At 32.2% G+C, this 72,089-nt stretch overlaps 6 protein-coding genes across 6 annotated transcripts in view; 5 read left to right on the top strand and 1 right to left on the bottom strand.

Annotated features, from left to right (window-relative positions):
* Positions 1–9,880, top strand: part of AMY3 (alpha-amylase-like 3) — a 9,917-nt gene extending 37 nt beyond the window's left edge. Inside the window, exons 1-13 of the mRNA XM_028063034.2 lie at positions 1–450; positions 794–924; positions 1,081–1,135; positions 1,230–1,352; positions 1,503–1,623; positions 2,165–2,520; positions 2,993–3,684; positions 3,985–4,174; positions 5,319–5,425; positions 7,076–7,325; positions 7,973–8,095; positions 8,402–8,569; positions 9,329–9,880. The exon at positions 1–450 is cut by the window's left edge and continues 37 nt beyond it. Coding sequence (XP_027918835.1) covers positions 148–450; positions 794–924; positions 1,081–1,135; positions 1,230–1,352; positions 1,503–1,623; positions 2,165–2,520; positions 2,993–3,684; positions 3,985–4,174; positions 5,319–5,425; positions 7,076–7,325; positions 7,973–8,095; positions 8,402–8,569; positions 9,329–9,487 — 2,778 coding nt within the window. The 5' untranslated portion in view covers positions 1–147 and the 3' untranslated portion in view covers positions 9,488–9,880. The remainder of the gene's footprint in view (positions 451–793; positions 925–1,080; positions 1,136–1,229; positions 1,353–1,502; positions 1,624–2,164; positions 2,521–2,992; positions 3,685–3,984; positions 4,175–5,318; positions 5,426–7,075; positions 7,326–7,972; positions 8,096–8,401; positions 8,570–9,328) is intronic.
* A 10,819-nt stretch (positions 9,881–20,699) lies between these two features.
* LOC114177522 (pectate lyase-like) lies at positions 20,700–22,568 on the top strand. The gene is made up of 2 exons (XM_028062897.2): positions 20,700–21,102; positions 21,191–22,568. Exons 1-2 carry the CDS (start codon positions 20,879–20,881, stop codon positions 22,314–22,316), a joined length of 1,350 nt encoding a protein of 449 aa, XP_027918698.2. The 5' UTR covers positions 20,700–20,878; the 3' UTR covers positions 22,317–22,568.
* Positions 22,569–34,376: 11,808 nt separating this feature from the next.
* LOC114175587 (AP2-like ethylene-responsive transcription factor At1g16060) lies at positions 34,377–36,779 on the top strand. Its single transcript, XM_028060344.2, has 8 exons — positions 34,377–34,709; positions 34,977–35,059; positions 35,207–35,215; positions 35,309–35,397; positions 35,471–35,544; positions 35,634–35,684; positions 35,782–35,858; positions 36,055–36,779. Exons 1-8 carry the CDS (start codon positions 34,489–34,491, stop codon positions 36,633–36,635), a joined length of 1,185 nt encoding a protein of 394 aa, XP_027916145.1. The 5' UTR covers positions 34,377–34,488; the 3' UTR covers positions 36,636–36,779.
* A 2,945-nt stretch (positions 36,780–39,724) lies between these two features.
* Positions 39,725–44,064, bottom strand: LOC114176280 (zinc knuckle (CCHC-type) family protein). The gene is made up of 8 exons (XM_028061262.2): positions 43,797–44,064; positions 43,634–43,689; positions 43,063–43,225; positions 42,444–42,532; positions 41,334–41,466; positions 40,759–40,851; positions 40,367–40,469; positions 39,725–40,274 (listed from the first exon to the last, which is right to left on the bottom strand). The coding sequence occupies exons 1-8, from the start codon at positions 43,983–43,985 to the stop codon at positions 39,820–39,822; spliced, it is 1,281 nt and encodes a 426-aa protein (XP_027917063.1). The 5' UTR covers positions 43,986–44,064; the 3' UTR covers positions 39,725–39,819.
* Positions 44,065–52,846: 8,782 nt separating this feature from the next.
* Positions 52,847–55,934, top strand: LOC114176508 (single-stranded DNA-binding protein WHY1, chloroplastic-like). The gene is made up of 7 exons (XM_028061571.2): positions 52,847–53,178; positions 53,473–53,573; positions 53,665–53,757; positions 54,284–54,378; positions 54,716–54,789; positions 55,082–55,170; positions 55,588–55,934. Exons 1-7 carry the CDS (start codon positions 52,956–52,958, stop codon positions 55,705–55,707), a joined length of 795 nt encoding a protein of 264 aa, XP_027917372.1. The 5' UTR covers positions 52,847–52,955; the 3' UTR covers positions 55,708–55,934.
* Positions 55,935–61,587: 5,653 nt separating this feature from the next.
* Positions 61,588–65,815, top strand: LOC114179577 (WRKY transcription factor 72A-like). Its single transcript, XM_028065966.2, has 4 exons — positions 61,588–61,708; positions 63,858–64,265; positions 64,485–64,598; positions 64,668–65,815. The coding sequence occupies exons 1-4, from the start codon at positions 61,673–61,675 to the stop codon at positions 65,586–65,588; spliced, it is 1,479 nt and encodes a 492-aa protein (XP_027921767.1). The 5' UTR covers positions 61,588–61,672; the 3' UTR covers positions 65,589–65,815.
* Positions 65,816–72,089: the final 6,274 nt, after the last annotated feature.

Here is a 72,089-nt window from a genome sequence, read left to right as displayed (position 1 = left end):
TAATAATTCTTAAATTCGAAAAAACATTTCTGTCCACACCTCCAATTTGGTGCAATCCAACAAACACAGACACAGTTGCTTAATTCATCACCTTCTGCAATCTCTTCTTCTTCATTCCCATTTCCTTGCAAAAGGAACCACCCTACCATGAGCATCTCCACCACGCTTTCCTTTGACCCTCTCTTCAGCTTCAATCACTGTGTCAACAGAGAAAGAGAACCCTCCATTCACAGTTCTAAGCCAAAGCTATTCTCTCTTACTTCCTCCTCCACTCTCACCCTCTTCAACTCCAGCAACAACAACTGTAGCTATAACTTCGCCTCTTGGAAACCCCACAAGTTCCACACTCCAAAGTTTGAAGCTTTTGCTACAAACACTGATACCCTCGAGTCCCTTCAGTCTTCTGATGTCTTGTTCGATCAGACGTTCCCCATCAACAGAACTGAACTGGTCTCTCTTTTGTCCTCCCACTTTTGTTGAAGGGGTGTTGTATATGTAAAGAGAGTTTGTGGAATACCCAGACGAGTTTTATTTGGATCAGCTTGATTGTTGTTGATATGTTGATTTTTTGGGATTGTCAGGATTTTTGTTTTTTGTTTTTGCTTGTTCAATCAAACATAGTGGTAGTACTGTAAAACTATCAAATAGTTTCCTACTTGTATTTGCAAGGAAAAAAAAGAGAATCACCCGTACAGAAAAGGCCTTTTCCTTTTTCATTTGTCATTAATAGACGTAGTGTGGTGTTTGGCATTGATAGGATTTTTGTGTTGATTGATTGTAACGGAATCTGCAGGTGGAGGGAAAGATCTTTGTAAGATTGGATCATGGGAAGGATTTGGGAAATTGGGAGCTTACAGTGGGTTGCAATCTAACAGGGAAATGGATTCTTCATTGGGGAGTTTCTCGTGTGGATGATGTTGGAAGGTACGGCATGTCAAATAAGGTGTTTGAATTATATTTAATTTTTATTTTGAGATGTGGGGTGATTGTGCTTTGTATTTTGCATCATGGTAAGAGCTAAGTCTTAATGCTAATGACTCGATGAAGATATATGATCATGGTGTAACCTTAATTCTGCAGTGAGTGGGATCAACCTCCGCGGGATATGATACCACCTGGATCTGTTCCTATTAAGGTAGACCATGGCTTCATGTCCTCTCATGATCTCTCGTATGGTCCTTGTTTATTATGGCCATGCAGAAAGTTTGAGTGTGATTTAAAAATTTCAGGACTATGCAATAGAAACACCTATGCTGAAATCATTGTCGTCTGCTGAAGGAGATGCTTTACATGAAGTCAAGATCGATCTTAAACCCAACAATGATATTTCAGCGATTAATTTTGTTCTCAAGGTTTGTATTTTTGCTGCTAGCAGTTGGAGATGTTGGTTCTTAATGTTGAATATGTGGTTGACCTAAAGAACCTTTTTACAGAACTACCCTACCCACTTTCAGTACTAATTCTTTCTTTCCAATTTTGGTGCTCTTGTTAATGCATTGCAGGATGAGGAAACTGGTGCATGGTATCAACACAAAGGAAGAGATTTCAAGGTTCCTCTGGTTAATTACCTTAAGGAGGATGCTAATATAATTGGACCCAAAAAAGGTTTTAGTTTGTGGCCAGGTATTTTGAAATAGTATATATATTGTGATTGCTTTTAAAGTGTGTTATATAAATCGTAATTCTATGATACATTGTTGCCCATAGTTCCAACTGGTTCCTATTTGTGTAATGTTGCCTTCAACCTCTAGAAATGAGGAAATTTTTCTTAAGGTGGTTATATATATATAATGGACAATAGAGTGTACAGCCATTAAAAATGTTGCACCAAAGAAAATAGAAAATCTTTGCCATTTGGTACGTTTTTCAATTTTGTATTCCACAATAATGTAGGGGAAAATAAGAATATTTTGTTTTTTTGTCTGAAGAATGAAACTTGGTTAGATCCTAACATCACGTTGTATCTAATATTTGTACTGACAAAATTGGCAATAATGAGGCAGTTATCTAGTTAATTTTGAAATGATCATAATTTGAGCTTATAATGTGTTCGGGATGCTCTTTCTCTTTTCATTTTAATTTTTTAATCCTTTTAGCCGTGTCTTCACACAATTATTTTGGCAAGCTTGAACTGAGATACATTTCACGGTTTTTTCTCTCCTAGGGGCCTTGGGGCAGATATCTAACATTCTCCTCAAGTCAGATGCAACGCATGACAAGGTTCAAGATGGCGACACTGGATCCAGAAATACACAAGTGGAAAATAGTCAACTAGAAGGTTTCTATGTAGAGCTGCCTATTACCAAGGAAATTATTGTCGATAACTCTATCACTGTCTCCATTACGAAGTGCTCTGAAACGGCTAAGAATAATTTATATCTAGAAACAGATATACCTGGAGATATTCTCCTTCATTGGGGGGTTTGTAGGGATGATTTGAGGTGGTGGGAAATTCCACCTGCCCCTCATCCACCAGAGACAATAGCATTTAAGGACAGAGCATTAAGAACTAAGTTACAGGTACAGTTCTGACTATTTGTATTTTTTTTAATGTTTTAGTACTTGTTTAGGTTATGAAATATATTTCCAAACTATTGCTCCAATGGTCATGCTATTCTATTTTCTTTTTTACATATTCAAGGAAGATGTTTCTGCACTAAAGTAATTTGATAGGATTTTAAACCTGATTTTCCCATCATTTTAACAAATTAGTAAATAAATATCATAATGGTGATCTGATCTTAATGGACCAACAAAATTAAGACTGTATGCCGTGTCAATATCTCAAGGATTACTGAAGTTCTTCTTCTAAATACTGATGCAAGGTTATAAGTCCTTTTATTCTAAAGTTTTATTCTTGTTATTCCCTTTCCCCCCTTTTTTCTTCTTTCTCTTAGAAAACTGGAAATTCGGTTTATGTCTGTCAGAATGCGGTATTGTTGGTCCATGACATTCTGTGTTTTATGATGTATTTACTTCTCATCTTCTGCAGTCAATAGACAATGGAGTGGGAAGTTCATTGCAGCTCTCTTTGGGAGAAGAATTTTCTGGATTTCTTTTTGTTTTAAAGCTAAATGACGGTACTTGGATAAATGACATGGGAGATGACTTTTACATTTCTCTCCCAAGATCTAGTAGCTTAATTATTGGCAAGAAGGATGACCAATTTGAGGGTGTGCAGAGGGAAGTGACGGAAGTCACTGAAGAGGCAGGTCAAGAGGAATCTGCATCTACATTTACTGATGAAATAATCAATGAAATAAGGCATTTGGTGACAGATATTTCCTCTGAGAAGAATAGAAAGACAAAATCCAAAGAAGCACAAGAATCCATTCTTCAAGAAATTGAAAAGCTAGCTGCAGAGGCCTACAGTATCTTCAGAAGTTCCGTTCCAACTTTCTCAGAGGAAACTATTGTGGAATCTGAGGCTGCTGTTGAATCCAAGACAGTAATATTTCCTGAATTGCCTCCACAAATATCCTCCGGAACAGGCACAGGGTATGAAATACTATGCCAAGGGTTTAATTGGGAATCCCATAAATCTGGAAGATGGTACATGGAGCTTAAAGAGAAAGCTGCAGAACTGGCATCGTTTGGCATTACTGTGATATGGTTACCACCCCCGACAGAATCTGTTTCTCCTGAAGGATATATGCCAAAGGATTTATATAATTTAAATTCTAGGTACTTGATTAAAATCCTATTAAAAGGCTAATCGTTTCATAGTTTTAGATGGCTGTTATCTTTTAAGTATTTATGCAGAGAGCCCACTGTTATGTATGTTGTTTACCCCCAAATGCACTTGCCGTATGCTGCACCTTCAAATATTATACTTAGTGATTGACTCAAGTAGAAAGCAACATTCTATGTTCTGATTGATGCATTGCATGAAAAGAAAAAAGAATGTCTCAGGATGTAAAAAAGTGTGATATCCGTGAAAAGGAACTTTGACATGAACTGTTAATGTTTTTATTAATATTTCAGATATGGAACTATTGATCAACTGAAGGATGTGGTAAAAAGTTTTCATGAAGTTGGAATCAAAGTGCTTGGAGATGTTGTTTTAAATCACCGCTGTGCTCACTATAAGAATCCAAATGGTATTTGGAACTTATTTGGAGGTCGTCTCAACTGGGATGAGCGTGCAATTGTAGCTGATGATCCACATTTTCAGGTTTTTGAGGATTTTGGATATTTTTTTTTTCTTTACTCTTTACTCAGTATTGGCAATCATCCTAAAATAATTGGATAGATCTTATCTATTTTTGACATTTTTCTATATTCTTAGGACATAGCTAGTTTCTTTTGTGGGTTGTAGATAAACATGTTTCAGTCATACTTTTTCCCCAAACTATAGGGTAGTTAAATTTCTATCCCAAAATTGAGAACAATTAATAATTGTATCAAAACTCATAACATGCTTTCAAGAAGGAAAATGTATAAGGAAGATGTATTGTGTGCTTTGGTTACCATTTCCCATGAAGTCTGTCCATTTGAAAATTATTGATTTTCTTTTTCTTTTTCGAATTTAATAAGCATATCATTGTATTGTTCATTCCAAATTACTGTGATTGTTTGCATATTTCATTAATTGATAACAAAATAACTTTATATTCATGAGGCTAGATTAAAAGAATTATCAATCATTTGTAGAGTGGATAATCTTGCTAAAATAAATGGTTTATCTTATTTACATTTATGAAATTGCTACGACATTAACATCGGTTACTTTTGCAAGAGGAGGAGACACTTTGTGAATAGCTTATTTCATATTTGTGTTCTTACAAATACGAAACTCCAGTAATTTCTATATTTTTATTAGTTTTGATGTTTCTATCTGCAGCCACTGGAATAGTTTTTTTGTGTAAAGTCATAAAGCTGGTACTTCTGGTGAAGTGAAAGTTCTCACTTTTCAAGAACCATGGAATGGATTATTAGAATTTAGTAACCTAGATTTTAGATAATTGATTATGATTGTATTACTTTTTTTCCCTCTACCCTATGATTTGAATTGGAACATTCAGGATCCTTTTTGTACCTTGCATAAATAAAATCGTTTGATTTTTAAGAGTTAATAGATAAGTTTAAGGACTAAACTATATGAAGCAAAGGTTCATGTGCATCACGTGAATCTAATCTTCACGCATGCCGCATTTTTTATTTTGAAACCCACTTAATATTGCAAGTATTTCATGATAAACAACGTTGGATAACAATGATGTATTTAGAAATTTCTTCTGTTGTCAGTATGTAGTACAATGAAGCATTTATTCTTTCTGGGCGAATCTGATGTGTATTATAATCTTTCTGCCATGCAGGGGAGGGGCAACAAGAGTAGCGGGGACAATTTTCATGCTGCTCCAAACATTGATCACTCGCAGGAATTTGTGAGAAAGGATCTTAAAGAATGGTTATTGTGGTTGAGGTTTGCATTCTAGATCCTAATTTTCAATGTTTTTTGCATGTAATGTCCAAAAAGTGTTTAGTTAGATGAGAATATAGTCAACCAGTTTGTTACTTAATACATTCTTAGTTAAATTTCTGAAATAGCAATACTTGAGATCTAACCTTCTTCTCGACTTTTTATAATCTTTCCTCTTGGAAGCTGTTTTCGGACTCCAGAATGTCTTAACCAATTAGCTTGAATGTCCATGATGGCACTTGAGCAACATTGAGTGGTGCATGCCATGATGACTCACCACTTAGGTGTTACTTGAGCAGCAGTCCATTACTATAGCGATATTAGTCTAGAAACACAAATTTCACTAACATGGTTTTCAAAATTTCTGTTACAACATTTATACTTTGTGTAACAATTTTTCAAAATACCAACTAAACTTCAGTAAGGTTTATATCGTCTGCTTATTTTTATACTCATACTTCGAAATTCTTACAATTATACACATGCTTATAATATCACTTTTCAGCTTACATCTCATTTTAATCACCATAAAATCCACACATCTAAATAATATCATACTAAACAGATGTAATTTACTTGAAGATAATGTGCTTACTAAGGAAACTTTTCGTTGTGCCTCTTGAAACCCGGCTGTACTTCCATAAACATAAATCCCTACACGGACAACATCTCGCTTTTAATCGAACCACTATAACCTTTCCTTTCCAAACCCCGAGAAAAGAAAACAATGGATTGAACCAATGATAGGAAATAATAACTTGCCTAGATCAATATTATGATTGGTCTATCTTTATCCACCAGCTGCCACCTCCTCGGTGATATAATTTGTTTATAAAACAGATTATTTCAAACTTTAGAATTCTAGAGTTTAGATGGAGTTTTACAGAGGTAGAGTTTCTAATGAAATAAAGAATGAATATTTATAACTTATTTATAAACCTTTATTCTATATCTATTTTAAAATTTATCTCTAAAGAAAATTTAGATCTTACAGCTCAAGTTAATGGTGAATGTATATTACGCCTTTTTGATTACTAATAATAAATATTATGCAAAGATTTGCAATTTTGGATATTTTTTACACCCTTTATATGTGCATGCTATAGATTATAGATTATTTATCTAGTATCTATAATCTTCAATGTAATGGCCATCCTGCCAACCACTGAAGCGGTTTTCAGCTAGGCCTCTATGTACCACAACTTAGGTTGGGATTGATAACCAGGCTTTTATCTTGCGATCCAAAAATTCAGTTGATTCTTTCCTTTCTTCCTACATTCATAATTGTTTGCTTTTTGTAATATTGTTCTATTTAAGAGTATTTAAAGTATAATAGATGATCTCTTAGAGTGATTTGCGTATTTCATGATTTGATACCTAATTTAATTGGATATAGGAGTCTAGTATATGAATATAAATAAGGGTTAGTAATTTGTGTTTTTGGATCCTTCTAGTAAATGTTAGAGAATGTGATTCATTGTCCGTTTTATTTCCTCATTCTCTCTACCTTAATCCCTAATCTATATAATTTCAAGAAATACTATGTTTCTAAGATGCTTTGTTAATAACTTCTTTACCTCCACCCTCCCTCATCTTTCTTTGCTTTGAAGTATTACAATAATTGTATTTTTTCTAATACTGTTTACTTTTCAGGAGAGAAATCGGGTATGATGGGTGGAGGCTTGACTTTGTCAGAGGATTTTGGGGTGGTTATGTAAAGGACTACCTGGAAGCAAGTGAGCCATACTTTGCTGTAGGAGAGTATTGGGATTCTCTTAGTTATACATATGGTGAAATGGATCATAATCAAGATGCACACAGGCAAAGGATCGTTGACTGGATCAATGCTACTGGTGGTACTGCTGGTGCATTTGATGTTACAACCAAAGGAATTCTTCACTCTGTAAGCACTCAAGTTGATTGTTTCAACTTTCAGCTACATTTATTTTAATTATCTCATGCATAAGATTTTCTGAATCTACGGACATAGCTCTTGGAGGACTTGAAAATTTTACGAAGTCATTTATCTGTTTTGAAATATTACTAATTTCTTTGTCTTGTTGGAATTTGTTTGCAATCTTTTTCTCGTGAAGACAATAAACTACTATGTTTCTTTAGCTTCTTTTTTGTTTTAAATTATTGCTTCTAGTGAACGAATCTCATTGCTAACAAGCTGCTTGTTGTGATTGGCGAGATTTAATAGATGTTCATACGAGGGAGAATTATACCGTGACTTGATTATAATGTATTGTATGGTAAATATGAATAATTAGAATACTTTTCATAAGGCTCTATTGCACATAACTAAGCAGAACATAAGATATCTTCATATTTTGGAAATATATGTGACTGTTCTTCTGATCCCAACAACTTTGCCTTCTGGCCTCTGAATTTGTTTTTGAAGTTTGAACCAAGACTCACTATATCTCCTTTAAGGATGCTTCAAAAGATGAGCAGAAAAGTGAATGCTGTCAACTTTTTTACCAGTTTAGCAGGCCATTTATATTATTTAGTCTTGGTGATATTTTGTTTAAATTCTTTCCCATATAGGCTTTGGAAAGATGTGAATACTGGCGCTTGTCAGATCAAAAGGGAAAGCCCCCTGGTGTTCTTGGATGGTGGCCATCTCGTGCTGTTACTTTTATAGAAAATCATGATACTGGTTCTACCCAGGTTTGAACTTCCCCTTTCAAAAATATTCTGGTACTCTTAGAGATTCTTTCAAGGCTAACTTTTGGTAGAAATAATTCATTATCTTTGACTGCACCTATAATTATGAATGACTCCACTAGTAAGATTTGACGTTTTCAAATTAGGTATTTCCCTCAGAATCTTTTCGAATATATATATATATATATATATATATATATATATATATTATCATAAAGTTTCTTTCATATTTTGGTTGTATTTGTTTTTATTTGTTATACTAAAAATATAAACTATCGTAAATTTTCTTTCATATTTTCTTGTGTGAAGGGTCATTGGAGATTTCCCAGTGGAAAAGAAATGCAAGGATATGCTTACACTCTTACTCACCCAGGAACTCCATCAGTGTTCTATGACCACCTTTTTTCTCACTACAAAACTGAAGTATCAACACTTCTCTCTATCAGAAAGCGAAACAAGATCCACTGCAGGAGTACAGTGAGTATCAGAACATTCTATTATGTGCTGCATACAATTGTTTAAATGGATATTTTCCGGGGTGGATGATGAGGAACTTCTTCCTTGCAATGAAAAAGTTATAGAAACTGAAAATCTATCATTGCATTATGTACTGACTGCCACTACACTGAAATTAACACATCAGAAAATGTGGCAAAGTAATGCATAATTCTTTCAACCGGAAAAGGAAAATACAGAATGACAATAATCTCTATGGTGTTAGCTGTTGTTCCAAAACCTTAATTTCCAAATAACTCTCCAGCACTTACCCCTCTATCCCTTCTTTTAATTCGTTGCTTTGCTCCTAACTTTTCCCTCGTGCTGGCCACTATCTGAAGTTTCTATCCCTTGTCAAGCTTGCTTCTCCTACATCACTTCCTAATTTACACTTTATATACAGTGATGGAGTTCTATCACAAAACATGTTTTGGTTATCAACTTATGCTAACAGAGTGAACTAATTACTCAGTAATATGACAATTGCAATAATGTTGGACAAGTAAATGAAAATCTCTGCTTGCAACATTCCGTGAGAAAGCATCTAAGCTTTCGCTGCAACAATGTCTTTACTCCTGAGAGTGGCATTATTTTTCTTGGTGTTTGATACGGGAACCCACATGCATCCTTACATATTATATCTTAATAAAAAGTCTGAATATGTTCTTTAGATAACGTAGAAACATTGACATTATTATTGGGATACTAACCTTTGCGGCTTTGATAATTCTTTTGTTTAAGGTTAAAATTTGCAAGGCAGAAAGGGATGTTTATGCAGCTTTGATAGATGAAAAAGTTGCTATGAAGATTGGACCTGGTCAATTTGAACCACCCAGTGGATCCCAAAATTGGTCCTCAGCTTTGGAGGGAAGGGACTACAAGATTTGGGAGGCATCGTAATATATCACTGTTTTTATCTTTCAAGTGTATGTTCCTCTGGAAAATCATCATCACCACTTTGTATATGTTTCTTAGGAGGTGTGACAAGCCACAATTGCTGCATAGAAGCAATATTATAGAAAAGGTTGCAGAGGGTTCATTTCAGCCCAGTGCTGACTCTTCTGGAATCAGAAATCCTTAATATTATACATTACTATGTTTATACACAGTGTACAATATTTAGATATTTAGTATTGAAAATAATGTATGCAACTGCCATATATGGTACATAATTCTTTGAGCAGGTTCCTGGATCAAGATGGCAATGTATTAAGGGAAGTTTTGAATGGGGGATTTTGGACAAAAAGGATAGGGAATGTTTATATGAATGAATAAGTTGATCATTTCATGATAGCTTATCGTTTTATTTATTTAATTTCAAAATTCTTGAATTAGAATATATCTACTCAAAATGAAAATTTTTATCCTTAATTTCCCTTTTCTTTAAAATCTTTTATTCCAAACATGCCCTAAGATTACAACTATATTTATGAATTTAGTTTTCTTTTTATTTAAGTCAGATTTTCTTAAATACTACAAAATAACCAGAAGATGAAGCAACTTGTTAATTTAAAGTTAATTACTTTTTTGGATAGTTATATGATCGTTTTTCTATCAGGCTGTATGATCTTCAGTGAACAATGTTCTATATTTTTTAATGTGATTTCTATATTTAAAAAAAAAAAACTCAATTTGGTCTCTTCAAAGTTCACTAATAGATGTTAATACAATGATTTACTATTTCTTTCACATTTATTGTCCTGTTTCATGAGTAAAATAGAAAGAATGACTTTAATGCTAACGTTTTTTCATTAGCAAAAATGAATTTACAAATGTGAACATGTACTTGCGCTACAGCAACTCATATTTAGTGTACATATGGAGTTTAAGAAACCACACATTACAAAAGATAGAGATGATACTCCACCGAAAGTATCCCTACTAATGTCCAATTCAAAGTAACCTAAGAGAAAATTATAAAAATACTTATAATTCGAATAAACTGAGTCAGAAATTGGAACATTATCTTTGTCTTTTCTAGTCTTATCATCATATTTTCTTGTATATTATCCCAAATGATATAATTGTTTGTTTTTGTGTCTTTCTTTATGTTTGAGTGTGACCACGATCTTCTATATTGCACATCAAAATTAAAAGACCAATACTCTTTTGTCACACATTATATATATTAAAAGCAAACCAAACCAATTCATAATTTGTTCTTGACATTTACAATATTTCTTCATGTGTAGCCATGTAATTGATTTTATAATTTGAGAAGTGGACAATGATATAAAATTATATGAAGAATATCATAGAAAAATAATACCCAATCCTTCACTTTTGTATGCTTATAATGTTAGGAACAAGACAATAAATGAAAGAATAAAGGAGAAAAAAATAGATACAAAGAATTTAACGTGGTTCGACGTATAATGTGTATGTCTACGACCACGACTACACTATGAAGTATTTTTATTTTTGGTGTATCTCAAGCTTTACGTAAGGTCTCTTATATAATAAAGTAGAGAACCACATCTCACAATTCGAAGTGATGTGAGACTAAATCAAGCACCATAATACTAACAATTCTCCCACTGGGGTTTGATTTACATTACCACCTAGTGTAGTGCCTTCATCATCAATTTTCTCGAAGGCCAGTTGAGGCAATGCAAAGCCTCAACTTAGTTGTTGTGACAGTCTTGGTCAACATATCAGCTGGATTCTCTGCACCTAGAATCTTTAACAAAAACAAGTCTCTATCATTTATCAAGTTTATGATAAAATGGTACTTTAATTCAATGTGTTTGCATCGGGAATGAAGAATTGAATTTTTAGCAAGACAAATGGCACTTTGACTGTCACTGAACAACGGAGAGTCATCTTGCTGTTTTCCTAATTCTTTTAGAAGGTTCTTCAACCATATCATCTCCTTCACTGCTTCTGAGATAGCTACATACTCAGCTTCAGTGGTTGAAAGGGAGACTCTTCCTTGAAGTTTGGACTTCTAACTGATAGCTGTACCACCCAACGTAAAAATGTAACCTGTTGTGCTCTTTCTACCATCCAAATCACCTCCCAAATCTGCATCAGAAAACCCTTGTAAAGTCAGATTACTTTTTCTAAAAGACAAATACATCTTTGATGTGCCCTTCAAATATCTCAATATCCACTTCACGCTTTCCCAATGCTCCTTTCTGGGATTTGATAGAAACCTGCTCACAACTCCCACTGCATGTGCTATATCAGGTTTGATGCAAACCATAGCATACATCAAGCTTCCTACTGCAGATGCATATGGCACTTTAGACATGTGACTTTCTTTTTCCTCTGTCTGAGAAGATTGCCTTTTTGAGAACTTTAAGTGAGTTCCCAAAGGTGTATTCCTAATTTTAGCATTTCTAACATTAAACCTGCTAAGTAATTTTTCTATATATTTTTCCCAAGATAAGTTCAGAATACCTTCAGATCTATCCCTAGAGATTCTCATTTCTAACATTAAACCTGCTAAGTAATTTTTCTATATATTTCTGACAATTGTTTCTTCAACTTGTCAATTTCTGCCATATTAGCACCAACAATCAACATGTCGTCAACATACAAGGCAAGAATGATATAGCTGTTAACATATTTCTTCACGTAACAACAATGATCTTCTTCACATATGTGAAATCCTCAGTTTCTCATAAACTCATTAAACTTCTTGTACCATTGTCTCGGTGCTTGTTTCAATCCATACAAACTTTTATGAAGCTTTCATACAAAATTCTCTTTGCCTTGTACTTCAAAACCTTTTGGTTGTGCCATAAAGATTTCTTCCTCAAGATCTCCATGTAGGAATGCAATTTTCACATCTAACTGCTCCAGATGAAGATTTTCTGCAGCTACTATACTAAAGATAACTCTAATGGCAGTCATCTTGACAACATGAGAGAAAATTTATGTGAAGTCAATTCCTTGTCTTTGTTGGAACCCTTTCACTACGAGTCTAGCCTTATATCATTTGCTGCCATCTGGTTCTTCATTTAACCGATAGACCCACCTGTTTTGCAAAACGTTCTTTCCTTCTGGAAGCTTGGTTAAAGACCATGTCTTATTCTTTTGAAGAAACTTTATCTCATCTTCCATTGCTAGCTCCCACTTAATAGATTCATCTCCCTGCACAGTCTCAACAAAATGCTCTAGCTCACCAGCATCAGTCAACAACAAGTAATGTAATGAAGGAGAATACCTTTGTGGTGCTATAATTGTTCTGCTAGACCTTCTAGTTGGCAACTCAGGAGTTACTGACTCTACTATGTGTTCAGGTTCTGACCTATACTCTTACTCAGGCTTTGACTCAAGCTTTATTTCTGTATTCTACCTTCTGTTGACTACATCACTTTCTGAAATTTCTTTTAATGATACTTGCTCTGGCCTTCTATTTGCATTTGCAAATTCTGCAGTCATGTCTTTATAGAACATGTTTCATTAAAAGTAACATTTCTACTTCTGATAATTTTCTTGTTTTGGTCATCTCAAAACCTATAGCCATACATGTCAGATCCATAACCAATGAAATAACATTGTTTTGCCTTAGGGTCCAGTTTATCTCTACTATTAGAGTTCAAAAAAATATATGAAGCACAACCCAAAACTTTCAGATGTGAAAGGTTTACCTCATTTCCAGACCATACTTCTTCAGGTAACTGATAGCCTAAAGGAACTGATGGTCCTATAGGCTGCTATGCTTATTGCGTCTGCCCAAAAAACCTTGGGTAGTCCTGACTGGATTCTCATACATCTTGCTCTCTCATTCAAGGTTCTGTTCATTCTTTCTGCCATACCATTTTGCTCTGGTGTTCCTGGAACTGTCTTGATCATTCTGATCCCGTTCTCTGAATAAAACTCCTTGAATTGACTACTGTCATATTCTCCACCATTATCAGACTTCAAACATTTAATCTTTAAACATGTTTGAGTCTCAACCTCCTTTTTCCATCTTTTAAACACAGAAAACACATCAGATTTATTTTTAAGAAAATAAATCCATACCTTTCTCGTAGAGTCATCAATGAAGGTTACGTAATACTGTGAACCTCCAAGGGATTTCACTAGAGTTGGCCCCCAAACATCTGTATGCATTAGTTCTAGTCTTTCAACTTTAAACGACTTACTTGTTTTGGAGAAGCTAACCTTTTTCTGCTTTCCAAAGATACAATATTCGCAAGGTCCAACGTCAACATGCTTCAAGTTAGGTATTTTACCTTTTAAGACCATGAGCTTCATTCCTTTCTCACTCAAGTGCCCAAGCCTCTGATGCCACAAAGAGGATTTGTTGCCAACTTCGGCAACTGATATCATATCCTCATCTGCAATCATGTAAAGAGATCCGTGCTTCTTTCCATGAGCAACAACTGTAACTTAAAATAAATAATTAAATAAAACAAAAATAAATACCTCATTTGTTATTAATCCATTTTCCAAACACGTAGAAAATTTCAAAACTTTAAAGCCCATGATACGATAGTTCATAGTCAAAATATCCAGAATTCACATTTACAAATTTAAAACCAAAATAAAAAAAATAATTCAAATCACAAGAAAATTTAATAATAATCTTTGTAAAATCCCCCTGTATGCTGATCTCTCACTCCGCCACTAAGCATCTCTTGGCTCACCTGAAACATTATCTATCCCTGGATAACAAGTTACCCGATCATCGCCACACACACACGGATAGGGTGAGCTATGCACATAATCATAATTAAATATGAAATAATTCCCAGCCAATAAATAATTATTTATTTATTTCCAAAAACACCCACTTTTCCCCACTCAACCAATATGAGTTCATGCATGTATTCTAAAATCTTGGGATTTCATGTGCTTCCACGACCCTCCTCGCTCGTGGTCCAACCTACAAGCCTATCCCGCTTGTAGTCCTGCTTCACGGACTCCCTCGTCCGTCATCCGAACTCCTCGGTCGGACCTGGACCGCATACCCGCCTTTCCTACTATGAACTCCCTCGCTCATAGCATTCTCAAGTTGAGCATGAAATGAACTCCCTCGCTCATTCATCCCAAAAGGAGTACCTCCGGTGAACTAATTGTCCACATTCCGCATACTGTCCACCCATCACGAACTCCTCATTCGCGACTTATTCCAAGCATATCCCAAAATCCGATGTACTTAGTCCTTCAAGCCTAAACATCACCAACACAAGCATAAAATCCCTAAAATTTAGGAACAACAAACAAACCAGCTCAAAATAGCTCACACAAACATAGATAATGCATCATTCTTGCTTAACCCAGGGGTCTTCGCCCAGGCTAAACCATCAACCTCGCTTAAGCCAACCCACCTTGCCTGAGCGAGTGTGCAATAGTGGCTGTACCACTTCATCTCGCTTAGGCGAGCTCTTTTCGCCTGAGCGAGACCTTAAGTCGCTCAACACACAAAGCTCCTCGCCTGGACGAGGATTCAACAGAAAAAAACACCAAGTCTCATCGCGACCTCGCTTAGGCGAGCCATTCTTGCCTAAGCGAGTGTATCTGTCGCTCAACACTCCAAAACTTCTCGCCTGGGCGAGAAGTCGTGCTCAAAACGTCCAGGTTTCCTCGCGACCTCGTTTAGGCGAGCCAATCTCGCCTGAGCGAGAGAACGTGTCGCTCAACCCCTAACTTGGTCACCTGAGCGAAAAGCTCGAACCAAAACCCTGAACAAGCATCTGCAACTCTTGTCTAGGCGAGAGAGACTCGCTTGGGCAAAACTTGCAGAGTTTCGCCATTGTTCATGCACCAAAAACACCAAAACCAGACCAAAACGCAATTCACACATTACCAAGCATAAGATAATGGTCAGCAACCATCAGAACATGTTATTTCATCCATTCAAAATACCCCAATTCGAGATTGAATCATCTCTAATCATTCCATACCAAAACCCTCATTCTCAAACCAAATAAAGCATAAAAAGGTTTTGCAACCAACTAAAACCAAGCCAATTCTTAAACACAGGACACAAAATCCAGAATTCTTACAATACAAATTTCTATTGAGATTATAATGACACAGAACCATACACAAATCATGTAATTTACACATGCAAAGGACAACTCCCATAACCTGAAGTTCTTGATTAAAAATTAAGAAGAAAATAATGCTTCTCCTCAAGCCTTCTCCCAATTCACCTCTTGTGCACCCAAAACTTGCCACTCCCAATCCAACTTTCGTTCTCCTTTTAAGCCAAAACAGACCAAATGCAGAAAACCCTTCTTTCTCCCAGATTTTTCCTTTTATAGGTCTCCTAATGTTGGTCTAAAGAGATAAAAACGAAAATTGGGCTTTATTATGGGTTTAATGCCTATTCAATGGTAATTACAAGGTGGTTTTTCAGACCTTCCTGGCCGGGTTCTCTCTACCTTTTCACATTCATTCCAAGCTAAATTTGGCAAAAATAAAGGTTATTTCCTATCTATCAAGGTTTGAACCCGTGACCTTCCACTCATAAGACCAAAGCACAAACACTATGCCAATTCATATTTAGTGATAACAATTATAATCCTATAATTATGATATCACTCACTATTCACAAATATATTAACAAAATGATAATAAATCAAATAACACATAATAGACATACATAAGACTTGAACCCAAGTCCTCTCAACATAATCAAGTACTCTCAACCACTTAAGCTAGCACTTTTCACATCGTATCAAACAATATTTAATGCCATAAAGGTTCTTCCTACCCGCATTTATGAATTAATTAATTAATTTTTACGGATCTTACAACAACAAGATTACCTTTCATTACCTTCCAATGTCCATCTCCGAAGGTGGTGTAATGCCCTTCATCATCCAACTGCCCTATAGATATTAAGTTTTTCTTTAAGGCAGGAATATGTCTGACATTATTCAAAGTCCACACACTTCCATTAGAGGTTCTGATATTGATATCACCTCTTCCAATAATATCAAGAGATTTTCCATCTGCAAGGTAGACCTTCCCAAACTTTCCTGGAACATAGTTAGATAATAATTATGTAAATCTTTTTCCTAAATCTTTTCCTGGAACGTAGGCATACACATTGTACGCCGAACCACGTTAAATTCTCTATGTCTATTTTTCTCTCTTTTATTCTTTTCTTTATTGCCTTGTTCCTAACAATTGGTATCAAGAGCCATTTTTCTTAGTATGCTCTGTTGTTGCAGCATTGTTTGATCTTCCACATAAGAAAATATTTGGTTTCTTTTTCTTCTTGGGAATCTCAGTTTAAAGAAGTAGTGAGAGCTTTGGTCAAAAGCAGCATGAGCTTTGGTCAAAAGCAACAGGAGCTTTGGTCAAAGGCAGCAGGAGCTTTCGTCAAAAGCAACAAGAGCAATGACATTGGAAGAAAGGAAGGTGAGGATTGAGAAGTTTGATGGCAATGACTTTGGGTTCTAGAAGATGCAGATAGAGGACTACCTGTATCAGAAGAAGTTGTATCTACCCTTAATAGGGTAGAAGCCAACCGACATGGAGCAGCCAGAATGGGATTTGTTAGATCGGCAAACACTCGGTGTGATCCGGTTGACGTTCATTAAACATCATGAACGAGAACACAATCGTAGGTTTGATGAAGGCGTTGTCAAATATGTATGAAAAGCCATCTGCAACCAATAAAGTGTATTTGATTCGCAGGCTAGTCAACCTAAAAATGGGTGAAGGTAACTCGATTACTAATCATATTAGTGAGTTTAATACAATTATTACGTAGTTGACATCAGTGCAGATAACATTTGATGATGAGGTTAAAGCATTAATTTTATTATCATCTCTTCTAGAAAGTTGGAGTGCAACTATTACTGTAGTTAGTAATTCTGCAAGTAATAATAAGTTGAAGCTTGATAACATTCGTGATTTGATCTTAAGCAAAGATGTTCGCAGGAAAAGTTCATGGGAATCTTCCAGTTCTAGTTCTGGTTCAACATTGAGTACTAAAACTAGAGGAAGAAGTAGCCAGAAAGGTCGTAATCAAGGCTGAGGCAGATCAAAGTCTAGAGGGAGATCACAACCAAAATTCTGGAATGATATCACTTGTTGGAATTGTCAGAAAAGGGGTCACTTTACAAATCAATGTAGGGCTTCAAGGAAGAACAACAACAAGATGCAAGATGATGATCAATCAGCAAATGCAGCAACTGATGAAATTGAAGATGCACTATTATGTAGTCTAGATAGTTTTATTGACTCATGGATTATGGACTCAAGTGCGTCATTCCATACTACACCTTCCTTAGAATTATTATCTATTTTTCTCTCCTTTATTCTTTCCTTTATTACCTTGTTCCTAACATATAATGAATGTCATTGGACAAATGCACTAGTCAGAAAATGAGAAGTTTGCTTTTTAGATTTGTTTCTAATCCATGCCTAGACTTTTAACTAAATAGTTCCTAATATTTTCTCTCGATAAATTATGACAATCTTAAACAATACATTATTTCTATGTTTCCATATGTATTTTGTTATTTTCATCCACATAGTTTTTCAAATAATGTTTCCATTAGTATTCATCCCATACACGTAAAATCGGTGGAAGTGTTATGTGATGAGTTATGCTAAACTTTTGTAAGACCTAACCACTTACTACATAAGTTCCAAGCTGTGTTGGACACCTAACAATTAAAACAAAAGTTGGATAATTTCATCTTGTTCTTTGAAGAGCACACATGCTTTACACGATACCACTATTCTCTTATATTCAAGGTTATGTCGGGTTGCAATTCTGTTCATGCCTATTCTCTATATGAAGTGTTTTACATTAGAGATCGTATTTGTTCTATGTAATAATTGAAAAAATTTGTCATTTTCTTCTATGATATTATTTTGCAATATTTTGTACACAAATTTGTGTATACATCCATGTCTTCTCCTTTCCATTTTTATATTCAAAGTCTTGACCCTTTGATAAAATACTTTCAAATTAATTACAATAATAGAATAAATCTGGTAAGAGACTACTAAATACTAATCTTATTTATATACACCAGTGAAGATTTGAAAGAATGATGATATATAAAAACTTCATTTTTTTATATTTAATATCTATCCAGCACTAACCAAATAATGTTTTCATTATAAAATATAAAATAATTTTAGATAAATCAATTAGAAAAATAAAAAATAATAATTTTTTATTAAGTATTAAAATGGTGTAGAAAAATTGGAAGATGTATATATACATTCTTCCAATTTGAAATTTCGTGTCTACTTAAAAGTTCGAGGTTAATTTTATACGTAGTAAAGTATATATATAATTTGTTTTATAAAAGTGTAATTTAAGTTGGAATGCTATTGGTTTTAAAAACTGTAATCGAAGTTTGAGGTTAAATAAAAAACTATAGTAATTTAATTTTTTTAGAGAATAGATACATAGAAAAAATGTACAGTTAAATTAGTTAAGTTAATTACAAATTTTATCATTTCACCAATCATATTTTTAAATATGATTTTTCATTTGATTTTTTTCATTCATAAGTTTATAACTCTTACAAGTTATACTATGCTAAATTTTTAACCAAATGATGATTTGCAAAAGAAGGCGACATGTCGTTTAGCTATTATTATTATTATTATTATTATTATTATTATTATTATTATTATTATTATTATTTTGATTTTGATTTCATAATTTTATTTTGATTTTTTTATTTATTTTGCTGAATTTAATACCACACTTAGTAAAAATATTTATTCAAATTCCTTGATTTTTTAAAACACGACAATATAATCCCTTTCCATTTAATTTATAATAAAATCGCCAATAAACAAATATTAACCATTTTAATTTACACTTAATAGAATTATAATCATTGCATAGTGATAATTTATAACACTAACAATGAACTTTCAAGGTAGAAAAAGTTTCACTGTGTTGTATTGGCAAAGTTTGAAGGATTTGAGTGAACTCTAAAATAATTTTGTTGATTTATTAGAATTGAGAAGTTTGATTAAATTTTTTTATCAATAAAGAGATCATGTTGAACAAAATAAATAAATAATTATATGAAAAAGGTATACTGTTTTACAAAATGAAATTATTTTTGATGTTATTTTTTTCTTTCATACATGTTATCTTTAGATATTAAAATTTAAAGAATAGGTAAATTTACGAAAAAGTGAAAATTTTCACTAGTAAGATATTTGGAAAACAAACTTAAACAATAAATTCATAAAATGATTGAATGATAAAATGTGCATAAACGTGATAGTCAATGAAAATTTTATAAAAGCACCCACGAAAAAGAGTAGTGTAAAGAAAATTTTTATGGTGATGTGTCCACCAATTTTCACTAAACATAGGCTCAAAATTGTTTTCTTAAATCTTAACTATAATTCTTAAAAAAAAATCTAACTATAATATACTGTTTCTCACTTCTTTATTAAACAACATTATATTGGGAATGTTAATAATCCAAACAAACAAACAAACTCTTTTTAACACTTGCATACTATAAAGCTGATAAGTCCAGAAGAAAAATTATTCATGGATACCAAAAAAGTGTATTAACACCTACTATATACACATTTAGAGACAGAATAAAAAAAATGATAAATTTATAAGTAAGAAGAACGATTTAAAAAGAAAAATATGAGTGTGTAATAAATGTAAAAGTGAAAATGTATGTGTATCATGGTTTAATCCATTAAGAAGAGTTTGGTAATGGATTTCCAACATCATTTTTTTTAAAAAATTCAAATAATTATAAAAGCACCCACGAAAAAAAAATAGTGTAAAGAAAATTTATATGGTGAGTGTGTAATAAATGTAAATAAAGTGAAATGTATGTGTATCATGGTTTAATCCATTAAGAAGAGTTTGGTAATTTTTTTTTTAAATTCAAATAATTATAACTTACTGAAATATATAAAACATCTAATTCAGACTATTTCCCATGCCCATTTTAGAGTGAAATGAAGATGGATCACTCATTTTTTTTTTCTTCATGAAAAATAGGAAATTGCAACAAGTGGTTGTGCATATCTGTAACACCTAAGAGAATTTGTTAATGGGTTACCCTTTCTTTCAGCCTTGTATGTCTCTAGCAACACCCAAATTTGGCTTTTGAATCGCAGTTTTCAATGTTGCTATCTCTCTACCATGCACATATAAATACGCCCTTTTACATCCCATATTAACCTTCATCATTCCTCTTTATTCAGTTCCAAATAAGAAGGGTTCTTTATTTTCTTCTGTGTTGGCCGAGGTTAGGTTCCACCGGAATAAGACCTTGGCCACGTAAGTGAAAAAAAAAAAATAGGAAAAAAAACACTAGATATATATATATATATAGATATCTATATATATATATATATATCTATATGGCGATCGGAAAGAAGCTTTTTGTTATTCTGTTTTCTCTGGCAGTGTTAATCCCTACCCTGAACGCCAATTCCTTGGAGAAAGATGGGTATTGGAAGAGCCATTCGAACGAGTTTGATACATACTGGCAGACAAGAGCAGAAGAGGCTGCAAAGGACAATAAAGCAGCATACTTTAAAGATCCATATTCAGTCTCCGGAAACTTCACTTCCTCAGTTAGCGAGTAAGCTTTTCTCATACCTTATTAACTCTTTCCATATCCTTTCTTAACAGTTTCTGAATTGTGTACTCTTTTTTTTTTGACAAAACAGGCTTATAATTGGGAAGGATAAGCGAAGGAACTTGAAGGGAAAGAAAAATCATGACGGTCCATGCATGGCGACCAACCCCATTGACAGGTGCTGGAGGTGTGACCCCAACTGGGCGGACAACAGGATGAAGCTTGCAGATTGTGTTCAGGGCTTTGGAAGAAACACTGTGGGAGGAAAGGGTGGTAAATATTACGTGGTAACAGACTCTTCAGATGAAAACATGGTTGACCTAAAGCCAGGAACTCTCCGGCATGCGGTTACACGTGACGGCCCATTGTGGATCATCTTCGAACGCAGCATGGTGATCACCCTGAAGCAGGAGCTCATCATGACCAGCAACAAGACCATTGATGGAAGAGGCGTCGATGTGTACATTTCCGGCGGTGCTGGCTTCACCCTCCAGTTCATCAACAACGTCATCATCCATGGAATTAAGGTCTACGACATTTCTGTTCATGGTGGTGGGATGATCAGAGATTCTGAGACCCATTACGGGTTCAGGACTCAGAGTGATGGAGATGGCATTTCCATCTTTGGTTCTAGCAACATCTGGGTGGATCATGTCTCGATGAGAAACTGCTACGATGGACTTATCGATGTAATCATGGGATCCACCGCCATTACGATTTCCAACAGCCATTTCACCGACCACAACGAGGCGATGCTGTTCGGTGCCAGCGACAGCTACGGCGCTGATAAGATCATGCAGGTGACCCTGGCATTCAACCACTTCGGGAAGAGATTGATTCAGAGGATGCCGAGATGCAGACATGGTTTCTTCCATGTGGTTAACAACGATTACACTCACTGGGAAATGTATGCGATTGGTGGGAGCAAGAACCCTACCATCATCAGCGAGGGTAACAGATTCATTGGCCCTGACGACATTAATGCTAAGCAGATCACAAAGAGAGAATACTCTCCCGAGAGCGTGTGGTCAGCATGGCAGTGGAGATCAATCAACGATGAGTACATGAACGGAGCATATTTCGTTCAATCTGGGCCTGAGCTTGTTAACAGGCCATTCTCAAGGTTCGACATGATCAAAGCCAAGCCAGGAACTTACGTCGGAAGGCTTACACGCTATGCTGGAAGCCTTAAGTGCAGAACGGGTAAACCTTGCTAATTCATTTTCCCATTAACTATTCTTTATATGCTTCTCTGCTTTCCACCATTACAACGATGCCAAACTATATTAACAAGAGATCAGAGAAGGCAATGCGTCTATATATATAAACACGTGTATGCCATATATATGTTGTTGAAAAAGGATGATTTATTCATTTCATTTTTGTTCTATTATCAAGCTTTGCCTACCATCTCTTCTCATTTTTGTATTTATCGTTTCACACATATATAAATTATCCATTTTCGTTTATCTTTTCCTTTTCTCTTCCTCTCTCTCTCCTTTTATATTCTACAAGACACAATGGATAAGAAATGATAAGACATTAAAAACTCCACTGATTTTAAAGAAACTTTTCTATTTTAGCTTCTTTAGATGCAAAACAAAAAATAAAAGTAAAGTAAAAAAAAAAATCCTTTTTAATGATATTGGAGACCAATTAAATGCTCGATGTTATAATTAATATATGTTCAAGGACAAATTTAAATTAGGCTTAATTATTTTCAAGTTTCCATAGATTTCAAATCACATTCTTTAAATGTCATTAAATGTCGTCACATATTATTACATAATATTTTTTGTTATAAAAGACTGTGATGATGCGAGTATTTTCAAAATTTACTATATTCTATATTTAACGAAAATTATTTTTATCTTTAATTAAAATTATAAATTTAAAAATTATAAAAAATATAAATTTTAAAAATATTAAATATATAAATATATAATTTTGAATTATAAAATTATAAAATTATAAAAAATTAAAATTAAAATACAATTTGATAATTTTATATTTTTACAGTAATATAATTATATAATTTTATATTATATATTTTACAATTTCGTAGTTATGAAATTATATATTTTCATATTTTTAAAATTTTAAAATTTATTAATTTTTTTATTTTTTAGTTTTTTAATTTTTAATTCTATAATTTTTTATTTCAGAATTTTATAATTACATATTTTATATTTTTTTAATTTTGTATATTTTTAATTTTAAAATTTAATAATTTTAATTAAATTTAAAAATAATTAAAATATTTCGGAATAAGTTCTCATCATCACGATCTTTTGTAACAAAATATTACGTGTCAAGATTTAAGGAGGATGACAATGCAAAATAACTACCATATCCTTCACAATATCTGTGCCAAATTCACGAACCCCATTTCTCACTGTTTGTCTTCGCACAAAGGTAGTTCTTGCTTCACTTTTCATCTTTTTTTTATTTTTTTTGATTTTGTTCTCTTAGGTTCAATATTGCCCTTTTTGTCACTTTCTTCATGAGAATATTTTTAGTTAGGGTTTATAAGGTGGTATTATGGACGACGCAAATGTGGAGAACAATTCACTTTCGTTTATTGGGTGGGTTTCATTCTTGGAGCGGTGGATTGTTTTGATATCGGAGGTAAAGTTTCATCCTTTATCCAATTTTGATTTGGAGTCATTTATTTTCAATTGTGTTTAGGGCTTTTTATTGGAATCCTTTGTTGTGGTGTGGTTGGTGTTAATCAAAGTATCATTGGATGAGGTTATTATTGGTAGGGTATATTGTTTTTATAGGACCAAGTTGTACTCCACAAATCTCCTGTGTTGCTCTAGTACCCAGGTTGTTGGCTTGACGTTTCCTTACTCCGGTGAAGCTTCGATGATGGTGCATGTGTGCCTATAAAAGACACTCTGATGCTTAAGTTAGCATTAGTGATATCAGAGACTCATAGAATATTTTAATGCGTAATGAATACATAAAACACTGTGCTATTTATACCTTTTTACCTGTGCGTCCTACTTGAAATGAGCCTTTGGGCTCAAAATACCTCTTTTGTTGCTCTGGATCTGGTAAAAATGGGTGAGATTACTATAATGACCTTTAATACTTTGGTGGACGACTTGTGGATTGGTTGGACTAGGTACCGCGTACTTTTGGGGGATGTTTTGAGTATTCAGTACCCGGTAAACGACCATGCGAAGTTCGAAGGCTGGGTACTTTATGCTAGGCGATCTATTGGGTAAATAGGGTTGGTTTATTTATTAACCATGGAGTTTCATAGTGTACAATATGTGGCTTTGTGGAACGTTGATGGTCGCGTGCTGATGGATGTTTACTGCGTACCAAGGGGTTCGAGGTTCCTTAATACAAAGTAAGTGGCTTTGGGTGCTGATGTCCGCTTACTGTATACTGAGGGGTTCCTTAGTACAAAGTAAGCAGCTTTGGGTGCTGATGACTGCTTACTATGTACTAAGGGGTTCCTTAGTACAGGGTAAGCGGCTTAGTGTGTGCTGATGGTCGCTTATTGTGTACTAAGAGGTTCCTTAGTATAAAGTAAGCAGATTTGGGTGTTGATGGTCACTTATTGTGTACTACAGAGTAAGCGGCTTTGGGTGTTGATGGTCGCTTACTATGTACTAATGGGTTCCTTAGTACAGGGTAAACAACTTAGTGTGTGCTGATGGTTGCTTATTATGTAATAAGGGGTTCCTTAGTATAGAGTAAGCGACTTAGCGAGTGCTAGTGATGACTTACTATGTGATGAGGTATCCCTTAGTAGAGAGTAAACATCGTGGTGGGCTCCTTAGGGTTGTGTATTGTCTATATTTGCACCTAGTTCATGGTGTGGTTAGGACATATATGACTTTTTTATGGAACGTTCACCTATTAACACTGTAGCATGAACTCAAAGCATTTAGGGAACTCTTTTATGTGTGTGAGTTTTGCATGACCAAAATATGCGCAACGAATTTGTGCTACATAGTTTGATGTTGATATTCTTAGACGTTGATGGAGTTGTATATTTACATTTTTTTGCAATGGTCACAAATGTTAAATGTATATATACAAGTTTTTCAGATGGATTGAACAAAAATCATATATTAGATGTATGAAAAAAGTTGCACTGTGTTTAGAGAGAAATAAAATTACTCCATTTAAAAAAATGAAATTAAATTGAACAAAAATAACGAATATGTGGACTAAAATAAATATAAAATATTGATTTTGGCATGTGACACACTGTTGAGATGATACATGGACATTTTTTCAAAAATTAAAAAGAACTAAAAAATTAAAAAAATCAAAAAATGACATGTATCGGTCACGGTTCATTACTGTTAAAAAAACCTAAATTAAACAAAATTGATAAAAATTTGAACTTGATTAAAAAAAATACTAGGACTAACCTTTTTCCAATCTTTCGGTTTTCTTATTCAACATTATCATAAAAGAATATATTGATGTAGTTATGAATTTGTGTTAAGACTTTGGCAAGTGTACCAAGTCGCGCAAGTAGTAACTGGTAAGACCGGGATATCGTTTCCCAAGAGACTCGTGTATACTAAATTATTATGTAATTAGTGACTAATTTAAACTAATGAATAAATTCATAATTTGGGTTTTTGTATGCAAGAAAGTAAATATTTCATAAATAAGTAAAATTGAACTTGGATATTTGAAGACTCTAGAAAATGGTAAAGACTAGAGATGCAATGGATTGATATTGTTGGAGTTAGACTTCACCTACTTCGCTCTCATGTATATTAGGCAATAAAACTCTTCTCCATTAATTACTAATGTCAACCCACAAGTCTACTCAAACCCTAATCCCTTAGTTGAATGAGCCTAGGTTTCCTTATTTAGAGTCAATTCCTTGAATCCCTAAATAAACAAACCCGCTTTACAAATTAGGGTTTAAGACAACTAATGGGTTAAGTTCCATGCCTAGATACAAGTTCCATTAGGTATCTTGTTCCAATTCTAGGTTTCAAGAGATATTTTCCAATACCTAATGACCCAAATATCATGCAATGAATGGGTAAAACAAAGAAAGCTTTAAATACATAAACAAAGATACTAGCAATCAATAGAAGAAGCATATATATATATATATATATATATATATATATATATATATATTCAAAACATTCAAAAATACATGAAAGTTCAGTGGCTACATCTAACCCTAATAAAAATGGGTTTAGCTCTCTATTGTCATGGAGAGCTCAAGATTACAAAATGGAAATGGAAGAGGGAAGAGACACAAAGAGGAAAATAGAGTTGTTCCCATAAGCCCTAACAGACCTCCAAGCGCTCCAAGACGTGTTGCTCGAGCTCCAAAGTGTCCAAGATACGTTTCCCCTCGTGAAAACAGAAGAAAAAGGGTCACTTGACACATCAGCGAAAACTGGCGCCTGGCGGAAGCCTCTCATCGCCAGGCGCTAGCCATCAAACAGGAGCCAAATCTTCCCGCTACCGCCCGGCGGTGTCCAAGTACCGCCAGGCGGTGACCAGCAGTGGCGCCTGGTTGGTGCTAGTCTGACGTTTGGCGCTGATGGTATCTGTCGCCTAGCGCTGCCTTTATGTCGCTAGGCGCTTCCTGTTGACATTTTTGCACTTCTCCTTGCTGTTCCGGGTTACTCATTTGTCTGGACTCTTGGAACAAAGCTTCCAATCTATAATTAGACACAAAAAATGGGGATTAGTGGTATATTTAGATCAATATAACCCAAAATGTATTTATTTACAAAAATAAGATAAATTTGAGGATTAAGTAGGTTAAAAGTTTTGGAAGAGATGATTTTGCTATGAAAATGTAGCTTGGATAATGATAAAAATTAACATTATCAATTTGTTAAATTCAAAAATTGTAAAAAAAATTAGTTTGAAATAAATCACAAATAATTGGTCATATAAGTACGTGCAACGGACTAACCTAGTACTTTTTATTTTATTTTCACTATTTTAAATATTAATAATAATGTTTTTATGGAATTGATTAATTTTATATATTATATTTTTGAATTAGAATAATATAAATTAAAATAATAAAAATACCAAATATATATATATATATATATATATATATATATATATATATATATATATATATATAATGTAAAACCCATTTCTTTTAAAAACTAGAATCCCGTTTGGCTAAGTTTTAAACAAAACACAAGACCTCTCTTTCTCTCTACGCCAACCTCACTCTCCCTTCCATTCTATCATAATGTTTCAGTGGAATAATTTTTTATGATCTTATTAACAATGAACCAGATATTTATACATATTACAATAATTATATTTACGAGAACAAAATATATACATATCAATTAACAAAAAAACCATTCCTATAAACATGCTAAATGAATCTCCTGATTAGTTGTGATTTATCAATCAAATCTCATTCTGGATTGACACCGTATCAACGTGAATATTGTGCTGATATATTCCATATTTATTCTGCCTCTAATATTGATATATTCAATATGTATTCTACCTCCAATACTGATATATTTCCATATATATTCTGCTTCCAATACATTCCATCTTGATTCTTCCTTTTTTTTCCTCTTTTGGTCTTTATCTCCTCTTGAATCAAAGGTTAGTTTTTGGTTTGTGGTGGAATCCTCTTCAAATCCATCCGAATAGTTTCCCTATTCATGTTGATTTGGGGGTTTACAATTTGAAAACCATCTTGGGGGTTCTTCGTTGTCCCAGTTTTGGTCTACGTTTAAGGTAAGGGATGCTAGGTTCTTCTTTTAGATTTTGAAATAAATTGTTTGTCCTGGTATTTGATTGCATCTTAATGTGTTGTTTTTTGGTTTGAAATTTTTGGTTTTTATATGCTGAAATTAGTGAAAATATGTTATTCTAGCTTAAGCAAGATCAGTCTCGCGCAAGCGATAAAAATTTAGCTTAAGCGAGACAGAATGTCACTTTGCTCTATGTTCGAGTTGTCGCCCAAACGAGAATTTCTAGCTTGAGAGAGAGCCTCTGTCGCTCAAGCGAGAATTTCTAGCTTAAGCGAGAGACTTCCAGCTCAAGCGAGAGACTTCTAGCTCAAGTGAGAGACTTCTAGCTCAAGTGAGAGACTTTGAGCTTAAGCGAGAGAAATCTAGCTTAAGAGAAATCCTTCTAGATCAAGCTAAATTTTTAGCTTGAGCGAGAGACTTCCAGCTCAAGCGAGAGACTTCTAGATTAAGCGAGAGACTTCTAGCTCAAGCGAGAGACTTCTAGCTCAAGTGAGAGACTTCTAGCTCAAGTGAGAAACTTTGAGCTCAAACGAGAGAAATCTAGCTTAAGAGAGAGCCTTCTAGCTCAAGCGAGAGAAATCTAGCTTAAGCGAGAATGTTGCAAAATTTTAATTCCTTACTTTTAGACTGAGTTAATTTAAAAATATGATGTATTTGAAGCTATGCATGCATAATATTGGTATTTTGAGACTTGACTTGGTATGCTTTTGTAAAACATGTGAATATGAAAATATGATTAAGGATGTATATGGTTGTGAATTGTGTCCTAAGGATGATGGTTTTCAAAGAATGAAAGTGGATCTTAATGGAATGGAATGAGAAAAGTTAATTTGAATGGCTTATTGTATAAGGGTTGTGCTTCTAAGGAAGAAATGAAAATCCTTGCTAGTAGAATGTTATGCATTGGCTATGGGTATGTGTTGGTCAAAAGTTATCTTATACTCGACTAGGTTTACAAACTCATATAGAATGTCGTGGCCTAGGTGATGAGAGTTGAAGGAGGTTCTTATGGCGGGATTAGGGGTAAGACCACTAATTTGGAGATGCCATAAGTAACTTACCCTGTCTAAAGGAAATTGATTCATGTTGGTTAGGCTAAGTGGAGCCAGGACCTTTGCAACAATCCACTTTTATGACAAGTGCATAACTTTTTATGTCTAAGTCAATGCATAGATTCGGATAATTGAGTTTAGAGAGTCTGAAATTGTATGTTTGGTATTTTATTTTATGAATGTTTGAAATATGATATTTTATGATATAATAAGTTTAATTGTTATATGATTATTTCTTTTATAAACTAGCTTACCCTTGTACTCTATGTCTTGTGTTATTTGTCTTTCTTTACGATGATCACCTATTCGGAGAAAGCAGATGATGTTTTAGGTTTAGAGGCACCTCTAGAGGAAGAGGAACCACCAGTCAGGTTAGTGAAAGGTTTCTCGGAGTTGTAGTAAGTAGTTAACCTGTGTATAAAACTTAATTGATTTTAGTTGGTTTGTATAAATAGTATATTTTTATAGTCTGAATTCTTAAAGGACTGTATTAATATACTTTTTATTCTGTTAATATGTCTTTGAATATTATTATGAAATGTCTTATTTTATTAGTTTTATATTAATAAAATGGAATGTTATATATATATATATATATATATATATATATATATATTAATATTAGGTGTAATAATTAATTCAATACTATTTATATAATAAATTATTTAATATTTCAAATAAATTATTTGTAATAATATTTTATAGGTTTAATTAAATGTATTTTTTTAATATTTATAGAATAAGGAAAACAAATTCATATTCGTACATTAAATTGTAAAAGAAATATAAGAAATTAAACTAAAATTATTATAAAATAATATTTTATATAATATATTATGTTAAATATCCATAAATCAAATGAAAATTTTATATATTGTAAAAGTAATTTTTATAGATTTCATTTTATATGATAGTAAAATAAAACAATATATAAAATTAAAATAATTAAAAAATGAACAAAATATATAATTTTATATTTTAAAATTCAGTTTCTAAATTCATAAAAAATAAAAGATAACAATACAATAGTAATAGAAGATAAATATGAATGTCATTTTAAATTAATAAGTCATTCTATTAATTAAATGAGAAATATTATATATATATATATATATATATATATATATATTTATATATAAAATTTATCTATATGTTTTATTTTATATACGATTTTATAAAAATAGATAGTTTTACTTATATAATAAGTTGCGATAAAATATTTTTAGATTTTATTTGTTTATTTTTTAATATGTACGGAATGAGAAAAATAATTCATTTTATTGCACTATATTGTAAAACATGATAAAAAGTTAAACTAAAAGTATTATAAAATAATATTTTAAATATTGGCAAACTAAAGATATTTTTTGGTGATTAAGGTAGCACAATCCAAGTGGATCTTCAGTCAATATTTTGTGGTGTTCAAATTTCGGTTGAATTATTCTTTTGGTCCATTTTTTCGTTCAAAAATGTCAAGTTGGTCCTCTAGTGTTTTTTAGTCTCAATTTGGTTATGATTTTTAAAAATTGATGCAGTTTAATCTTTTTCGTTAAATTCCTTGAAGCGGAGTAAGAATTTTTCATTAAAATTGACATTAAGATTATGTTAATTACACCAATAAAGCAAATCATCCTTATTCACAACTTTAATTTTGATGAAAAAACAAAGGTCCTATTCAAGAAATTTAATGAAAACAAATAACCAAATTGCATTATTTTTTAAAAAATCGAGACCGAATTAAGACTAAAAAAAATGGATGATCAACTTGTTATTTTTGAACGAAAATAGGAACTAAAAGAGTAATTTCAAAAATTTTATATAAACTAGTAAAAACATTGTATTTAATTTTTTTTATGATAATAAAAAAAATGATAAAATTATAATTATTGTTATTATTATAATTATAAAATAATTTCTATTTCCTTATAATTAATTAATTTTCATTTTTAATGATTAAATTTTAAAATAATCAAATAAAAAAATGGTTAAATTAAACAAATAATTACTTGCCACCTACTTATATGCGGAATCAACCTTCAATCCATAACTTTTCTAGTTGAGTTGACTACATTCCCTGTAACATTCCAACCGGATGTTACGGATTTAAATAATAAAATAGAGATAGTATTAATTACGCTGCATTTAATAAAATCTCATTTTCCAAATGCGCGGGAAATTTAAAACTTTATTAAATAAATAAAGAGTATGAAATCCATAATTTACAAAACTAGAATATGATAAAAACATCCATAGATGTTTACAATTTATTCGAAAATCATAAAACATAAAACTCCCAAGTTATCCCCGCTCTGAAGCTAAGCCTCACCAGAACCACCTGCAACAACATCATTTGCTCATGTGTACCGCGTATACGATCAACGTCAAACACAAGCAGATAAGGTGAGCTTAACATATAAAATATATAAAAATGCATACACAAATACGACACATTTACATATGCAACACAATCACTTCAAATGAATTCCACCCTTTGATTTCATACCACATGGCTACAACCATGTGAATCGTGTTCTACATCTTCTAGTGATTACCTCAAGATGACTTGTTGCCATACCTATCGGTCACAACCGATAGAGCATGTGCGGGAAACCATTGCTACAGATCATACACCGCAACGTCAGGTGGAGTTCCCAAATACGAACATAGTTCGCAACGTCCCAAGACTACCAAACTCGTCAGCTAACTACTGAGGAGGACAATCTATCTGGACCCATCCGTACTGGCCACAACCAGCACACTCACACCGGTAACACTCGCCAATCCGAGCTCAACTCAAGGGTTCCTCGTGTTCATCCGCCATCCCGAGCTCAACTCGAGGGATGCCATTCCGAGCTTAACTCGAGGAATGTCATTCCGAGCTCAACTCGAGGAATGCCACGTGTTTAATCCCTATCCCGAGCTCAACTCAAGGGATACGTTCCGAGCTCAACTCAAGGAACACCAGCAATCCCACCTTTGAAGCATCACTAAAATTCTGTAGATCACGCCTCCAAACATCAAAACTCCAATACTGTTGCAGTAGAAATCGTCTGGCAGGCAACACATACCGTCGGGCGCAGTCGCTTCCAAACTGCCTGGCGGGGGACGCGTACCGTCAGGCGACAAGCGGCTCAGAACCACCAACGCTGCAGACACCGCCTGGCGGGACAACCTACACCACAAGGCGCACGCACTCTAGAAGCCTCCTGATTTTGTCGCTATCGCCTGGCGGAACCTCCCTCTCCGCCAAGCGCCACTCGCACCAGGACCCCACTGTTTCCTAGCGGTTGCCAGACGGTTCCAACACTTCTGCCAGGCGCCACACCAGTACGTCGTGCAGTACTAAATTTCAAGCACTCTGAACAGCTTGCAGCCCAAACTTGGACCTATATTCTACAACATTTCCACCCCAATTCATTTAGTTCACATCTATACCATTCATATTCAAATGGATTTGGTCCAAAACCACAAGATCAATTACTTAGCTATGTTTCTCTCTCTAGTATAGTTTACCAATTTGATTTTCACAACCCTAAAGAGATCAAAACTATTTATAAGATGCTTTAGCTACTCCAGCCTCTATGGTGGATATGTCGTCGAACGCTCTATGTGTGTGTGTGTGTGTTTGTGTGTCTGTGTGTCTCAGTGTATGTGTGTCTCAGTGTCTCAGTGTGTGTGTGTGTGTGTGTATGTTAGTGTGTCTGTTTGTCTGTCTGTGTGTGTGTGTCTGTGTCTGTGTGTGTGTTTGTTTGTCTGTGTGTGTGTGTTTGTGTCTGTGTGTTTCTGTGTGTGTGTGTACTATCTTCTTTTGACATTTCTTTTGTAATCAGTTTGGTAAATGTGTGTGTGTATGAACTATCTTCTTTTGACATTTCCTTTGTAATTAGTTTTGTAAGTCAAATTTACTTTATTTATGAAATAGAGGAACTCAATTAAGTAAAAAATAAATATAATAACAAAATATAAATCATGTGTCTAAATTTAGAAACCAAATTACTAATTAAATCCTTATAGTGAAAATTCAAAAATTTAATTAGTGGTGTTGTACTTTAGACTCTAAAATCAATCATGATAAGGATTTAATTGAATAATATCAAACATGTTAAGGATTTAATTAAAAAAATTAAAAAAAAATTAAAACTCAATAAGATAATTTTTTTTAATAAAGACTAAATTGGAGATATTCAAATTTATGAAAATCTTAAAATTTAATTGTAACATTGTTTTATTTTACATATGTGAAGACATGAAATCAATAACAATGTAAAAGTAATAATCACATTATCTCAAATAACCACAAAATCAAACAACAATTACTTATTAAAAAATACAATTTTTTTTAACATTTAATTAAAAATAATCAAATTTATAAAAACTTAATTAAACCTAATAAAATTACAATATAATAATAATAATAATTATTATTATTACTATTATATATTCTTATTAGTGATTATAAATAAAGAAAAGTACATCATTTTGGTAAGTTTCATGAAGTGCAAAATCTATCAATGCCATGTAATAAATTGTGATCAGAAATTCACAACAATTTTAGTGGGATATGTTTCGAGAGTTAACTGCTGAGGCTTTGGGTGACTCCATGTAAAAGGAATTAATAGTTTTGAAGTTTATATGATACCAGTTTGCATAGGAATTAATCACAACTTGAAAAGCTCCGCAGAGAGAATAAACTCTTTCTGTCATTTATCTGCTACTCGGTAAGAGATCAAGTTAGTCGGAACTTTTGCACAATTTCACTATTATCCAACAAATAATCACTTTTAGTGGACGACATTTGCTACGCTTTTACTCTAACCACTATCATTACTGACAAATTTTATCATATCACGACACAAACAACTCTTTCATGCTTTTTCCCAGAAAACAAAAACTGCACTAGACACACTTTTAACTCATTATCCAAAACACGCCAAAACCATTTGTCTTATAACTTTCTAAAATAATCTTTTCATTCATCCAAAACATGCACTATAACCATTTGAACTCTTTAATTGTTGTACAATCAATTTTATTTAGAATTATTTTATACAAATATTCACTTCCTATTTTGTTCATTCCTAATTATGTGCAATCAATAAACAAATATATATTGATTACTCTAGTGATTTTTTTTTTCTCATTCTTGCAAAAGAATTTCTCCATCCACGATCCTACATAGTCTCTCGTTTGGTTTCAGTTCTCTAACACATGGAAGTGATAAGATATAACATAATAAACTCTTGTAGACTTTGATAAAATCAATGCATCATTTTTAGATGGTTATCAACTAATCAAACCTTGTCTTACATTGAACAGGCTAATTTTGTTTATACCTCAATAAGAGTATGCTCATAAATAGCTACACGTTATTGGTTTCGTGGGTTGTGAGCAAATTGAATTTGTTTCATTGTAATGTTATCATCGACAACTTTTTGTCTTTGTTCCAAAATCCAGTTTTAAACAGCAAAATGACAAGTTAAGAATGAAACAAGTTTCTTCTGTGGTATATATTTATATACAGAGAAGTCAGTGCTTGAACCATTCCAGGTATTAGCATTGTTGTTTGGTGAACAAGAAAAGAGAACAGTGAAATGGAGCTTGCACCAGTGAAATCTGAACTGAGCCCAAGAAGCCATAGGTTGCTCGTTATAGATGGTAGTGAGGTTGCTAAGTGTGTCAAAAGGAGGCGAAGAGGTTCGTCTATGTCAGTGTTAGGTGGCAATGAACAACATGGTGAAAAGTTAGAAGAACATAAACAACTTGGTACTGCCACCACTGTTAAGAGAAGTTCAAGGTTCAGGGGTGTTAGCAGGCATGATCTTCGTAAACATATCTTAGACCTTGTTTGTTTATTGTTTTCAAAAGCAGTTTATTGAAGAACATAAACAACTTGGTACAGCCACCAAGTGCTTGTGTTTTGGTTTTTAAAATATCTGTTTTGGAAACAATTTTAGAAACATAGAATAAATGAGAAAAGAATCAAAGAGGCCCTTATTCTTAGTTTTTTTCACATAATTCCAAATCTTTTTGTGATTGTTTTCTGATTTGGAGCTAAAATTATAGTCTTTCTGTGGAGCAGACACAGGTGGACTGGGAGGTTTGAAGCACATCTATGGGATAAAGGGACATGGAATCCCACTCAGAAGAAGAAAGGAAAGCAAGGTAGATATGTTGAACTCTTTCCCCACTTCACTTTCATTGGCTATTTGTTGTTTTTAATTTTTAATTTTTATCTATGATCTATGATTGCTCATTGCATTGTTGTTCTGTTTTGGTATGTGGCTTTGTTGCTTTCTTGATGTGGAGCAGTATATTTGGGTAAGTACCTGCATGATTTTAACAGTATTTTCTCTGAATTCAAGGATAAAAAAAGAGAAACTGACCTTTTGGCTAAATTTATGCTTTAACCAGGAGCTTATAATGATGAAGAAGCAGCTGCTAGAGCTTATGATTTGGCTGCACTCAAGTACTGGGGAATATCAACTTTCACAAATTTTCCTGTAGGTTATAAAAAAGCAGAAGTTTTTGTATCTGACTGATATAAATTTCTGACATACTGATATTTTTTTGCAGGTGTCTGACTATGAGAAAGAAATTGAGATAATGAAAACAGTAACCAAAGAAGAATATCTTGCTTCACTGAGAAGGTAATCCCATTTCTTCAATAAATACTGCCATTAAATCTTTTGATTTTTTTTGGGAAGCTCTATATCCTGTTTTTGTGTTTTTGTTGTAGGAGGAGCAGTGGTTTTTCGAGAGGTGTATCAAAGTATAGAGGAGTAGCAAGGTGAAACGTTTTCTAAATTTTGTAATCAAACCTTGTTATCTTTTTTGTCCAACAAAACACATGGTGCTAAGGTTTTATGTATGCAAACTAAATACAGGCATCATCACAATGGAAGATGGGAAGCAAGAATTGGGAGAGTGTTTGGCAACAAGTACCTCTACCTTGGGACTTACAGTGAGTTTTCAAACTAAACATAATCCCCATGTTTCTCATAAAGAACACTACTTTACTACTTCACCATGCATCCATGTCCAAAATAGAAAGAAATTTAAAAAGTGAAGTATTAAGAAATGGACTTTAAAGCTAATTCAATCTTATAAAATTGACGGTTTGTGAACTTTATATAATTGTATTTGTCCCATTTCTGAAGGTACACAAGAAGAAGCAGCTCGTGCATATGACATTGCAGCAATTGAGTACAGAGGTATAAATGCTGTGACAAACTTTGACTTGAGCTCCTACATCAGATGGCTAAGACCAGGAACACATGATCAAAAGCCTGGCACAGATCCTCAACCCTTTGCTACCTCTAACTCAATGCAAACAAGAGGGAACATTGAGGTATCCAACTCTAACATGAATTCATTCTCCTCACCTGAATTGGACAGTACCAAGAAGCAAGACTTTTCCAAGTATATCAACCCTTTGAGTCCTTGCAACAAGCCATCTTCCCCAACAGCATTAGGACTTCTCCTAAAATCAACAGTATTCAGAGAATTGATGCAGAGAAATCTGAACTCCTCTAGTGAGGAAGCTGAAGAAGTTGAATTCAAATACCCACAAGAAGGAAATGGAGTGACATATTACAGTGACAACACCAGTAACTCTTACTTTTGCTCTTCTGATATCAACACATTACCAAACCTGGAGTCACCAGAAGAGAGTTCATTGCCTATGTATCATGGAACTGTGCAATCCCTGTGGAATAGTTCTTTCAACATCTCTAACTGATTGCTTTTTTGTATTAAGAAAAATAGAGTTAAAACCTCTCCCTTCTTAGCATACTAGTGGAAGTCAAATAATTGCCAAGATGTTCATACTGGCCCTTCGACCTTGACTGTTCATAAATCAACAGTGTCAAATAAACATTATTGTATTGCCTTTGAAAGAAAATGTTCAAAACTCTTTCTTAAGCTGTTCCTGGCCTATGTCTTTAAGAGCTTTGGTTAAGCAATTATCAATTAAACATTTCCTTTATTTTATAAAGTGTCCTTTTAAGATGTTTCACTCATGAAGTAGATAATTTATTATTCTAAATACTATAATCATGAATTATTCTTCCACTTTTGTCAATTGTTTTGTTATTTTTTTCACATTTTTTTATGTTAGTTAAGAGTTAATATTTTGTTATTCTGGTACCTGTCTCCGTCACTTCTAGGTTACAGATATCATTTTGGGTTATACCTAAGGATAATGCTGGAGAAAATTTTTACTATGGTCGTAATTAGTGTGATTTTCCACATCATAAAGGAATTTTGTTATTACTTAATAAACTAATTATTCTTGTTATTTGACATAAAATGTTGTAGTATGAAAATGCATATCTCGAAATTTGTTTTTGTGGAAAATTTTGGTATTTAAATGTTGTATTAGTGACTGATCCTTCGTTTTCTTGAGAATTGATTAGAGTTTAATTTGAAATAACTTAGTTAAAGATAAGAAGTTTAAATTTGTTTATCTTCAAATGAACTCTAGGACACAAACAACAAACTCAAATATGTTTATCACTTAATGATAATTTAATTCATAGGATTATATAAATGTGAATGGCTTTTATGAGTGGAACAAGAACATGAACAACACAAAATAATATAAAAGAAGAAGATGAACATACGCATTCAACAAAAATAAGATGAAACAAAGAGGAGAAAGAACAAGTATGATTTGATGATTCTAATGAAAGAAAAGATAAAATGGAATAGAGAAATTTATGAGAGAATGGATGAGATAATCAGAGCCTATTCTCTTGCTTCATAAATAAAAAATAAAAATAGCATTTTAGAAATTCGTGGAACCATTCCATGCTTGTGTTCTTAGATAGCTGAAGCCATATGCCTGAGTTTTTATTATAATCTTCGGCTCCTCATATAATAAAAGTCTAAAGTTCTCCTATAATTTAAAAAATGCCACCTTATTTTTAAAGACTTCAGATTTCTTGAAAACAAAGTATATAAAACGTTTTCAAATGCGTTTTATATAAGACCCAAGTAAGAAGAAAACCATTTCTTTTGAAAGCACTTTGAAAAATTCTTACTTCATTCAATTTATCCAAAACTATTTTAGAAATAATATAGTGGAAGTCCAAATATCGTATCTCACAAGGACAATGACTAATGTGATTTAAATTAATTGATTTGTTATGTGTTAGCAAATATACTAAATCGTACAAGTAATACACTGGAAGTCCAGATATCATATCTCACAAGAACTAATGTGGTTTAAATTAATTGATTTGTTACTTATAAAGGGTGAGAATACAAAAACATATATTTAAAAGAAAAATAAATGTAGAATTAAGATGTAAAATATCAATAAAAATTGATACAATGGAAACAAATAGCTTGATTGAGAAAAATATAAGATAAAAATTTCACCGGGATTGGATTTTAAGATTTCATTCAAAGTAAAACATCAAACAATATATTCATATTTTTGTCTCTCACGCTCACATCATTATCATTTGTAACATGTATCGATTTCGTCACAGACAAAGCTAAATTAAAATAATAAAAACTCTATGTCTAACAATATTTACTATTACATTTGCATTAATGATCAATAGATCAATAAGTTGATGCTTAGGAATGATCAATGACCACATCTATGTCTAGTATATAAAATCAATAGTTGTTTTACCTTGCTCAGGATTCTCAGACTATCTTTTGATAAAAGAAAAATAAATTAGTTAGAATAAACTAATAAAAGAATATATAATATACTTTATCATAAATTATTATATTTTTGTTAATATTATTTCGCTGGTAGAAATTTTATTTGTTAGCTACAAATTTGTGACAATTTTTTTTCATAATTAAATAAATTTTAATTCTATGAGGAAATAACAATAAAATGATTAACCTCTCTCAAAACATAACTAATTAGCTTCAAATTAGTTACAATTTTCTTTTGTTGGTCCCTCACTAAATGGTGAGAAACAATTTTCTTCACTAATTTCCTTCACAAATTAGCTACTAGACTTTTTTGTCGTTGATCTCTTGTTAAATAATGAGAAATTAATAAAAAATAATTTCTCTCGTTAATTTCTCTCACAAATTAGTTACGATTTTTTTTATCGTTGATCCCTCGTTAAATAACAAAACATTTATGAGAAATAATTTCTCTCACTAATTTCCTCGCAAATTAGTTACAAAATGTTTTTGTTACTAATCTCTTGTTAAATAATAAGAAATTAGTAAAATGTATTTTTTCTCGTTAATTTCTCTCGCATTTCTCTTGCAAATCAGCAATTTTTTGTAGTGGTTGTTCTCCATTATATTATTTCATTTTAGGTCTGAAGTTTCATTTCAAAGGTACATGTTAAAATTTAATAACATTCTCTATTACACATATAATACATTATTGAGGTGAATTTTTATATTGATAATCTTCATTGGCATTTAATAAAATCCTCTATTATGCAGCTAATTTAGGCTAAACTGATAACACAATCAGAACCTATGATATTATACCCAGGTTCTGGACTCCAATAAAACTAAAAAAAACTTAAAAGACTTCTTTCTAATTTTCTCTTTCATTCTTTGTTTCGGATTTTCAAGTTTCAAGCTCCAATAACTCGTTGTTTAAGAAATATCAACCTTCAAATAACATCTAAGCTTAAAAATTACAAAACTATCAAACTTTAAACTCATTGTTCGTTTCTAATTTTAATTTTAACTATCTTTCAAAATCCAAAAAGTTTAAGCCAAACGTTACCTTTATCTTGAATGTATGAATGAGTCCTACTGTTTTACCTCACCCTAGAACCACCTAGCTTAGTTTTGTTAAAGTTGTGCGTAATTGCAATTACTCAAAAATTCCTGTTGCAGATAGATAACAAGAGCAAGCACAATATATATAGCTCTTCCTGTTCTGATTAGTGTACACAACAAGACATAGCTTAACATTCTTGTGATTATTAATCTTGAGGATGTTCAGTAACATGTGTCTTACTTGGACATGTCCTACTGTTATGTCCCTTTTTCTTGCACAACCTACACTTGTATTGCCTTCGAGAGACCGTTTTTCTTTTACTAGGAACAACTTGAGGACAGGTTCTGCGGTTATGGCCGAATTGGTGACATACTTTACACTTGCGGTGTTTTATCACTCTCCCATTTCTACCGCTTATCCTTAACTTCCAACAAGTTCTTCTGTTGTGGCCCTTTTCCCCACAGACCCTACACTGATTCTGTTTTATCATTCTCTCATTGCTATGGCTTACCCTTATCATTCTACATGTTCTTCTGTTGTGACCCTTTTCCCCACAGACCCTACACATGAATCGCCGATCAATCAAGGTATCCTTGAGTTCTGGACAGTAGTATCTCCTATGTCCTTCACGTCCACAGTTTTTGCAGTAGAATTTTACTCCTGCATTTGAGGAGGGACAGAAAGCAAATGAGTATGAATTTCAACCATGTCTATCACCAATGTAGTCACAGGTGGAGGGACATAAAAATTACCCTTCATGGCCATGCTCCTTTTCTGTCGGTTTATTGGATCACTAAAGAAAGCTTTCATGGTATTGGAAGTGTGTCTCCTTGCTGCAACAGTTCCCTTGGCTTTCTGCATCCATTGAAGCAAATATTAATTGTGCAGAACTTTCAGTGTGTCAAATTCTAATGCTTCAAATACTTGCATAATTTACATCCAGACAACCAGTGCCTGTACTCAAGGAATTCAGAAACATGCACAAACAGAGGGTACATAGTCAATTTTAGCTTATGGAGAAGTTAATTTCACTTTTTCCTTTTATTTTTCTCTTCCAGAAGGAGCTTATGGAGAATCTCATCGAAATAGGCCTTGATACCAAGAGAAAATGACTTCAAAAAATACAAATCTTAACATTTAAAACCTTGATAGCAGCCACACGCTGTGCCTCAAGCTTGGGATCCTGGTGAATAATCTTCATTCGGTTGCTAAACAGACCAGTTTTGGCATTCAGACTCTGCAATCATTCAACTAAACAAAGACATTTAAATTTGCAACCTTAACAATATCCACAAATTCTCTTTCTTGATTTATCATATTAATACAGCAGTAAACAAAAGGATAGAAAAAACCATGCATTGAATTTATATCACTACACAATTGTAACTTCTTCCTTTCCTAAATGTATTTGTGCCTTACATGTCCATATAGAACAAGTTAATGCTCAAGTCTCTTAACCAGAAGAAGGTTGATGCTTCTGCATGATAAGAAGTGTTCCTATCAACTTAGCTCTCATTATAAGATCCCAAAAATTGCCATTCAATTCTATGTATATGTGTTCTCTCTTGTGTAGGTGTTTGAAGTGTGCATGTAAGTCTAAATATATCAAATAATGAAGGGAACAAGCTGATGGTTCAATCCCATGTAAGTAAAACTTATGCATCATAAATAATAATTTGTATCCAAAGCATATTAAGTAAGGTTACGCTGCCAACTAACTTTCAATGAACGACTAATCTTTAATCCAACTTCTGGAGGTGGTGATTGGTAAACACGCTTGGATTTTTTCTTCACATCTAGCTTTATTTCTAATTTGTCAACTTCATCATCTTCCTTAACTTTAAGTGGGGAACTGAAAAAGTAAAACCCATAAAGAAACATTTATGTATGATCAAGAAAATTTACATAATTCAAAGATTTAGATGCAAATAAACAGACAGCAAATTAAACTTTTATGTTTGTCAAGTATGTTACAAAATATACCATCATATAGAAATCTCATGAAATCGTATTGCTTAGAATTTCACATAGATTTGATGTTGAGTCAATTATAAACAATGACAAGAATAAAAGCAACGTAAATAAAAACCAGAAGCTTCCTACTCAGGTGGAACAAAAAAAAAAGTGATAAATAAAAGCCACAAATTAGTCTGAGTACCACAACTAAAACTGATATAGTATGATCCAAACATATAAGCTGAACCCAATTCCTTCTGAACTAGTGCAGGGAAGGAGAGTAGCAATGCCAGATTACACTATTTTGATATAATCTCCTATTTACGAGAAGGAAGATCAAAAGATTAAAAATGAAAAATTAAGAAAAAAAAAAGAGCATCACACTGGGAAAAAAAGAAAGCAAATCATAATAATAAATAATGTAGAAACATCCAGATAAGCAGATTATACTCATGCTCGACTTATTAGGACTAATAATTGATTTCTTTTGTTAGATTGAATACAAATATTACAAATAACTAACCATTTGGTATTCTGTGAACCATTATTTCATACAATATGATTTGGAGGAGGGTGGAGAACTAAAGCTAAGCATGGACAATGACATGGAGAAGGATATTGTGACTAAAAAATTCATGGTATCATTAGGATGCAAAATGCATGCCACATCAAACAAGGGTCTAGTACGTGTTTGATAAAACTAGTCATTGGTACACAAAAAGCTCCTTTCTTCGTGTCCATGCTAGTGTTAAGTGTTAAAGAATCTATTTATATTAATTTGCACATGACCACGTAAAATGTCATATCAACATTGTCAGAGTTAACAAAATATGAGATTAGTAAAGAAAGACAAATTTATTTCTCAATAATTACATAGAATGGGCCCTCTCCCATGGTTTTTCATCAATTGATTCCTCCCATATAACACGATCTCCAGAGCATTGGTGGCAAGTCAATATACCCTGAGTACAAGAAGAACGAATGGGAAAAAAAGTAAACAAAGTAGCCATTGTGCGCATTGCACGGATATGATGTTCAATATCATAGTGTTTCACAACTTCTATGAATATTAGGAAAATATCAAGCAAGAAATTTTAAATAACAATATATATAAAGTCATAAACACATAGGATGCAAATTAAACTAGTAACATTTGTGTTTAATAATTGTCTGGCATCATAAGGTATGTTGAAGTGTTAATAAAATCAACCCAGCAACATCAGACATATATGACCTGAGGTAAGTCTAAATTTTTCCATTGTGAGTACACAGAAGAGAAATAAAAGCTAATGTGTGAATTTCAACTTAAGAATTTCTCTTTCAAAATCAGAAATGACATGAGTTCAAGTTGTTTCATGGAAATACGATATGTAAACTTGATGATCCTAACCTTTCAGAATCAATATGGATGATCGAAGCCATTAAACTAGCCTAAAACCACGTTTAAGTTGTATTTTACTCAGAAACCAACAATAATTCTAAAAGAAACTACCTTTCCATAACATTTTGGACAGTCTGGTCTTGATCTTTCTATTCCACACTCTGTACAAGGTGTATAACCCCTTGCTCGGCAACTCGGACAAGGTAGCTCCCTGATATACTGTCCATTTGGACCAAACCAGGACCTTGGTTCTGGTGCATGAGACTTGCCCTTGCTGAAATGAAAGGAAAATAATGCTCAAAGTCACTCACCAAAGCTTCTCATAAAATATTGAATGTGTGAGTTTGTGTGTGCCTCTAAATATTTGCCTTTTTATTTTTTTGTGTTGCATTTGCTTTTACTCTCATAAAATATTTTTCGAAGAGGCTAAAATAGAATTATAATTAGGTCTTTTATCTTCACTGTTCTCCATAACTGGGTTCCCTGGATTTAGTAAAACTGTCACAGGTTCTTATTTGTATAAGATCAATGCTCTAATCACAACAATCAACACTACAAACCAAATTAAAAATTCCCAAAAAGTTAACGATCAAGTTATGTAATAAACTTTTATTTTATTTCTGACAATGCAAGAGCAAAAATACTTCAATATATAAATAAAATAAAAGTAAAAAGCTGAGACCTTGGTTTGAGCTCCTCCTCCAGCTCGAACAGTTCCTCTGAAGGATTGTAGCCCAACTGCAACAGAATAATAACATATTATTATCCAACTATAATTAAAAATAAAAGGCAACTTATGGTTTTGATTATGTTTTTTAAGGAAAGAAAACAAAAAGATAATGTGCCTGGTTTGGTTTTGGAGTGGAAAAGGAGTCGTCAGTGAGTGAAGAACAAAGGGTGGTTGGTGAGGGGCAGAAGGAAGCGTTTGTGTTGGGATGGAGCAAAAGCAAAGGACGCGCGTTTGGTGAGTTTGTGAATGGATATCTGAGAACGCGAAATGCAGAGCGAAACACGTGAATTTGGCTGGAAATCATGGATTCATGAATAAAGAAGAAGGTTTGGTTTTTGTGTTTGATTTGGTTTGCTTATTGGAAGTGTGTTCTGTTGTGTTTATGGAAATGATGTTAATTGGTGTTTTGCGTTTGTGTTTGAAACGTGCGGCTACAAAGGCAGGGTGAGGTGGATGGATAAGTGTGAAGTGGCATATGATACGACCGTGTGATCTTTGTTGGATTCTCCTAAATTATCTGATTAATAATTATTAATCACTTTTCATATTGGCATTACTATGCTGCCAAACCACCATAGAACTATTTTACCAAAAACTCTAGCAGCAAGGATTTTTATGACTTACTCCAACAAACCTTAAACATGTAAGCTGCATTTATTCATGTTATTGATTTCAGTCTCGGAGCATCCTTTTGATAATGTAATGAGTTTATCTCAAGTTTTTCTTAACATTAGTGATGACACTTGTTTAAATGAAGTTTTTTAACCAATATTCCATAATCTTAAGCAACCATTTAGAACATCGATAAATTTGGAAACTATAATACGATATACTTTGGACATGATCTTATATCAGAAGAACTATCTCTATGTGAGAAAGCAAAGATCATTTTCGCATAACAAGGATTAGAGGATGAGTGACTTGTTCTTTTTTGAGGTGATGAAAAGTGAGAGAGTGCAAATTAGAGAGATTTGTGATAAATACAATCCCACTGGAATAGGTGAGAGTAAAGGGTGAAAGATCACAAATGACTCTTTTATCCTTTTCTTATTTTATTTTTCTCGAACTATCCTTTTATTATTTATTTATTCTTCACGTGTTCACATAATATGGTAAGTTACTTCCTTGTTCCTTCTTCAAGATTATTATCTTTAACTATTTTTTAATACGCTTTTTCAAAAAAATTATGTTTACTTAAAATTTTGTATCATCATATATCTTTGTCTAAATATTTTTTTTAAATATTTTTTAATTATTTAATTAAAGAGTTAAAAGTAAAGTTTTTAATTTCTTCTGATCTTTAAAATTTGTTATGTTTTTTTTTTATTTTATGTGTAAATATTATCTTTTTATTTTGAAATTTTTAGATAATTTTGTTTTTAAAATTTACGAATTTTATTTTATTAACAAATAAATATATGTATTTTTAGTTTTAATTTCTTATTAAAATTAAATAAAAAAAATACTATTTTATAATTTTAATAATATAAAGTTTAATTTAAAATTATATATTTTATAGATTATTAAAATTATATAATAAAATTTTCTTAATAATTTCATAAGTAAATTAAAATAAAAAACGTACATGTTTATTTATTTAAATAAATACATTTTAATAATAAAATATGTAAACAATTAAAAATGAAAAATATGTCACATTAAGACATTTTGGTAATCTAGTTTTTTATATATTAAAAATTATTTAAATATGTCACATCAGTCTACTTAGTCACAAACTTTTACAAATATCTCTCTCTAATCTACTAAACAATCATCTTCTAATTCTTTAAAAGAAACAACATCGACTTCATATTTTAATCTTTTTTCATTTCTTCCTCTTTCTTTCTCTTAAATCATTCTTCCAAAAAAAGCTCAACCTTAATCGTAAGAACACCACGATAGAAAATTATTACCTACACAGAAAACCAATGAAATTTCTTATTTTGCTTATCCTTTGTCCTGAAAAATCACTATTGACATAAAAAGTTAATTTGACATAGTTAACCATTTCTCGATATTCATTTCCATACTTAAGCACTTTCATGGTATTAGATAAGTTCCTCTTAACAAAAATATCATGATATCATTAGCATATAAATTACGTGTAGGAAATTTTTGAGATTTTGAGCAACAACTCCTAATAAATTTGCCTATTTAACAAATTAAAGTAATATTTCTATTTAACACTTTTTGGCAAGAAAAAAAAAATACTACAAGAAAATTGATGATTATCAAAAGTAAAAATTTATATGTAAAACAACAAATTCATAGGTAAAATCATGTTATTTACAAATTATTTATGAAATAAAATTGTATGTAAATTGACAAATTAGTTTATAGTTGTTGTCTAAATTAAATAATTTGTTGTGAATCAACTTGTTGATTAAAAGATCTTTTAAGTAATTTTAAACACAATCGTCGTTAATCAACATTGTTAATGTAACACCCCATTTAATTAATAACGTAATTAAAGAAGCGTCACACTGGAATAATAACGTAGCGCAGTCCTGGAGTTTAAACTCACTCCTTACACTTACCATGGTGCCACAGGAAAATCAAATACAAGTCTAACAAAAGAGAATAGAGTAGCAAAGCGTAAAACAATACATGGGTTGTAGTCCTAACGAAAACCATAGAGAAAATAAAATCCAGCCCAGATGGCTAAGCAGCGGAATCGCCATTTCCTTGCTGACCACGAGAACCTCGCCCATCTACTCCCATCAATCAAATTGATGATCATCGCAAGAAAGAAGAGCCACATACAAGACAACCATACAACAAACAGGGTAAGCTAGAGCCAACAACATTTTCATCATACAGTCAAATATACTTTCACCATCCAATGTCCATATGACAACCAAGCATATTATGACTTTTCAATCAATACACTACGACTCGACTCGACTCATCCAGATACGTATAACTTGGTCGGATTCAGCGAATGACCGCACTTGTAGTGGATACCTCTGTTCACCCCCGAGCTATGTGTTACAAGTGTTACGATGGATCAAATTTCCCTCACCACAAGGTTAGCCCTTAATGAATTTCAGGCCTCCTGCTACTCTCACAACAGGAGTCAGTCCGCTCTAGGTGAGACTAATTGACTCCTCAAAGTGTCAGGATGCAACCTTACCTTGAATCCTTACCTAGTTATACAGATGGGGCACCACCATGGACACCCACTAATAGGGGCCATGGAATTACGTCCCGACCACTGAAGCGCGACCCTAAAAGTCTCACCTAGAGACTCCAAGGAATTACGCACTAACACGGACCAACATATATAACAGCCAAGAATTTTCACATACATTACACATGAAATATCATACCAACATCCATAACCAATCCTCGTTTCTCATACATTGAATCAATACCAACTCGTTATTCCCAACCATGAGTAATGCGTTTCTCCTCATACCAAAACCACACCGCTGGTCTACCAACCATCAAGATCCATTGTAGCTCATGCCAAGTTCATGACCACACGCACATACATATGTATCCAACTTCTCATGTACAACTCATATAAAAATCATGCCAAGCTTACAATCCCCCACATATAATCCCTTCCCAAACATGCATACTCATTCTCATTAAGCCATCATACAATAACCCATATAGCACAATTTTAAACATCCAAGCATAGAGGAAACAACATCTCGGGACGTATCCTTGCCCAGCTCCTCGCTCAGGCTGGAGGGTCTCGCTCAAGCGAGAATGACTCTCGCTCAGGCGAGCTCCTCTCCGCCTAGGCGAGAGCTCGACAAAGAGAACAGTAGCCCCTGCGCGATCTCGCTCAGGCGAGACCCTCTCCGCCTAAGCAAGACACTCGCTCGCTCAAAAGAACAGCGGGTCGTCTGGGCGACCATTCGTGGAAAATTAGCTTAGGCGAGCCCCTGTTAACCTCGCCTAGGCGAGACCAAGTCGCCTGGGCGAGTTTATCAGTGCCAACCACTGTCTTAACCTGCAGCAGACTCGTGAGCGTACCCCAAACAACATACCCACCATATCACACACCCATAACAACAGGCAAACTCAAACAATCACAACCAACATCGAATAACATACTTGTACCAAACAAGCAAGAGGGTTCTAGCTTCCCTTACTTGGAAAACAAGCTAGTAGTTGGATCCCTAGGCACCAACAGCGAACGCAACGGCGTCTAGAGTGGATTAATGAGCTGAAAAACAGTGTAACTAGATTAAAACGAGTTCACCCTGATTGACCTTAGTTGGAACCACGAAGAAGGAGCTAAATGGAACTAAGGTATGAGTTAGAACAGACTTACGTGAAGTGGAGTTCTGGTCAGAGTTCCCTTGGGGGTTGACAGCTAACCCTAGCAGAGCTCTAGAATGGAAAGGGAGGCAGTGTTTAGGTTCAGATTGCAAAATGAGACTGAAAGGGAAACCCTAACAGCTTTAGGGCCTCTGCACCCTGTGGGCCAGCCTTTAGGCCCAACAGATTAAGGCCAGCCCTTAGACATTAGGGCAGAAAAGAGAAAGCAGATTTTAATGGACCTTACAGTTAAGCCCATAGACTCATCTTTTATATCTTTTAACTACGGTTGTTAATCAACAATGATTCCTTAATCTCTCCTCAACACATTATTACATGGACTCAAAGGTGAGTCGCTTCCCTATAGTATATTTTTTCTTATATTGTTATTATTGTGATGTTATTATGTTGTGTTGTTATTGTTGTCACAACAATCTAAATATGTAAAAATTGACACCATTTTTAACTAGAAAACCTAAAAGTATTAAATTTATTAATTTTTTTTCTTATGTGATATTTAATTTTATTATTTCTTTTTAATATAAAATTTAGACTTACACTTAAATTATTACCAATCATTATATTTTCAAAATGGTATATCTATTATATAGCCCTTAATATGTATTTCTTATAAGCCTTTGACAAACCCTTTCCACATAACTGTATACTATTACAAAAAAGAATTTTAAAACCCAAAAAATAAAAATAAATCCTCAGTCAAAATTACTGTTTCGGTCTCTAGAGTTTGCTTCAATTGATATTTTATTTTGTTTTAGTACGTTTCTTCCCCAATACTAATATACGACCTTTACATGACGAGAACAACTCTTCATCCACCTAATTTACATGCTATATGTTAAATATACTTTGTTATTCCATGTCACATAAACTAAGTTAGACATATTAGGTATTTCTCTTACACAAATAATATGTAATATAATAGTTTATTTCAGTTTAGTTTGGATCCCATCTAAAGTGTTAAACCTCAAACCAAACCAAACCTCTTGGTTCTAAAAAAAGTTAAATCGGTAAGAAACTTTTCAATTTTAATTGGTTATTGAATTTTTGGAATTATTTTCATTATATTAAAATCAATGGAATGCAGTAAATTATATGTAAATTAAAATACAAAAATTGATGATTATTGGTCTTTTAATTTACAAAAATGTCATCTTCTTCCTTTAATAATAATTATATATACACCACCTTAATTTCATATATTACAATATTTGATTTTCCATTAATACAACATTAGTAAACAATATTTTAGATATTAATTTTCAATCCAACAAACATGCAAAATTGGTTAAGTATATGTTTAATTGTTTTCAATTAAGCAAATAAACATCTAAAATAGTGTGTGTGTTTTTCTAAACGAGACTAAAATTAAAATTATTTATTAATGGATTCTTGTTAATTAGATAAAAAACATACTAATAAACATCAATACGAAAGTAATTTGAATTTGATAATTGGTATGAATGTAACAATATTATAAAAAGATTAATTTGACTTGAATCGGTTTAATTTGTGATTGGTCCACTTAAAATTAAAATGAATTGAATTGAAAATTTTGATTTGTCCCGTTAATTTTTTAAAATTTATTTAGGTATATAAATACTAAAAATATATTTAATCTGTATAAATATTTTTTTATATATACATTTTTTAATTTTTAATTAATTAATTATTATTTTTCATAAGATAAATTAAAATAATTATTATATTTAATATTAAATTATTTTATTATAATTAATTGTATAGGGAGGTCGAGAACATTTCAGCTAGTGGGGAGGTTGGGAACATCTTAACCCATATTGATGTATGGGGAGGTCGTAGACATCTCGGCCCATTGAAACCGAGTACATCTCGCCCCAATTAAAGACAATTGTATCTAGACTCAATGTAGGGATATGTCACATATAGATGTATATCCTAGTACATATGGGTTCAAACATACATACATACATACGTCCTCCTACATATGAACTCATACGTACAAATGTACATCCCAATACATATGGGCTTAGATATACAGATGTATATCCCAATACATATGGGTTCAAATATACAAATGTACATCCCAGTACACATGGGCTCAGAGATACAAACGTACATCCTAGTACATATGGACTTAGGCATACAAGTGTACATCGTAAATGGTAAATGGGATATAGGACTATAAAAGTGCATTTGAGAATATGGGCAACATAAGGGAATGTAATGACAATTACAGTTACGATAGGGCATTCATGGGTTTTATTAGTAGTTACGAAGAGAATAAAAATGATTACAAAGGTAATGAAATTATGATTAGAATTAGGTAATATAAAAAAGGGTTTAGTGTCCAAGGTAAGAGGTAAGAGACCTATCTTTGCATTCATATTTTACTCACTCCTAAACTGGAAGTATTACTAACTTGAGTGTCGGAGTGCTTGCAGGTACCCACCCTCTAGGAGCATCGCTAAGTAGCAGTTTAGGGGCGAGCTTTGTGAAGAAGAGACGACGAAGGATTGAAGACTTTTGAGACAACTCGATTCCATACAAGAACATTAATAATTATTTATAAATGATAATAATTTAAGTTATAATAATATTACAATTTTTTAATTATTTTAATTTAACTTTTAATTTTAAAAAAATAGTTGTTGTAACCTCTGAACTTTAGCATTTTAAAACTAATAAAATAGGGTGTTTCATCATAGTGTTCAAAACAGATAATCCAATGTACAAAAATATATTAATACAGTCTTACAAAATATAAGATTATAAAAATATATCATTTATACACTTAAACTAAAACTAAAAAGCTATATAAATAAACTAACCACTACTAAAGCTCCTAGTGAAACCTTCCATCAACCTAAAATATGCCCCCTCTTCCTCCATAGGTGCCTTAGAAATTGCAACACATCTACTCCCACTGAGTAGGTGATCATCACAAAAGAAAGACAAGCAACACAAGACAACAACACAAAAGAAGGGTAAACTAATGTTTAAAAGAGATAATCATACGTGTGTGTGTGTGTGTATATATATATATATATATATATATATATATATATATATATATATATATATATATATATATATATATATATATATATATATATATATCATGTCAAATACTTACAAACGTGGTATAAAACATATCTTTGATCTATAATCACAAAAGTAATTGATACTAAACTCAAATATTCAGATACATGCACTTGGCATCTAACTCATTGGTGGTGTGCACCTATAGTGGTTCCCAAACTCTGTAGAGTTTAGCCTCAAGGGGTTATCACCCAACCACTCACAAGTTTAGCCTCATGACATAAACTACTCTACTTTACTTGAGTCTAAGTAATTATTAGAGAAATGATACCACCATATTGAATCCTTATGCCAATGCATACACTAACATATCACCACACAGAATCTCCCTTGAAATTCTAGAAATCACATCACATCACATGCATATATATATATATATATATATATATATATATATATATATATATATATATATATATATATATATATAATTTAAACACTAATAACATTATTCCCTAAAACAAAACTTGTCCATAATGAATTATCCAATATCTATCAAATTATGTTCAATTTTGATCCACTTGCTTAGCGAGCCCTTCTTTTCGTTAAGCGAAAGATGCATTCTCGACCATCGACTAGATTGCTCGCCTAGCGAGGTTATCATTGGGACTTTAGGAAAAACATCCTCTCATAATTTGTCTAACGAGTAGGGTTCGTCCAACGACTTATAAATCAGTGAGCCCCTAACTCAAAATTTGCCCAGTCAGCTCAGGCTTGCCCAACAACTCATAAATCAGTGAGCCCACTAACTTGTAACTCGCCCAACGAAAATGCAATTTTGCATAATTCTGCAGATCATAATTTTGCATAATTGTGCGAATTCTATCTCTACAGACTTGTGCATTTTAGGGCCAGATACACCGCTATTTGAACATTTCACAGATATTCAATTCACACTACAATTTACATTTGCAATAATTGAAATCATGAAGAAATCTAAGCACAATATCAATTTCACCAATTCAATCTAATAATCAACGTCAGAACTAACACCCGAGTTTCTACACAACTCATATCATAGTCAAATTTCACCATCAAATCTAGAAATTCATACCAATTTAACATTCATACAAAATAACCATAGTCTAATTAGGTTCCCTTACCTGTTATCCTGCTTAAACAACTCAACAGACTCAACGAACACCAAAACACCTTTAGCTCCATAGGATGTTTTTATCTATACCTAGGAACAACACAAGAACGATTAGGACCTACCATTACAATTACTAATCAATAGATACTCATACTGATGATTAAAAAGACGCATGCAAGCAGAAGAAAACTAACATGCAACAAAAAACAAAAATGGACCAAAAAAAGGGTGAAAACTAAACTTACGTGAACGGAGAAATTGATCGGTCCAAACTCAAGAGCTTGTCGAGAGGATCAATTTTATGGTCTCGATTCTTCAATCAGACGACCTAAAGAGATGAAACTCCTAAAAAGAAGTTTGAGAACCTAAAAAAGTGATTTTTGGAGAAAATATGTCTTTTAAAATAATAAAATAGTGATTTTTGGAGAAATTATATCTTTTAAAATAATAAAATTCGTATATAATAAAACTATTCGTACTAAAACTTTATAATATTAAAATAGTTAAGTGTTCCTATTTTTAAATCATCATCACAATTTTGACAGGATAAAATGAATTGACGAAGTGAAAACTCCAACACTTTACCTGTTGAAATAAATAAAAAAACAAAATTTGAGAAATAAAAAACAAATATTTTTTAAAAATACGAAAATAAAACATTAAGTATTATAGATTAAGAGAGAAAGACATTTTTCCTCAAAGATAATCTAAAGGCAAACACAAAAGACCGGGAAAGGCACATAGAGCGCAAAAGGAAGCGGCAGAAGCAGAAAAGATAGAGTGAGAGTGAGAGTGAGGCGAAGGAAGATGTCCAACTTGCAGTTTCAACTGCACTCTCAACCATCACCCTTCTCATCTTTATCTTCATTATCCTCTTCTTCTCTTAAGCTATTCGCAAACCACTCTTTCTCTCCAAACTCTCTTCCTTTTAACCCTCCTAAACCCTTCTCCCTCAGATGTCGCCACTCTGATCTCTTCGACCAGAACACCTTAGCCTCCTCACAACGACCCACAAGACCCACTGCTTCAGGTACAACCTATTTTTCCACAACCCCATTTCTTTGTTTTTTTTTTTTCTTCTTAATTGCTCCTACAAAACTGATATTAATAATAACTAAAAAAACATTTGGGTTTCTCAGAAACCTAATTACGGCTTGGTTTTCCAATTTAAAAATCTATTTTAGTACTTGGAAGATGAATAGAAAGTGTTTTTGTGCTATGTCTTTTGTGCGGTAGTTAGGAAATACGCAAAGGGTTTGTGTTGCGTTGCGTTCTGTTCTTGTGAAATGCACTTATTTTGTTTTCTGGTTTAACGTGTGCTCAGTTGGAGCTTTGCCGCCTAGGGTTTACGTTGGTTACTCCATTTACAAAGGGAAGGCTGCGCTTACTTTGACTCCTAGGCCACCGGAATTCGTGCCGCTCGATGTATGTTTATTTTCGTTTTGATGGTGGTTTTGATTGGATGTGCCATTATGGACTTGTGGATTCAGCATTTAACTATGGGGGATTTTTGTAGTCAGGGGCATATAAAATATCTAAGGAAGGTTATGTGCTGCTTCAGTTTGCACCTGCGGTTGGTACACGCCAATATGATTGGAATAGGAAGCAGGTGAGTTGTTATGGTTTTCTGGTGATTTCTACGCTGATGTTATATTTCAAAACCAAGAAGGCTTTGCTTGGCTTTCAGTTGGTAGGATTTTTATTGAAACATAGATTAAAATGGAAGAAAAAAGAGGGCTACTTTTGCAAAATGGAGTTCATTCACACTTAAGTGTGTAAAATGAACTTCATTCAAACTTAAGTTTGCAAAAGAAGAGTTCATTCAAGTGTAGGTTTGCAAACTTTAATCTAAACATGCGCGAAGGTGTTAAGTTCTCTGAGAGTATTTTATGAGTCTGTATGTATACCATATATGCCATTTGATTAGAATTAAAGTATTATATTTTGCAGTTTAGATGGAATATGAACTGCTGAGCGCATTGCACTTAGAGTTCACAGTATTTTTAGACAAAAACTGACTTTGCTATTTTGATAAGTTTGGAAGTTTTGGTATAAATTCTGTTGGATTCAGTCTGTAGATATTCTCTTGTGGTTGAGAAGTGTAAATTTCTGTAGTACTGTTTACTTGAATGCAGGTGTTTTCCTTATCAGTGGGTGAAATGGGAAGTGTAATAAGCCTTGGTACAAGGGAGTCCTGTGAATTTTTTCATGATCCTTTCAAGGGCAAAAGGTAGTTTGTACACCATACCCTTCTAATTATTGGAATATGTAAATTTTTAATGAAATTGACATTATCCTTGATCGGTGATCATTTCTTGATGCCTTGATTATCTTAGAATAAGAATCACATTTTCCTTAGTGGATCTAGTCTCTTTGAATAAAGTTAGTTGATCTATATGACCATGTAGACTGATTCATACTTTACTGATTACGTTATTGCATGTTGTTGAATATATTTTTTCATTTTTCCTTTTGCTTTGTGGTGGATTATGGGGAAGGGGCTCATATTTTTGTGTCAAGTTTTGGCTGCTATGCTCATACACACTTAAAATTATCTTAATATGCAGCGATGAAGGTAAAGTCAGAAAAATTTTGAAGTTGGAGCCTCTTCCAGATGGTTCTGGGCACTTCTTTAACCTAAGTAATACTCTTTCTTCATATTATTATATTTTTATCTTATTTTATATCCTTGCCATATTTATGTTTGTGGGACACTATGAAATGTTTTTGGGTTCATTGAGACCATGATATATTGTGAGAACTACATCAAGCTCCCCACAGTGGTGCATTATTCCAAAATTGATCAATCTTAATGTCATCATTTTAAAACATAAGTTACCTGACTCTCTTTTTATAAATGCCTGCTATATAAATGAAGAAAGTTAAATGCCTGTATTTGCTTCAGTTCTGACGTTGTTGTGGCATTTCTGAAGGTGTTCAAAACAAGCTTGTAAACGTGGATGAAAACATCTATATCCCTATTACAAAAGCAGAGTTAGCAGTTTTGTGCTCAACTTTCAATGTACAACTCTCTCTCTCTCTCTCTCTCTCTCATTTCCTTATTATGTCAATTGCCAAAATCTGCATTGCCATGATTCTCTTGTAGTCTATTAAAATATTTTGTAGCAGAAATGATCATCATTAGAGTAGTAACTATGAAAATTTGACTAATATAAAGTTTTCCGTAATAGTTGGCTAACATTAGTCATGAAAATTCTATTGCCTAGCCACTACTAGGAACTTATCTTTCACTGTTAGATATATTGAAGTACATATCTTTCCGTATAAGATGTCATGAAGTCAATACAGTTTTTTTTTAAGTTCTGCATGGAGTACATTTCCTGCCTTCGCAAATGTAATCTTTCCTTTATGCAACAACCTGATTTCTATTTTGTTTATATTGACTGTACTTTTGAAACTTTATTTTTTTTCTTTGTAGTTTATCATGCCATACCTTCTTGGTTGGCATACCTTTGCAAACTCCATAAAGCCAGAGGACACTAGTGGAGTGAATAATGCCAACCCAAGATATGGAGGTGACTATGAATGGAACAGATAGAGTTGTATTTCACCGCTCTCTCCCTCTGAACTTGGAAATACATTGCATTTTGTTAGCTAAGAATTGTTTCAGTGATTCCTAATTTTGAGTTTTTATTCTATTTTTCTTCTTGTTAGTGGAATTTAGCTCAGGGATGATGTTACGGTTGAAAAAGTTAAAATGATTAGAGAATTTACAGTGTGTAAAATGATATTTGTGGAAGTATAAACCCATACACATTTGAATAACTTGTTATCAAATTGGCTGGTAGGAGCAACCATGCAAGACCAAATAAGGCAGGGTGCTAATTTGTTTTTGGTTGACCAATAATCTTAATGATTGTACTTACACGAAACATTTTTATAAAAAAGTGATCAGAATTAGGTGACAAAATTGTTCAATTTTAATAGAAAAATGCGATAATATTGTTAGAAGGATTTCAACAGTTACAATAGTATATTTCCCTCTCAGTATTTAGCTTTCGAGTAATAAAAAGCTAAAGAATACTAAACATTCATACTATATATTTTGGAGTTTTCTCATGATTTTTGTTTGTTAAAAGTTAACTCAAAATGTTGAAGGAAAAATGAGTATTTTAATTATCTTTGATCTTAAGGATTATTGAATCTACTAGAACAAGACTATCAATTGAGGTTTAAGGAAACAAGAGTTTATTTTTAGGGTTACTTTTTCATTTTCCTTAATTGAAGATTCATTTTTAGAATCATTTTTCCATTTCCTTGGTTGAGAGCCAAGGAGAACAAGGTCAAAATGACTTTTTCATTCTTCTGAATCAAACAAGTCTGTATTTAAAATCACTGTGTTAATTATTATATCCAAGAGATATTGTTTGTTTTGTAACTCGAGTTTTTTCAAATTTTTGTTGTTAAAAGGTACCTAAGAAAGTTAGAAAAGGAAGGTGTATTTAAATTGTACTTGATCTAGATTCTTAAGTGATGTGGTATTATTGGAAATACTTGTGTTAGCTCTTTAGTCGAGTTCTAAGGACATAATTGGAGATTTAGTGACTAATTTAAACGTATTTATATTAAAGTGTATTACTAGCGAACTTATTTGATAGAACTTGTAATTTTACTGATTACTAATTTTGATATATTTTATTCATGTGTAATGACTTCGATTTAATTTGTATATTAGTTTATTATTAATTTTTTAAAATTTTTAATGATTCAAGATTGTCAACAATTTAAATATTCATTGAATTGTGTTTATCCAATGTGATTAGTGATGGCAACACAATAGAGATGAATTTCATTATCATATACCTATCCTTAAAGAAAAAACTCATTTCCATCCTCGTATCCAAATTTAGTTAATATAAAATTTTTGTCTTATCCCATCTCCATCGGGTAACAAGTATACCTATACATGTGCTTGTATCTACTTTCTTAATGTATTGATATTAATTAATTATGTTTTACAAAAAATAAGTTATGGTAAAAGAAATTATCAAACAATATCATAAAGCCGTATTCTCTTTTTTTAATGTCAAATACTTATAAAAAAAATTATAATTGAATAAATTTCAAATTAGAGTACTCGAATAAAAGTGAAATAATTATATAAGTATTACACAATTATGCATAAATAAAATTTCATGACAACCAAAATATTTATTAATTTTGAAAATAATAAAGTTGATAAAATTTAAAAATATTTTTAAAAAGTTATAAAAATAAAACAAATATTCAAGTTTAAAAATATTTCAAATGTCTCTTCTTTGCTTTCTCAAAATTATATTGAAATATCTTATATGTTTTATATACTAATAAAGATTATAATACAACAATTGAATAAAATTTGCACAAAGAACAAATATTAAACTAATAATAATTTAAATTTAGTCTAGATCTTTTATCTTTTGTACTTCATTCAATGTTAGACGATAATAATTAAGATTTATAATAATGACACTAAGTTATTATATCATAGTAAATATGTCTTTATACAATTATAGTGAAGAAGTTACACTTATAAAGATGAGTTAGAAAAGTTATATAATATATCATCATAGTATTCTATCTTAGAAAAATAAACAACATATACAAATATTAAAGAGAAGTAAAAATGACCAAATGTGTGTTAAAAACAATTTGATATACCATTGAAAAAAATCACAAAAATAAGAACAAAAATATAATTAAGGGTGTGATAAGATGGAAAATCTATTGGAGATTTAAGAACATATTTTAGATATCAAACTAGTCAAACTGGTAAGAGATAATGAAAATTATCTTAGCAAAATAAAGTTCTTCAAATAAAACAAAAAGCAAGGAAACAAAAGAATAAAAAAGATAAATTTTTATGTTGCCTAGTAAATGAAAGTGTTTAGGCGATTAAACGCCTAAAATTTAGAGTCAAACGTTCTCATGTGAAAAATAAAATAATAAATAAATTTTTTGAAAAGAGTAGCAGTAATTAATTGTGAAACAAAAAACTATTTAATTCAATGTAATTGATAATATACCATTTAAGTTTAAATGCACAAATATTGTGAAGTAGAAAAATATCTTGGGGCTATAAGTGAATTTTGTGGATATAGAACAAACCAACCAATTAGAAAAGAAAAGAAACAATTTCTAGCAAAAGAAAGAAAAGGAAGGGTTATGAAACTCAAGAGTACCAGAATTTTATATATATATATATATATATATATATATATATATATATATTATATAAGTTTTTTAGGTTATCAAATAAAATGTGATTACTTTAGTAATTTAACGAGGATGGGGATGAAGACGAAGATAGGTATTGGTTAGGATTAGTCGATCCAAGCCTAAGTTCAGTTGGGTCAGTCTAGTTAGCTTGACTCGAGCAAGACCACTACTAGGCAAGTTGAACAAGCTTAGATCAAATCAAGTTAGGTCGAGTCTAGGTTAAAATGGGACCAATCATGAAATATTAGGTTGAATTAGGTCTAAGTTAGGAAAGGTTGTTAGACTGAGTTGACCTAAGCCTATGTAGGTTGGGTTGGGCCATACCTAAATTAGGTTTAGTAGGACCCAAGTTAGCTTGAACTAGGTTGGGTTTAACCCCATATTAAGATAGGACTAAGTCATGTCGAGCTTATGTCAATTTGGATCATACCCTAACGAGCCTTGTATTACGTCGATAGGGGCTAGTCAAGGTTAGGATGAGTCAAACAAAGTTGAGCTCAATTGTCAATTTAGGTTGAACTTAAGTCAAGTTGGACCGAGATTAAATCAAGTTTGACCCAAGTCGATGTCAGTTGAGGTCAGGTAAATTTTTTTGGGCCATGCATATTTGTGCATGTCAAGAAAGATCTAGTTGAATTGGGCCAAATGGTTTAAGGTTTAGTTGGAGTAAGTCAAACTTCATGCCAAGTCAAATTAGGTTTAGTTAGATCACAACCTTACAATAAAGTCGCATATCATAAAATATAATCAAGCACTAATTTATAATTAATATAAAATATTTATAAATCAGTTGTGTAATTTAGAATATTTCAAAAACACATACAATTTTGAAATATTTAAAAATTAATAAAATTCATGTAACAAACTAAACATACTTTGAACATCACCTTACATCGATCTACTCATTTAGTGAATCAATAAAAAAAAACGTATTTTAAAAGTTGAGGTTAATAATATACCATAACAACTCTATCTAATATACACTTTTATTATTAGTAAATAGATATATTTGTATTAAATTACCGTTATATCTTAAAAAATTAAAAGTTGTAGCATACCGATACAAAATAATACAATATATGAACAAATCAGATGCAAAATTTTTAAAAAATACACAGAAATTATTTTAAAATAATAAAGAACAAAACCCAAGCCCTTGTAATAAAAAATAGTAGCAAGTTTTAAATATTGTGAGTGTCATAAACTGCTTTGGCGATCGATATTCTTTAACATATATCAAAATTACACATTTATTTATACAAAAAATAGAACTTTATTTCCAGTAACTCATAATGATTTTTCTGAGTGAATCACTTATAAATAAAATTCAATTTATTTTGGCTTAAATAAAATACTAAATGGGCAGGTTTTTTCCACTAGAGTCCTGCCTATGGACAACGACAGGGCTTTGGTCCATGACTATTAACCTTCAATTAAAACTATATTATACTTCCCAACCTATACCTTAAAGTTTGAAGAACTAAAATATTTTCACACACAGTTTTAAGTGAAGTTAATAGACACAACACAGGTAACACACTGAAATACCAATTAGAATCCATGAGATATAGTCAATAATTGATTAATGTATTGTGTGTGTAATTGCCTTGCCGGCCCTTAAATTCCCACAAAACGTGTCAAGTTGGTGACTGAAAGCTGGATTTTCACTGCTTACCATATAGCTGCTGCCTGCACAAATGACCCTTCAAAGGTAGGAATAGCTTTCAATGGACTTGTGCTTCTAAGGCCTCCATCGTTCAAATAAACTATTCATTTTTCTGCTCATGCCATGTGGACCATCATATATAATTGCAATACAATGAAAACGTTGTTCATTTGTTCGAAGAAAACAAACAAATATTAATAAATAGGAACAGTAACAGTAACATCTAGGTTAATGACCTGGGTCATTAGACCTACACAATGGATGTACATTCTGCAGACACAGCCAGTTTTCGGTCAATCCTAATATAAAAGACATTTACAAACAAAAACAGGATTTACAAAGGTTTGCAATACTGTATCTGATTGCAATTTTTCTGCAGCACTTTAAAGTTTTTTTGTTTGTGTTATATGAATTCTGGTAACGTACACAAATGTTCTGACATGGCTGATATTCTTACATATAAGATACTGAGACACTGTATAGTAATGAATTGACACGAGAATAACATAAAATGATGTTAATATTAGGTACATTATTCAACCTTCTTAAGCAAACTTTCTAAGTTTTTTCCATTATATTAACAAACTAAAAACGATGTGAGAGACATTACTTTAATAAATGTTGTTATATTTTAGCTGACTTTTCTGAAATTTTAAAAACATTGTTTTAATCATATTAGTCTGTATCTGTTTATATATGAACGTATTGGGTGTTTCAAGTGTTATATGACCTTTTGACTGAGTTTAGACATTTGAAATGGCAAATCTTTAATCAGTAGTTAACCAACCATAAACAAAAGCATCTAAATTTAACTGACCTTTTGAGCAAGAAATGGAACGCAATGAACACCAACAACCAAACACTCTTCTATTACATATCTAAGGTTTTTATAATTTATGATATAGTCAAATGCGATGCATGTAATGCAGCCATGATAGCAGTTAGGAATGATATTAGGAATTTATTCTTAGTTATGTATATATAAAGAATGCTTTGAATAATATCTGATAACAATTTTAAAGCAAAGGGTTCTTATTTTTATAGAGGACATATATATATATATATAAAGTTCCAGTTGTGTCTTTTATTTATTAAAAGAAAGTACAAAAGTAAAAATACAACCTTGCTATGGGGAATTTGTCGGAAATTTATGACTTTATGGTGGTAAAAAGAAAGGAAGGTGTAAATATAAAAATGGCACCGAAATTGAGGACCCACAGAAAATCACCATATTCAAGGTTGATGAGAAACATGGCAGGTGAACTTTGACTCAAGTCGGCATTTTTGTGACGTTAATCTTCAAATCTACTGTTATTTGATGTCTAAAATACTAATTACATAGCCATTAGCCATTGTGTTTAGAGTTGAAATGCTGAATTATATAATGTTCATTCATTTAATCATATATATATATAAGAAATCAACTAATACACAGAAATATATATAAAAAAATATCACTGTTTGTTCTTTACACGCTCTTGACGTGAGGCTGACAACACCATTCATATTTTAGCTTATATTATCGAAGTCAAAACTGTTGCCTTCGGTATATAACAAAGCCAACCCTATATGGTGATGAGAAGAAGAAAACATTGATCCATTTAACAATTTGTACTTTTTTGTTTGGCAAGAATACTCCATGGAAGTTAGCAATGAAGAAATCAACGGCGAGAAGGTGATTTTTTTCTTTATTCATTGTGGTGTTTCTGATGTTTTTATGATTAGCAATTTGAAGTTTTCATTATTGTTACTTTTGCAGTTTTATTATGACTCTGTTATGAGGTAGAAGTCAATGATAAATATAGAATTTCTGGGATGGTGCATGCATGGTAGCTTTAGTTCTGAAAAGCATCTATTGAATGTTAAGTTTAATAATCATAAATGTGAATTGAGTGATGGTGTTGTTCACCATTTTTTTCACTTTGACAAGGACTGGTCTAGTTTCCCCATGTTTGAGTCAATTATGGTGTGTTAGTGAGAAGACATATTTGAGTATCAGATGAGTACTTGAGAAGATTATTGAACACAAACATAATGACAAGGTAAAGAGCTAGGTTGAGTCATAAAGATTCTTGATTTCAGCCAGGAAATATATTCATTCATATATATATAGTGCAAAATAAGTTTGTGTCAAATTGTTCAATCTGAATAATTTATAAAATGATGAGTTAAACTATTAGTAATCTGAATAATTGATACAAGCTTTTTAAGAAAAAACCACTGATGTTTTTAACAAATGCTACAAATACTGGTTTCTCTTCCTTAACTGGGAAATTTATTATAATATCTGATAATAACTTCGAAATGTTCGGATGGCCAACAGGCATAGGAAACAACAATAATTATTTTTTTAAGAATATTCTGTATTGTCTTGCTTTGTATGTTTCTGTGCTTTCTCTTTTCTTTTACATTAGTAACTATTTTGATTTCTTATGAATTCTCTGATGAAGCTCTAATAATTATCCAAATGCTATGTTTCTGTGTAAACCACATTAAAATTTAAACGGGTTCATACTTGTTTGTCCAACAAAAAATGTTAGTGGAACTCATGATCTATTTTTAGAGGGAATAATCATGACGTCGGAAGTTTAAAAGATATATTACTTCTTTCGAAGCTTTTTAGATTTAAGAAAAGTGATGATGATTTTGTTTGACAAGAATTAATTTAAGGGTGTTTCTCTATTTTTTCTTTTATAAAAATAAGTACTTTAATTTTAAGTATTTGTAAACGACTAATTAATATATTAACTAAACTAATCAAATTTTTTAATCATGACGGATTAGCTAATTAGATATTTATAAAAAACACTTAAGAGAAAGTATCATTAAATTCTTATATTTTTCCTTAAGCAGTAGCAGATTCTTTTTTTCGTTTATTTCATCACATTTTTATCTAGCCTAACTTTAGTCATGAAAAAAGTTTAAATAGTAAACAAAATAATATAATTTATCATGGCTTTAAATTGCAAAGGACTATAATTATAAATATGTTTCTTAATTAATTTTATTTTATTTTTTTTCCTAATTTTTCCATTTTGCAAAGACTGCAGCCATGATTTCAAATCTTCAGATAAAGTAAGTCTGTTATATATTTTAATTAATCATGATTTAGTGCCATGTATGTGAAATGAGTGGTCAGAGTTAATGTACTTACATTCTTACTCAACCCAACGTGAAAAACGAAAAGCATGTCTTTCCAAGTTCAATGATTATACTTACGCTCAAATCACTGTCAAATTCTTCAGCACTTTCCTTTTCTCCTACAAGTGTCCACAAGAGAACTAATACTTGAGTAGATAAAGAAAAACTGCTTTGAAAAAGTGGAATATTTAGGACTTTGTCAAGCAGAAAAATTATAGGTCTGTGTTTTTTCGTCACTTGGCCTATTTTTTTTATTTATTTTTTATTCTGGCTCGGAAGTACAAACGAAAAATTATTTAGCTTTGCTATGTTTTACTGTATAAATATTGATGAGGTTGACTAATAAAGGTAATAATCATGAACTCTTTATTTAATAATCTCAGTGAAATATTAACTCATGACATGTAAAGTAAACAGTGACACAAGAATGACAATTGCCACGAATAAGTGGATCAATAATAACTTGTTCCACAACTTTCAACATACAATAGTAGTGTATATTGTAATTCATTGCATCATTCCATCATGCTGTGTATTTATGTTTAAGTGTCTTATTCTACCAATAACAGCACTGAAGTTTTCATCTACTTTACATCACACATCAAAGTTGTGGAAGATATATATATATATATACACTTGTAAAATAGCGTTGTCTTAGGTGTTTGATCTGTTACAACATGCAGGATCATAAGCTTGAAAGGGAAATGCCAGAGGTTGGAGAACTTTCATTGGTAAGGCTTGTAAAGGATTCAACTAGTGATGAAGAGAGTGAACTTGTCTCTCTCTCTCTTGGAATTTCATCTACAGGTAAACATGAGAAGAAGAATAGAACTGAAAAGGTCAGAGAAAATGAGGATTTGAAAGAAGGACTTTCACTCGGATTAGATATAAGATTTGAGCCTTCAGCTATAAAAAATCACAGCACTGAAAGTAGGTGTGATGGGGAAATGAAGGAAGAGGAACTCAGAGAGATATGGCCACCCAGTAAAGTTCTAAAGACGATGAGAACATGGGATAAAAGTGAAGCTTCTCAACATGCTGAAGTCAAGAAGGCTAGGGTTTGTGTCAGAGCTAGATGTGATAACCTTACGGTTAGTAACAGTATAAACTTAATCTATTGAATATATTAGACATTGATTTCTTCTTCTTATTGTCTTCCTATTTTCATCTTTATCAACCATTATTGACATTAATACAAACTATTATTTGAAGGTATTGAGATAGATTCTTACTTCGATCATAAAAGATACTGAGAATTGCATCTAGATTTTGTGTTATCTTTTAATTCAACTGGTTGAAGTTTTGTACAGATGAATGATGGTTGCCAATGGAGAAAATATGGACAGAAAATAGCAAAAGGGAATCCATGTCCCCGAGCATACTATCGATGCACTGTCTCTCCATCCTGTCCTGTGAAAAAACAGGTATACAAATTTCTTTTCCCTTTTTCATGATTAAATGATTAAACCTAATTACTTGCTTCAAATTTTCAGGTTCAAAGATGTGCGGAAGACATGTCAATATTGATTAGCACCTACGAAGGAACTCACAACCACCCTCTTCCTTCTTCAGCCACTACCATAGCCTACACAACTTCTGCTGCTGCATCCATGCTTCAATCTCCTTCATTGACCACACAACTAGCCAATTCAGATACCGTCCCTCTCATCAATTCTAGTGTTCTTTATAACCTTAATGCCCTAAACTTCACATCAAGCTATCACCACGTTTCAAAATCACCAACCTTATTCTTCCACAGATCCTCTATTTCTACCTCTAATTCTCACCCCACTGTCACTCTTGACCTTGCCACTCCTCAAACTTCACCTCACATTGGAAATTTCACCCCAAGTTTGTCTTTCATACCACAATATTCATCAACCAATAATGTTGATTTTTCCTCGAGTACTTTCTCTCCTTTGCAATCTAGTGTGCTACACTCACCTTGCTATGGTGATTTCTTCAACTATGAGGGATTGATCACCCCAAATAGAAACCATAACGGTTCCCTTATGAACACTGGAAAACAACCATTCCTGGGACATCTTTGTCGATCTAATAGTAATAACATTACCAACCATGCCATTTCTAAACAATCTTTACCTGATTCCATTGTAGCTGCATCCAAAGCAATCACCGCTACCCCAAAATATCAATCTGCTATATTAGCAGCTGCCCTCACCGCATATGCTGGTAATGGGGTAAGAGAGAATCATGAGGAGGCACAGAGTGCAGGTTTGGACTTAAATCTAGGTGGGGATGTGCCATACACAACCAACACAGTTTACCCTAATTCTAATGCATCAAGGTACAAGAGAATGTCACTTTCTGCTCCTACTGCTCCAAAAAGAAACTCGGTCCTATTTCAGCCATCACATAATGCATCTAAAAGTAACCTATTCTTAGACCAATAAAAGTGAAATCAATAATGTACACATTACATCATGATTGAAGCCTGTCTAGATTGGGGCTTCACAATGTTTATAGCCTAGAGGCACGAAAGTTGCATTACATATCATTGCTTTCCAAGTTCTTTTGTGCTGCAAGGAATGGAAATGATTATTGTTGTATGCATTTCAAAACTTCGTAATGTTAGCTGTGTTTGATAGTAAATTTACATTTACATGTGTTCATTCTGTCGTTCAATTTGATTCTTTAATTTTTTTCTAAAAAAAAAACAGTATAATCTTTTCTATCTAAACAGACATTACTAAAAACATCTCATATTTCCTGCCAATTTGTTTTGAATTTTTTTTAGGAAATACTTATAAATTTTGTTATGAAAAAAAATTTGCAGAAAATTGCTGTCAATTTTTTTATAAAATATTTTGTATAAAATACTTTTTGCAACAAATTTTGTAAGAAATAATTGCGAATTTTATAATTTTGTAGGAAATAATTACTCACGAAGGAATTATCTACCAATTAAAATTCCTAGAAAACATAACAGGAAAAAACTTTTTTTGCAAATTATTTTAACAAATTTGTAAGAAAATTTTTATATAATATGAGAATTTGTAATAGTGAAAATAAGCACAAATAATATGCTGGTGTACGTCAGCATGATTTGGACAAAAAAAGGTAACATGAAATGTTTTGAAACACTAAGAAACCAAATTTAATTTTTAAAAAATGGAAAGACTAATAAAATTTTGTATATAAATAAAGGGATTTAAAATAATTTCTCCTCTCAGAAACAGCATGTCCCACGATGCAAATTGTTGTCCCAGTTGATGAAAAATGCCTGTCAGGACAATGTTTCTTGAACCATCATGATTTCCGCTTATGTCACATGAAAAGCTAATGAAGCCACTTAGGAGTTTGCCAAAAGGATATTAACTATTATAAGCAGAAATAATACTAATAATAAATAATGCAGTTTTTCTGAAGAAAAAATATTTATAATATTTTTCTTACTTCAAGAAAAATTAGTAACATTATTTCCTGTGAATGGGAAAAATAATTACTACAGCAACCATATATTCGTAAGATTTTGGTTAAGCATGGAAAGAAGAATCAAGATGAAGACCCAGGATACCACGAGATACTCTTAGTGCAAATGAAGACAAGGTTTCTTTTGGGAATGTTATTATTCAATGAGTTATTATGAGACCTTTTCTTCCACAATTTGAGCAATTCAGGCTTAATAGAATGAATATATTTGCACTAAATATAGTAATTAGGATAGAGTATGCAACGTGCTAGTTGTTGCACGAATGCTTTTGTAAATATTGTTATATATTTATATAAATTTTGCTAATAAAAGAAACTATTAGAATAATCTTAAGGAAAAAATTAACTTTTTTCTTAAGTACTAAAAAATAATTTTAGTATGACTTATATTAAGAAAGTACTGTAGTTCTTTTATAACAAGAAAAACACGGAGGTTTTAACACGACTAATACAAAATTAGAATCATAATAGTAGAGAGACCTAAAAGAGGTTTCCAGAAATGGTAGAATTAAATTGGTTTGATGATAGTATAATTTTGAGAGTGTGGAAAACAATATATATATATATATATATATATATATATATATATATATATATATATATATATATATATATTTCTTTTGGGAAGACAGGTGACTTCAAAATTCCCCTTGTATACAAAGATTCTTTGGAAAAACAAATTTCAAAAATAAAAATATAAATGAATTGGGTAATTGGAATAACTATAAGAGTTGGAGGAGGGGGAGTTTATTTGAGTGGGAAAAATCCCAAATCAATGTCATGATGGAGGAAGTACAATCAAAATCCTTAAATATACAAAGGGTGAATGACGTGGAAGGACAGGGAAACATAAGTATTCACAACTAATTTTACGTATAAAAAATTACAAAAACAAAATTGTTGGGGAATATTTTGGAAAGTAAAAGTTTTACCATCAATAACATTTTGTTTGGAAAGTAATTTTAAATAGGTGTCAACAAAAGATAACCTAAAAAAAATGTATGAAAAGAAATGTGATGTGTAAAATGTGTGGTTTAACACAAATTTGTAAGTGTAGTTTTTTGGAAGAAACCATCTGTCACAAAAGTTGTTTATTTTTGACATGTAAGTTGGCATGTCAAAACACCATTTTCAAAACCGTAGCTTATCAGAGATAAAAGTTTGGGTATCGATAATAAATAAGTTTCCCAAAGCAAAATATTCTTACTCTAATGGATATGCTAATCTAATAGAATGCAAACAATCAATGTTGGAATAGGATAGGGGAAATCTAGATGTTTATAAGGAGGGAGATAGAAAGAGAATGTTACATTGGTGTTATAGGAAATGTAAGTATTAAGCTACGATTAGTAAAATAATATTTGGCACACCAAGTGAATTGATGCGGACATCAAAACTCAAGGACATGGTGTGGATTAAGACCAATACCCAATTCAAGATTTAGCTGAACCCATTACAAGAGGAAAGTTTATAAAAGTCCAAGAGACTCATCTTTTGGAGGCCCAATTGAAGATCTCGAGACTAAGTTGATTACATGGATTACAAGACTCCAGTATTAAAATAAAAATATTAACATTATAGTTGTATTGTGGTGGTCGACCTTAGGCTTATTAAACATTGTTTTGTGGCGCTTTCCTTTATTCAAGTTTTCTCTATTTTATTAAAATTTCAATTTTTTTTAATTGATTTTAATCCCTAAATATTTTAATTTTTTTATTTAGAATCATATTATTTGGTATTTAGAACAAATGCTTAAATAATGACTTAGTCCTAGTTTTCATTTGGTTTTTTTAATTTGGTTCTATTTTTTTTTTCAATTTGGTCATAATATTCGTCAATTTTATTCAATTTTGTCATTTTCGCTAACACCATTAAAATATCACATGTCATTTTGTGATATTTTTATTATTTTTAATTTTTTCTAAAAAATTACTTTTTTTATTTAAAAAAAATGTTCACGTGTCAAGCTCATATCATGTTACGTGTCATTTTATGATTTTTTTAAAATTTATTTATTTTTATTTAAAAAAAATCACGTGTCAAGCAAATATCATGCCACATGTCAGGGTTAGTTTTTTATATTCAATTTGGTCATAATATTCGTTATTTTTTTCAATTTGGTCCTAATCTTTTTTTTTTTAAATTTAATATTTTTGTTCTTCTCCAAATTGAGATAAAATTTAATTTGTTTATAAATGTTATATGGATATTCTTATTAAAATGCATATTTTTATTAAATATTTTTAATTTAGAGTTAGAGTTGGCTTAAAATTAAAATTGAAAATTTTCAAAGTAGGCAATAACACCATTAATTCAAAAGGAAGAAAAAAAAGCAAAAAAAAAAAGGAATAGAAAAGGAGATGAATTTTTTTTTTATACAGCAATTGTCTTGTGCACACAGCTTGTTTGATAAAATTCCTAAGTTTTAAGTGTGTTCTTTCTTATTATTTTTTTTCTATACATTTTGTGATTGTCTTGTTTATTGGTAGTGAAATTGTTCTTTGCTACTTCTTTTTTGTTGATGTTAAAATTTTGTTTTAAGTCTTGTGATTGCTACCCATGACATCAATTCTTGATTACTAATTACTTGATGTTTGAAGAACCTTGAGTTTAAGAACGAATGGTAAAAGGCAATGTGAGAATTTTAAAAAAAAAAACCTTATTGTGTGAAACATAAGTGTGGAGTGTAAACATGTAAGAGAGTGATGTGAGGCCTAAAATTATTGTTATTTCTAATTTTTTTACTTAATTATAGCAAGGGAAACACAAAATGTTGGACTTTCAAAAATCCAAATGGAAGCTTTAACTCAATATTTGGAAAGATTAATGAAACAATAAAATGATGAGCTTCATGATATGTTGAATCAAATGGAACAAACACATCAAGAAAGTCATGAAAATAGAGGAAACAAGAAGAGAGAATGAGGGAGAACAAAGAAAACTAAGATTGGATGGGATCAAGTTAAATATTCCCATATTCAAAATCCTGAAGCGTACTTGGAGTGGGAACTTAAAGTAGAACATGTGTTTGCTTGCAATGAGTATAATAAGGAGCAAAAGATGAAGTTGGCAACAACTGAATTTTCATATTATATGTTAACTTGGTGGATAAGTACACCAAAGGGAGAGGATTAAAATGAAACGAACTATGAGAAAGAGATATATTCTAGTAAACTATAAAAGGGATTTGCAACTCAAACTTCAGGGAATGACTCAAGGAAATAGAAGTGTGGAAGAGTGCTTTAAGAAGACGGAGGTGGCCATGATTAGAGTTGCGATATATGAAGAAAGTGAAGTAACCATGGCTAGATTTTTGAATGGGTTGAACCATGATATTATGGATGTTGTGAAGTTGTAAGAGCATGCTGAAATAGAATATTTATTACATAGTGGAACAATAACTCAAGAGCAATGGAACCATGAGAAGAAGCTTTAACAATAATGATAATCCTAGTTAGAAGGATAAGGTTGTGAAGGATAAAGGAGCTCCCTTAAGTTGAGCCACATCTTCACATGGAAAGTCACCCAAGGGGTATAATAAGTCACCACCTAAAAGGATGACTAGTGAGTGAAAATGTTGTAAATGTTTGGGAAGAGAACATTATGCTTCAAAATGTCCAACCAAAAAGAACATGGTCATATTAATAAGGAGAAATAGACAATGATGAAGGAAAAGGTAGAGGTGGGTGCATTAGAGGGTGATTTCTTGATGATTAGGAGGCTTCTGGGAAGTAAGATGCAAGCTTTGGACCGAACCCAAAGAGAAAATATTTTCCTTACTAGATGTTCCATTCAAGAGAAAATATGCTCCCTCATAGTTGATGGAGGAAGTTGCACCAATGTAGCTAGCTTAAGACTAGTTACCAAATTGAGTTTGGAGACAAAACTCTACCCAAGGCCATATAAAAACTTCAAGGGCTTAGTAAAGATGGAGAGATGACAATGAGCAAGCAAGTGGAAGTAAGCCTATCCATAGTACAATATACTCATAAGGTCTTGTGTGATGTAGTTCCAATGGAGGTAAATCACATTCTTTTAGGGAGGCCATGATAATTTGATACCAAAGCCATCCATGATGGTTTCACCAACAAAATATTTTTCATGCATAACAACTAGGAGATCATTCTCAAACCCTTATCTACTAGAGAGGTGTGTGAGGATCAAAAGAAATTGAGAGAAAAGAGAGATAAGTAAAACACAAAAACAAAGCAAGAGTGAAACTCCTATAAAGAGAGAAACACATGAGAGAAAAATGAGTGGAGTAGTGAAAGTGAGTGAAGTGAAAACATCACCATCAAGTATAAACATCTCATCCCCAAGTTAGATGATTTATTGGATGAATTGTATGGTGCTTGTATATCCTCAAAATTGACTTAAGAAGTGCATACCATTAAATTAGGATTAGGGAGGAGGACGAATGGAAAACTACCTTTAAAATAAAATATGGGTTGTATGAGTGGTTTGTGATGCCCTTTGGGCTAACTAATTGCTATAAGCAATTTTATGAGACTAATGAACCATGTTTTGAGAGAATATTTAGGCAAGTTTATTATGGTGTATTTGATGACATCTTGATTTATAACGTTACTCTAGAATTGTATGTGGAACATTTGTACCATTTTGACTATGCTTAGAAAGGAAAAGTTGTATGCTAATCTTCAAAAATGTACATTTTTCAATGAACAAATTGCATTCTCAGGTTTTTGTGGTGAGTGCAAAAGGGGTTCAACTAGATTATGAAAAAAGCGAATGTTATCCAAGAATGGCCTGTCCCTTGAGTGAGATTAAGAGCTTTCAGGGCTTATTTAGCTTCTACAGGAGATTTTTAAAGAATTTAAGCACTTTGACAACCCTCTAAATAAGATTGTTAAAAATAATGTTAGTGCTCACTGTTTTAATCTTCTTCATGCTAACATATAGGGTCCATTTCGATGTACTACCTATGATGGTTTTAAATATTTCTTAACTTTGATTGATGGCAAAAGTCGTTTTACATGGGTCTATTTACTCAAAAACAAATATGATTGCATTGATATCATTCCTAAATTTTTTAACTACATTGAAAATCAATTTCATACTATTATTAAAGTGATTCATTCTGATAAAGCTAGAGAATTGTTCCTTAATGGTACTCTTGATCAATTTTTATGAATATTCCCCTGGATTATAATCATAATTTCACTCCTACAAATAATACACCATTAGTTTTTCGCCTTCATAAATTTATATATGGTTTAAAACAAACCTCAAGAAGTTGGTTTCACGGATTTCGTGATACTCTTATTTCTTTTGGTTTTGTCCAATGTAAGTATGATTATTCCCTCTTCACAAAAAGATTTTGACATTATTTTTATTGTTCTTCTTATTTATGTTGATGATATCGTTATTGTTGGTTGTAACATAGATAACATCAATCATGTTAAGATTCAACTTCATAACACTTTTAATTTGAAAGATCTTGG

Source organism: Vigna unguiculata, chromosome 3 (genome assembly GCF_037176805.1).
Source record: "Vigna unguiculata cultivar grain cowpea cultivar isolate G323 ecotype 2 chromosome 3, ASM3717680v1, whole genome shotgun sequence".
In the NCBI taxonomy this organism is placed as follows: domain Eukaryota; kingdom Viridiplantae; phylum Streptophyta; class Magnoliopsida; order Fabales; family Fabaceae; genus Vigna; species Vigna unguiculata.
Note: the sequence above shows the minus strand (reverse complement) of the source record. Positions and strands in the feature narration are given on the sequence as shown.

Excerpts from the sequence above, each read along its gene's own strand:
- LOC114176508 (XM_028061571.2), top strand. The coding sequence starts at position 52,956 with ATGTCCAACTTGCAGTTTCAACTGCACTCTCAACCATCACCCTTCTCA. Across the intron at positions 54,379-54,715 it reads GATCCTTTCAAGGGCAAAAG|CGATGAAGGTAAAGTCAGAA; the intron begins GTAGTTTGTACA and ends CTTAATATGCAG. Across the intron at positions 54,790-55,081 it reads TGGGCACTTCTTTAACCTAA|GTGTTCAAAACAAGCTTGTA; the intron begins GTAATACTCTTT and ends GCATTTCTGAAG.
- LOC114175587 (XM_028060344.2), top strand. The coding sequence starts at position 34,489 with ATGGAGCTTGCACCAGTGAAATCTGAACTGAGCCCAAGAAGCCATAGG. Across the intron at positions 34,710-34,976 it reads AGGTTCAGGGGTGTTAGCAG|ACACAGGTGGACTGGGAGGT; the intron begins GCATGATCTTCG and ends TCTGTGGAGCAG. Across the intron at positions 35,859-36,054 it reads CCTCTACCTTGGGACTTACA|GTACACAAGAAGAAGCAGCT; the intron begins GTGAGTTTTCAA and ends CCATTTCTGAAG.
- LOC114179577 (XM_028065966.2), top strand. The coding sequence starts at position 61,673 with ATGGAAGTTAGCAATGAAGAAATCAACGGCGAGAAG. Across the intron at positions 64,266-64,484 it reads CTAGATGTGATAACCTTACG|ATGAATGATGGTTGCCAATG; the intron begins GTTAGTAACAGT and ends AGTTTTGTACAG. Across the intron at positions 64,599-64,667 it reads CCTGTCCTGTGAAAAAACAG|GTTCAAAGATGTGCGGAAGA; the intron begins GTATACAAATTT and ends TCAAATTTTCAG.
- LOC114176280 (XM_028061262.2), bottom strand. The coding sequence starts at position 43,985 with ATGATTTCCAGCCAAATTCACGTGTTTCGCTCTGCATTTCGCGTTCTC. Across the intron at positions 43,226-43,633 it reads GAGGAGGAGCTCAAACCAAG|CAAGGGCAAGTCTCATGCAC; the intron begins GTCTCAGCTTTT and ends CTTTCATTTCAG. Across the intron at positions 40,275-40,366 it reads AAGGAGCATGGCCATGAAGG|GAGTAAAATTCTACTGCAAA; the intron begins GTAATTTTTATG and ends CCTCAAATGCAG.
- LOC114177522 (XM_028062897.2), top strand. The coding sequence starts at position 20,879 with ATGGCGATCGGAAAGAAGCTTTTTGTTATTCTGTTTTCTCTGGCAGTG. Across the intron at positions 21,103-21,190 it reads TTCACTTCCTCAGTTAGCGA|GCTTATAATTGGGAAGGATA; the intron begins GTAAGCTTTTCT and ends TTGACAAAACAG.